Source organism: Argentina silus (genome assembly GCF_951799395.1).
Source record: "Argentina silus genome assembly, chromosome: 1".
Classification (NCBI taxonomy): Eukaryota; Metazoa; Chordata; class Actinopteri; order Argentiniformes; family Argentinidae; genus Argentina; species Argentina silus.
This window is the reverse complement of record NC_139655.1, coordinates 4,691,104-4,763,192: the sequence shown is the minus strand read 5'-3', so window position 1 is coordinate 4,763,192 and position 72,089 is coordinate 4,691,104. Positions and strand designations below refer to the sequence as shown.

The 72,089-nt window shown below is 43.9% G+C and overlaps 3 protein-coding genes across 7 annotated transcripts in view; 2 read left to right on the top strand and 1 right to left on the bottom strand.

The window, feature by feature from the left end:
- The window catches only part of zcchc2 (zinc finger, CCHC domain containing 2), a 34,390-nt gene extending 18,955 nt beyond the window's left edge, over positions 1 to 15,435 (bottom strand). For all 5 annotated transcript variants that reach the window (XM_083672293.1, XM_083672296.1, XM_083672295.1 and 2 more), the window contains exons 1-3: positions 14,493 to 15,435; positions 8,740 to 8,872; positions 8,234 to 8,304 (exon numbers count right to left, since the gene is read on the bottom strand). In XM_083672293.1, coding sequence (XP_083528419.1) covers positions 8,234 to 8,304; positions 8,740 to 8,872; positions 14,493 to 15,275 — 987 coding nt within the window. In that variant the 5' untranslated portion in view covers positions 15,276 to 15,435. The remainder of the gene's footprint in view (positions 1 to 8,233; positions 8,305 to 8,739; positions 8,873 to 14,492) is intronic.
- Positions 15,436 to 23,925: 8,490 nt separating this feature from the next.
- LOC310804065 (uncharacterized protein) lies at positions 23,926 to 52,385 on the top strand (the record flags this gene model as incomplete). Its single annotated transcript, XM_083669155.1, has 30 exons — positions 23,926 to 24,007; positions 24,208 to 24,344; positions 24,802 to 25,225; positions 25,889 to 26,054; positions 26,690 to 26,915; positions 27,768 to 27,941; positions 28,185 to 28,262; positions 28,470 to 28,481; positions 28,733 to 28,819; positions 29,556 to 29,609; positions 29,723 to 29,776; positions 29,879 to 29,932; positions 30,663 to 30,716; positions 31,118 to 31,171; positions 31,279 to 31,332; positions 31,984 to 32,037; positions 40,463 to 40,516; positions 44,217 to 44,261; positions 44,437 to 44,490; positions 45,867 to 45,920; positions 46,268 to 46,321; positions 46,827 to 46,898; positions 47,248 to 47,283; positions 48,446 to 48,490; positions 48,652 to 48,684; positions 49,100 to 49,246; positions 49,352 to 49,406; positions 50,035 to 50,226; positions 50,361 to 50,438; positions 51,002 to 52,385. 30 exons carry the CDS (start codon positions 23,926 to 23,928, stop codon positions 51,190 to 51,192), a joined length of 2,874 nt encoding a protein of 957 aa, XP_083525281.1. The 3' UTR covers positions 51,193 to 52,385.
- A 527-nt stretch (positions 52,386 to 52,912) lies between these two features.
- On the top strand, positions 52,913 to 53,956 carry LOC310813338 (C-C chemokine receptor type 3-like; the record flags this gene model as incomplete). The annotated part of the gene is made up of 1 exon (XM_083682268.1): positions 52,913 to 53,956. The coding sequence occupies one exon, from the start codon at positions 52,913 to 52,915 to the stop codon at positions 53,954 to 53,956; it is 1,044 nt and encodes a 347-aa protein (XP_083538394.1).
- Between the last annotated feature and the right edge of the window lie 18,133 nt (positions 53,957 to 72,089).

Here is a 72,089-nt window from a genome sequence, read left to right as displayed (position 1 = left end):
CCACCACCACCACAACAATAACAACAACAACCACCACAACAACAACAACAGCTGCTAGAGCTAACACCCAGGGCCCCACAACAAAAGGAAAGAAGAGTGAGAATGCGTGGAGAAAGAGAGCGAGGAAGTGAGGGAGGGAGGAGGGGAGAAGGGTGGCGCAATGACTTTAATTGATGTTGTCTTGTTCGGCCAGTATGACTGATTATGTAAGATGGTGGTGTATTGTTTCACAAGTCTAAATTCTTATCCTGTTAAGGAGGATAATAAAGTAGGCTACTATCAAATCTATTCTGGTAAAGCCTAATCTACTCAATAAAGCACCCAGTTCATGAGCTAAAGGGGGGGAGGGGGGGCGACGACAAACAGCTCTTGTGCTGCTGCTGCTACTACTACTACTGCTACTGCTACTAACTACTACTGCTACTGCTACTAACTACTACTACTACTGCTACTGCTACTAACTACTACTACTACTGCTACTGCTACTAACTACTACTGCTACTGCTACTGCTACTAACTACTACTACTACTGCTACTGCTACTGCTACTAACTACTACTACTACTGCTACTAACTACTACTACTACTGCTACTGCTACTGCTACTAACTACTACAGCTACAACTGCTACAACTGCTACTGCTACTGCTACAGCTGCTGCTGCTACTACTGCTACAGCTGCTGCTGCTACTACTACTACTACTACTACTACTACTACTACTACTACTACTACTACTACTGCCAATAAGTAAGCACAGAAATGAGTTCAGGGTGACACCCATGACCTCATGAGGTGGAGACTGACAGCACTCTGAAGTATGGTCTGACAATGAAACTCTGTACTGTAAAAAAGGACACGTACAGTACAGTATGCTAAGCAAACGCAATGAAGTTAGTGCTGGCCTTTTATAAACGTTGACTGTAATAACTCAAACAGATTCAAACTCAAGTGACTCATTTAAACAGTCTCTCTCTCTCTCTCTCTCTGCAGGAAAGAGCAGCTTCTCTCATTTGGAACCGAGCCAGGATGTCGTCCCGTTTCGCACACTGGGAGGGGGGTACGGAGAGGGGTGGAGAGGGGGTGGGTAGTCCCCCGGCAGGCTCTCTAATCTGCTGCACTGAAGGATTTGAGGAGCTTGAGGGGAGAAGGAGGGGGGCAGGCAGGGGGGAAACAAACACCTCTTTCATAGCCTGAATGATTAAATCATGTCATTAGGGAGCAGGCTGTAGAGAGAGGCTAGGGGGAGAGCAGCAGAGAGGGGGTGAGAGGGCAGAGAGAGAGAGAGAGCATACACGATCTCACACAGAACTCTGGTGTTGGCCTGCTAGGCCCGTGAAGGCCAGGAAAGCCCCAGAGCCGTGGCCACAGAGGGGGGTGGAGCTGCTTAGCTATGAGAAACAGAGGCCGGCTGCAGATTAGTGCACATGATACCTCCTCTATGAGTCACTCCTAAATGATCGCTTCTCACACAGCTAAAGTTATTTGCCTTTGTCTTTTAATCCCTTTCCTCGTTTCATCTCCCCCACTTAATAAACTGTGCGCTGAAAAGTAAAAAAAAAAAAAAAAAAGTTGGGGGTCAACCGCAGAAGGGGGGAGAAAACAGACTTCAGACATTTGACATGAGCTCACGGCGATAACTGACTTGGGTGTGAGGGAGAAGGGCTGATAATGTGTCTGTGTGTGTGTGTGTGTGTGTGTGTGTGCGTGTGTGTGCGTGTGTGTCTGTGTGTGTGTGTGTGTGTGTGTGTGTGTGTGTCTGGGTGTGCGTGGCTGAGAAGATGAACGCCATGTCAGATTCTATCACCTCACCCTGTGGGACACAATGGGTGCTGTGCCGCTGCCTGCATTCCATGCCCATTCGTTCAGCCTTATCAGGAGGGCAATACCCAGCAGCATTCTCCTGGCAGGCAACCGTGGCAACCACTATAACCGACACTGTTCCCCTGAGCTAAAATAGAAGTCAGCTAAGTGCTAGTCCTGGGTCCAATATACCAATACACGTCGTTTGAATACCAATAACATTTCACTTCCACAAAACCAAAAACCAACACTTCAACCGACGCTTAAAAGTCCCTGAGCTACCGCAACACTTCACTTGTAGTTACTGTATAGTAACTGTCCACGACATCTGTAATCTGATAATGTCATCGGGTTTATGACAGAGGACTGAAGTAAAGTACCTTCCGTAATTCTACACCCAACGTGATTTTAACAAAGCCAGAGGTGTCCTAATGTCTGACAAAATAAACACGGTGACATTCTCAACTCCAGCTCGTTAATCCCTAGATGAGAGTGCAGTCTGAAACATTTAAGACGTGGTTATTTGGTTGGAGTATTTGTCTCACGCCATTGGTTTCACAGGTGTTTCCTTCGTAAACAATGTAGACAAACAAGGTCGAGGGCTCAAGTGCAGTCACTCATCACTTCCTGTATGCGACGGGAGAGTCCCGATAAGAAAGAAGAAAACCTCCTTTCTTGGTCACCTTTACTTCATGACCACAGATCAGTGATTAGACGACATCAGTGATAAGACCCGGTTCCAGCCACTTCCCTAACTTCCCCGGCCTCCACTTACCCTCTGTGCTTGCAGATCTAAGGGCATTTGATGGGTGTATTGGTAAACAGGGTAAAATGGTGGGCGCTCCACTAAAACCAATTGGAAGGCTAGGTGAAGCCATCACCACAGTGGTTAGACCTATCCAGTCCCCTTAGATCTGCAAACAGCAAAGGGGTAGAGGCTACTACTCAGGCTGGGGGATGTTTCTGGACAGGTCCTCGGAGACACCCGGACAGCTCTTGACCCTTCAGGAAACAGACAGTGGTGAACTTGACCTCTTACACTTCCACCTCATGTGACCCTGATTGTCTTCATAGGAAACAGAGCAAGGTAGAAACTGTGTGGGTAGTTGCCTGAAAAAAAAATTACCTTGCAATGCCCATATTTTCTAGAGCCGACCCGCGCCCACAGGGCTATCCCAGGGGATAAAGTCCACGTTGTGAGTCAGAAAGGGGATAATGCGTTGTTTTTCCTTCCTTTCGCAAGGCAGTTTTGCGAAACACACAAAACCCCCTTCTTGCAAGCAGACTTTCTCTGCCATCTTAGAGGACAACACATCTTTGTGTGTTGGGCCCTGCATTACATGGCTTCTTTTACATGGTTGCTGGCTGAAGGGCATTTGTGTGGAGGAAAAAAAGACACAAAACAGGGCATGTTGAATGGAATGTACTCGTTCAAAACCATAGCAGCCAAATTAACGCTTTTACTCCTCTATGCTGCTTCTACTTTCCCTAGAGACCTCTTTGAGTGTGTGTGTGTGTGTGTGTGTGTGTGTGTGTGTGTGTGTGTGTGTGTCTATAGTGAATGTATAGGCCTTAGGCAGTGCAGCCTGGCATAGGGCTGCTGTCACTGTGGCCTGTTGTTGTAGTGTTCTGCCTGGCTGCTTATAGTGAGACTTTCTGCCCTGGTCCCCTCGACTAGCGCTGTGCCCAGGGGAATAGACAGCTACATCCGTCCTGTCGCTCCACTCACACGCACACACACACACACACACACACACACACACACACACACACACTCTCACTCTCAGACAGAGAGGTCTGTCTGGCAGCCAACACACAGGAAAGGAGTGAGAGACAATGCGAGTGTGGGTGTGTGTGTGTGTGTGTCTACATGGCATGCATGAGTGGATGTGCAAGCAGGAGTGTGTGTGTGTATCTGTGTGTGTGTGCCTGCATGGCATGCATGAGTGGATGTGCAAGCAGGAGTGTGCGTGTGTGTGTGTGTGTGTGTGCGTGCGTGTCTGCATGGCATGTATGAGTGGATGTGCAAGCAGGAGTGTGGGTGTGTGTGTGTGTGTGCGTGCGTGTCTGCATGGCATGTATGAGTGGATGTGCAAGCAGGAGTGTGCGTGTGTGTGCGTGTCTGCATGGCATGCATGAGTGGATGTGCAAGCAGGAGTGTGTGTGTGTGTGTGTGCGTGTGTGTGTCTGCATGGCATGTATGAGTGGATGTGCAAGCAGGGGTGTGCGTGTGTGTGTGTGTGTGTGTGTGTGCATGGCATGCATGAGTGGATGTGCAAGCAGGAGTGTGTGTACGTGTGTGTGTGTGTGTGTGTGTGTGTGTGTGTGTAGTGGTTCACACAGTGCCAGGGGCTTGTCGGCCAGCTGTGTTTTTACTGCCTTACGTACCCAGCCTGGTGTGGCCAAGCGGGCTCAGTTTACCAGCCTTGCCACCGGTGCCAAGTCCAGAACTGGACCCATAATTTCACCCAAATGTACCTCTGGGGTAATGACAAGGGAGAAAGTCTCCTTGCCATAGAGCACAGGGAGAGGGGGGGGGGGGGGTTCACACTCCAGTGCACAGGTGCTTGGCAGAGCTGGTCTAGGGGGCAGAGCTGGAAATCTAGCCTTTCGAATCAGCTAAATCTGTCATTTATTGTGTCGCCTCCCCTACAACAATACTTCCCGACAGCAGAGAGCTCGGAAGCTCTTTCCTCCTGCCGCTGCAGCTCAGGCCCTGTAAAGCACCTCGCTTTGTAATGGAGCGACAGAGCAGGATGATGGTGTAAACTTAACAAAGACAAAGACTGTTTATTGGCCATGCAATCAATTCTCATCAATTGTTGGAATGTGGTCATTTTTGCACACCCCCCCCTCCGAGACAACACACGTGCACTGCACCCCCCCACCTCCGAGACAACACACGTGCACTGCACACACCCCCCCTCCGAGACAACACACGTGCACTGCACACACCTCCCTCCGAGACAACACACGTGCACACCCCCAAGGGAGAACAGAGCTCTGGGCTCTGGGTCAGCCATATTCCGGCGTCCCTGGAGCAGTTAGGGGCGCCGGAATATGTAGCCTGGAGGCCTCTCTAACCTCCAGGCTACCTGCCGCTTAAAGCTCTCTGGCTCCTGGCAACACGGCCATAGGGCCCTGGTCAGGCCTGGCTGCTTCAAGGCATGTTCAGGCCGCGGTGACGCCTCCATTACCACATGGCTATTTATACCTCCAGAGACGGAGAGATAGACAGAGAGAGGGAGAGGAGAGAGGATGCCTGTGTAGTTCTATTTAGGAGGTTTGGCAACACTTAAAAAATCATCCCGGGATCTGACTGTGTACAGTAAGGACGGCTGCCCAGATGAGTTTTTTCCCCCCCTTTGTCTAGGATAGGTAGCACTTAAGCGACCAATGTCACATTTGACTTCACGTTAAAAAGTAAATCATCAAGACTTAACTACCGCAATCTATACCAGGCATTCCGATTCTGCAACAAAATGAAACTCCTAATTTTGAGTGCGTTTGGCAGTGCTACAAGTCAACACTGGGCTAAAAAAGAAATGCTGTTGGCAGACAAGAGGCAGGACGTGTGCAGCAGAGGCATTTACGAACCCAAAAGCAATGACAAATGTGCTTGCTCAGGCAAAACCTGGCAAAGTGGAGAAAAAATTAGCTCGACAACATTAACAAAAATAGGCAAAATGCAACACAGTCATGGCTAACTAACCGGGGGGGAATCATTTATTGGTTATAAAATATAATAATAATAATAATAATAATAATAATAATAATAGTAGTAGTAATAGTAATAATAATAATAGTTATTCCCACTTTCACCTCCTAAAGGTGAGGGCAATGTCGAGACAGGTGTCTATGACATTTAATGGGGAGGGAAGGAGGGATGGAGGGAAGGAGGGATGGAGAGAGTGAGAGAAACAGAGATCGTGAGAAGGCACGGAGAGAGTCTCTGTGTGTGTCCGTGTGTGTCCGTGTGTGTTCTGCTCTGAGGGCACAGACACAGCAGCAGCATTTCCTCATCCTTCATTAGGGGATAAATCACATGGCAGTGAAGGGAGTGTTGGGGTGGGTGGTAGGGGGGGGGATTGGCACAGGGCCTGCGTCTGGGTACAGGCTAGACAAAGGGAATCCCCCTGCGAAACACCTCTCTCCTGCTGCTCCCTCCTCCCTGGCAGCAGTCCCTGTGTAGCTGCCCTGCACCTGCTGCGGTAAGAAGGCTATCGCGTTACACCGTCACGACAGAGAGAACGAGAATAAGGAGGATAAGCAGGAGTGAGAAGAGCAGCAGTGACAACCAGTCAACGATGACGACGCCTCTTCACCCAGAGAGACCCTGACGACACGGTTTTCCGAAGAGTCATCTCCCTCCACCCCCCCAGCTGCTTTTTCAGAGGGTTTTGGCAAAGACCTCACGATACGATGTGTGTACCACCTTGGTAGTGCGTACAGTATGTATAGCATACATTATTGATATAACTCAGGGAACAACCCCCCGCCCCCCCCCCCACACCCTCCTTCCTCCTGCTATAACAGCTGTATCTATTTTATAGCACAGCCCTACTGAGGATTCACTAGGAGGCGACCCAGGGGGGTGTCGTCATCATCATCCATAAACAAGCAATGGACCAATTGGGGGGGCGGGGGGCACAACAGATGATCAACACACAGAGAGAAAGACTAGCATGTCAGTGTGTGGTTCCTGGGAGGCTTCCCTGTGGCAGAATGACAGCAGTTCTGGCTCCAGGGTTGAGGCACTACGAACAAACAAGTTTCCAGAATTCCAGAAGCGTTCCAAGGTAACATCACTCTTGTTCCATTGCTCGCTGAGAAGACAGAGTAATGTTTACCCACGAGGCCATGCTGATAAAGCGGAGTAATGCAAACCATGGTAATGCTGCGTGTTAATGCAAACCATGGTAATGCTGCGTGTTAATGCAAACCATGGTAATGCTGCGGGGTAAACACTGCCCCGTCTGAGTGGCCTCCCTTCTCCCCTGCTGACAGCACTGACAAGTCAAGCAGCTGAGATGTGGCTGCTCTCATTTCATAATAAAAAGTGCTGTAGTACACAGCATTGCTGAACCGCAGCTACGTACCACGAGGAGCAATGTCCAACAGATAAAACCTTCAAACCGATACTTCAGAGGCTGAGCTGAGGAACTCTGTAAACCAGTGATGTTACAGTCCACAGATAAATCTCATTGGCTGCAAGAGCTAAGCACAGAAACAATTTCAGCCTCAAATGTACAACATATTTAGCCTACTACTAGGGGTCAGGAGTCACTGCACCAAGCTGCTTAGTCTTTAGATGTATTGAATTCAATATTAGGCCAGCCCCAACGTTTCAGCTGCTGCCTTTTCCCAAGGGATGCAGGCAATACTTTTTGTGTATGCACCCGACAGAGTCCTCTTAATTTGGGCTAGGGGGAACGAGGGGGAAGTTACAACACGGACGAGAGGGCTTCTCACAATACAGGCTGAGTAAAGCCTCAGTTTCAGACAGTAAGATGAAACGTGAGCAACCAGGCTATCAAAACCAAACCACACCAGGCCTAGATAGCCTACATCCTAAGCCAGGAGAGGCAATGGGGGCAGCTTGGTTTAATTCACAGCGTAGTGGGGAGCCAGGAGCTGGGCCTGGTGATATCACACCCAACACACACACACACACACCCCTCCTTTTATAAACGTGACTGTAATAACTCAAACAGATTCAAACTCAAGTGACTCATTTAAACTCTCTCTCTCTCTCTCTCTCTCTCTCTCTCTCTCTCTCTCTCTCTCTCTCTCTCTCTCTCTCTGTGAAAGGGAAAGGAGAGAGAGAGAGAGACAGGGAGAGAGAGAGGGGCAATGAGAGATAGAGGGGGGGGGCACTGAGAGAGAGACAGAGAAAGACAGAGAGAGAGACAGGGAGAGAGAGAGGGGCAATGAGAGATAGAGGGGGGGGGGGGCACTGAGAGAGAGACAGAGAGACAAGGAGATGAATGCAAAGAGAGAGAGGGAGGCTGAAAAGTAAATATGCACAAAAAAAAGGGAAAGGCATTTCTGAATAAATTTCAAGATGGGGGAATGGAGAGTTCAGAGGTTCTGGTGTAATACCCCTCCTCCTTCTCCTCTCCCTCCATCCTCTACTTCCTGGAACAGTGACCTTTAGCCTGCGCTGTTTGTGGCCCATGATCCTCAGCTCTCACTGCCAAATGCCACAGGCGTAGGAAACGCTCTCAGGAAGCCCCACTGCAAGGCTTCAACAGGGCTCTTTCAGCCAGCAGTGACTGATTCAATGACAGTCCCCTATATAGGTTATAGGTTCACTGAACCGAATGACAGCTAGGTTTGAAAAACAAACTAACAACAAAAACACTTTTCTCCACCTATAGGTCTTCATGGTTAAAATGCATTGATTAGGATGTTTGTGAAAATTTTGGACGTACCTCAAAATTGTATTCCCTGTCTATCCTGCTCTGTGAGATCCCCTTAAGCACAATCTTCTCTATGTGCACAGCTGCAATGACAAAGAGAACACAGTACAGTACATTATTGAGGCCATATGTTAATACATGTCCTATTGGCATATATATCAAAATAAGTATTGAGCACCATTGGGAATCTTGGATCCTTTGTTTATTAAATTCAAGGCCTCAGTAATGACACAGTAATTCATGACAACTCTTTAAAAGGATACCATATTGATTCAGTTTAGTAACTTGCACATCGTCATACAAGACACCTGAAAGAGGCCTACATGAAATCCTCACCTAACTGTTGCATATTTCCCGAAGGAATTTACTATTAAAAGATTACCTTGTTTCACAAGGTAGACACTTTGTCGTATTGCAGATGGCCGTGAGGCATTTGGAACCCTACGACTGACTTTGTTGGAGATGTGTATATGTGTGTGTGTGTGTGTGTGTGTGGGGGGGGGGGGGGGGGGTCTTACCTTCCCTCTGGGCCCTCCTGCTGGAGGGTGTCTGGCTGGTGCGGCGTGCCTGCCCCTGGGCCTGCGTCCTGTCTCCAAGGCTGGCCTCTGCGACAGCTGGGGAGAGGTACTCCGCTTTCTGGGCCTTGTTATGCTGAGAAACACAAAGGGACAGTGAGGAGAAAAGGTTTTCAACACCACATCTGCACACAGTTGCAATTAAGACCTCCCATCCAGCCCACACAGGAGGGCACCCTTATGAATCAAAAACACTGAACATCTGTCAGGTGTGGCCTCCACATCACTATCTGCCCTTAATGAAACTGCACCCACAGATGACACAATCTCAGCCGTGGCACTTGTGTCCTTCATGCCTTTCCTTGATAAGGTGGTCTTTGAACACTTGTGGGGGAAACACACACACACACTATTTGCAGCAGGCAGAAGAGAGCTGGTCAGGGCTCTGGTCGCCATCAACTAGGCCAAGGCAGAGCAGACTAACACAGTCTGACAGTTATCCCTCCCTAGCTGAAGGTCACGGTAGAACGAACACACACACACACAGACAGACAGTCCCTGAGAGGACAAAAAGCCTAACAAGCGACTACAAATATAGCAATATGCCATTTAAAAGGAGAGAGGGATAGGTCCTAGGTCTTATTTCAGTGACAGATTGGCAGTGCCACAATTACGTTGTTCCAATAATACAGAAACCACATTGGATACTGGCTTTCATGCCTCTCTACTTCCCTCTCTTTTGTGATTTGACATAGTCCAGGAGCACCGGCCTAAACATGGTCCCTCTGATTTGATTTGGCATTAAATAGACATCTGCTGCAGCAGTAGGTGAATCACTAAGATGAGGTCATGGGATATTTACGGAACAAGTGGACATCATAATCATCATCATCCTTTTTCAAGCAACATGGTCAAATTGGAGAATGATTGATGCAATGTTGACCAGGAGAGTTGGAGTCCCTCCATGTTTTCTGTGCATTGCACACAGCTGACCTCGGACATCTAAACCCTCTCAGCTAAATATGTGATCTCCTCTGGTATAAGCTAAATCTTACCTATGGTTATATCGGACATTTTCACTAGTAGTCACACAAGCATACGCTGTCATTGAATGCAGCCCTTTCAACGTGTCAGAGCAATTTTGTCGTTATTAAAACTTAAACATAAAAGCTGCCTAGCTAACATGAACACTTTGCTTACAGTGCTGCACCGTTCTGTGTGGGTCAAATTCCCGCACGACTCCGGGACGCTTCCTTTTCAAGTGTTTGTGCATGGCACATGTACTGCTGTATACGGTAGGCCATTTGGGCTTTGCGCAGGGAAGAAAGCACCATGTTATTTGGTCTCTGCTCGAGAGGTTTTTTTTCCTCCCACAGACAACGGGATTTGCCTCTGCCATCCTCAAAACAAAACGATGCGTCGGTCATAAATATGCAAATCTGAGAATTTACATAATCAACATCAACGATTACGGGGACTAATCACTGCATCTCTCTCGCTCTCTAAGCCCTGCTCACCACGGAGGACTGCTAAGTACAGCAGTGAACTTTTCAAACACAGTCTGTCATATTCTTGTTGCCAAAAAAAAAAGAAGAGAAAAAAGAAGTGGTTATATTACATGATCATATGAGAACCGAGGCTCATTTCAAGTAGGGGGTCTGTTAGAGGATCAAAGGGAAACACTGTATGTCTATAAAGTGGCTCTTCCTCATTCTCCATCTCTTATCTCCTTCATTTGTACTCTTCTAAAATGCACAGATGGCTCATTCCATAAATAAGGCTGGCAGTGAGGATTTCTGGTTGTGGACATCTTTGGAGTCCTCTTAACATGTCAGTGATAATGACAAGACACATTATCTGTTTTAATTACATCAGCGTATAAAGGGGTACATACAGTAGCAACAGCCAAGAAAATTAATTAATTGATTTGGAAACCCACGCTTAAAGAAATAATAATTTCTCTTGCTGTCTTCACAGATTTAGGAAAAATCTTGCGACATCACATTTTCCACATCTCTTTCTGTAGATGTATGGCAACACTATGCATCTTTATAATATAAATTACACCTTAGGTCTTGAACCCTGTAATAATCCTGGACCTTGCTGCTCTTTTGCTCTTCTCATGAGCACACATAAACAAACAACTCATGAGTTTTCAGGGTCTAATGTTTCAAATCAATATCAATGTAGAAACCATTACTTGGTCTATACATTGAAAACTGTGGTTGTCATTAATGTTATTTGTAAGCAGCTAGATGTACATTTGGTGTCCAGCTGTTTTGTTACACTGTGACATTTTTGCTGGTCATCACATACTGTAATTCAGCTAAGGGTTTTATGAATGTAAATCTCTACAAAGCAAACTTGTGTGATAAGCCATTTGATGAAATAATAGTGAGAGTAGAGGGAATTATTGGGGTTTGTGAGGATTGTTTTTGTGTCTGCACTCTTATGCCATTCAAGACTCTATTCATGAGGTAAGGTGATATTAACAACAATCGTTTTCAGTTTGATTCAAGGCAGTTTAGTAACATTAAATTGTCAAGTTTTATCTTAAGAAAAACCTAGATATGTTGCCCCTTAATTTATGGAATGTCCCAGACACAGGTAGGCTAGGTAGTAGTTGTTTACCAAGGATAACATTTCAACTGTTCAGATCCTGATCTTTCATATCCTGGTCATGATGTGGATTGTGTCATAGGCCCTGATCAAATACATTCACAAATGGATGGGTGAAAGCAAGTCCCCTAAACATAACTGTTGTCTGAACCTGCTACATCAAAGATTACTCCTAAAACGAAGGGAAGGAAGGAAAGTATTGGAACAGGGCCTTAGTGTTCTATGTTTTGCCATCATCCACTCCAGTGCTGGTACCAAGCCCTTGGCTCACAGTATGTTGAAGGCCCTCACTCCCTCAGGCATAACCTCCTGATCCCATCTCCTGCCAGGCCTCAGACCTGCAGTAGATTAGGCCACAGGGCCAGATGCTGCTCACCCAGCACAGCACATAACTCTTCATGAAACGCACTGTAAAAAAACAGGCACGTGTATTTGGGGTTTGGTTCTGCAGTGGCCTTGTGTACAGTCAGAAATAGCAATTGGGGACACCCCCGTGACACTTCTGACATGCTGAGCCAGCGTTGGGTATGATCCGCTACTGGTCTCAGTTGGCAGACCAGCGCTACTGGTCTCAGTTGGCAGAGTATGGCCACGTTAGAGCTCTTAGCTCGAGTATGCCTGGGGTTTTGTCACGTCTAGAAAACACTTGAGTTTACCACGTGATCATACTCTCTCGCATCTTATTATGTTAATTATCATGTTAATTATCAATGTAAACCTAAAATACTGCCGAACATGCCAACATCGTAATAACGCTACGCTGATAGATATCGTCCGAGCTAATAAGCGATTTTTTTGGCACATTCATTTAATCGTTAAACTGATGGCTAGCGTCAGGTAAATGCTAGCAAACGCACACGTGTTTACTAGCTACTCTACAAGCCAGGACCACTTTTCTTTCCCATGAAATATTTTGTATTTACAAGAGAATGCAGCTGGCTAACTAGTTGGATAAATGGGAAATAGAGTTCTCTCAAAGAATGTAGGAGTGGCGCTGCGCCACCTTGTCGTCTTGGCTACGCCAACATGTAAACATTTCAGAGCAAATGAAACTGATATTAAGTCATGATAGAGTAACTGTCTTTGGTCGCCAAGGACAATGTTAAAAGCACAAGTGAAAGCATTATCATGGTCCTCAGTTAATTCAGTGCTTTAGCTGTGTTTTTAGCGCATTTTGACATGAATAAATGTGAGTCTGTTTTGATAATGCAATCCTGCACCACCTTGTTGAAATGTCCTTGTGGAAATAATAACAGTATCCCTATGTTGAGTAATATTAAACTTGGAATTTTAATTCTAAGCTAGACACTTTACAGTTAAACTGGAGGGATCTTCACATCAGATTTGCAATAGGGATTCAAGTAGCAACGTTGTGAATTCCTGGGGAAATATTTATGGGCTACCTGGCTGTTAGAGACACAGAGAGAAGTTTGTAACAAGTGACAATAGCCGAATATGCCTGTCACAAAGTCACATGTTACAGCCTGTATATCATCAATGGTTGCAGCCTGTGTGTAGGAGCATTTTGAGGGAACTAAAATTATGTGGTGTATTAACACTGCAGAATTCCAAGGTGTCGTAGGGGGTGTGGAACACTAAAGGTGTGCATTAACAAGGACATCCCCACTCTTCTGGTCGTTTCAGGAGTCAACTTTTAACGGCTAAAATAGAAGGTTTCAGGGGCAAATCCTCGCTAAAAAAACCAATGGGGATCCATTTTATAAACACATTAATGAACTCCAGGGTGTGCATTAACAGCTGATGTCCTAAGGTCTCGTGTACTGTCACAACCGCCGAAAGTGTGCAGATGTCAGCTGTTAATGCACAACCTGTCATGCATTCGTGCTAACTTGATGCTAGCCATTATCAGTTAGCCGTGGTATCTTTCCTGCAATACACGGAGTTGAGATTCCATGAAGTCAGTGAATGGAATAACTTTGCCTGTTGTGTAAATAGGCCTAGCCTTCACTCTCCCATATGCATGGTAGCCTACAGTTCTCATGCATGTCCGATTTCTGCTGAGTGCACCTACTTTTTTTTTTACGTTCTATGGCTGGCTGATTTATTAATAGAGAATGGAAAAGCTGTGTCCTTCTCAAGCCAATACTGTGTTACAGCATCTGAAAGTCATCCAATACTGTAAGCAATAAAGTTCAATTTGAAATACAGGCATATATACTTTTTGTTAGGACCGCAAGAGGCCTAGCTCTTTCTGTCTCTGCCTCTCAATGAAAATATGGGTCACACACTTTACATGACACTGCTCATATTGTGTATTGAACGACTGGTGCAAGTAGAGTATTGGCATTAGTGTTAAACCAGTAATTACACAGTAATATGAGCAGTGATGTGTTACCACAATGTGTGTAAACTCTCACAGAAATCACAGATTACAGACTGACTATTAAGCCAATTTTAAGATATGAGCTTATCTGATATGGTGCAAAAGTAACCAGAATTGTTACTGTTAGTGTCGGTTTTTATGAAGTAAACGCACTTATTACTGCAGAGGATTGCTAGTCATCATGACACGAGCAACAGATGATAGTCTTCTTGCCTCAATAGTTTTTTTTAGGTACTTACTTAAAAGCTATGAATTATACTACAACAATGTTGAATGGAAACCCACTGTGGGGCAACGCCCATCCCCTCCAACTGTCAATTATTATTGAGGACGTGACTTTACTTTTAGGCATTCAAACATACAGTGAATCAATGACATGCTGAAATCAAAGACAAATAGCAGCCCACCATGTGTATTACATAACGGGACCCTCCCCCCTCCCTCCCCTTTCGCCAAACCCCTCGCGTGCTCGTGCACAGATCTGCCCTCACGTTTTAGCACCACCACTCGTCCTTTGCCTGATAAACGAAAGCTAAATGAATGGCTTGTTAGTTTGGTAGCTTAGCTATCTGACTTGATATAACGCCACGGCTTTGCAAACCACTGTTTGCTGTAATATAAATTGGGGGGGCAGGCAGGGCCTAACTGGATCAAGTGATAGCTAACAAGCTAGTAGCATTAAGCCATATTTCTAACGTGCCTGAAACTTCAATTAGCTAGCTTGCTACAGCAAGTGCTTAATTAACGCGCTTAACGATTAACGAGGTTAATTGGTCGTACGGTCTACAGTTACCTGAGCATTTATTCTGTGCTGATTTTGCTGTCTCTCTTCCTCTATGGCATGTTCAATTTTGTCCAGCTGCACTAGTACTGTTTCTCTTTGATGAAATGGGAAAGCTGGATGCAGTGAGGCCATAGTAAAAAGCAGCGCCAACTGCTCCAGGGGCCCGGTCGCTGCCTCCATTGAAAGCCCGCTATTCTTCTGTTCTGATCTCCCGAAAGCATTCCCGTCCGCACACGAAGGATGGAATGGGTTATGTTGAGGGTCCCTGAAGGAAGAAACGGAGTAGCCATAGTTTTTGAACAAGGCGGGATCCACATGGCTCAGTATCCGAAATAGTATCCCAGCACACTCCCTGCTGTCAGACCCGAGGAGCGACAAGCAGACAAGCAGTTTGGACCGCACCACAGGGTCGATAACGTCAGACAAAATACCCAGATCATTCGGGCTGTTCGCCCTGATCTCAAAGTCCCGTAGAACGTGGTAATCTTTCCGTGCAAGGTCCTCTAGACATGAGCCCAGAAAGCGGAGCTCTAGCGGCTGGCACATATGCAGCAGTCCGCACATAAACTCGATCCGCTTGGCAGGATTTAGATGTAAACCAAACCACTTGAAAACAGTCTCTTTATCCAATTGAGATGGGTTTCCAGGCTGTCTGGGTGATCCCTCGAGTCTGTCGGAGACAGAGGGAGACCCCGGTCTGGGAATATGGAGATTGGGCTGTTCCTGCTCGTCCTCGGCCGTATCGTCTCCTCCTTCCTCCGCCGTTCTCACCGGCAGCTTCATTTTAAGCATTATCAGCTCGACAGGAAAGGCTTCAAAGCGTAAATTATGGATTAATACACATTGTTTCTTCGTCTAATCGTTTTGAAATGTAGAATCGACGGATATAAGTAAATTTTACAATGTTTTGTAATAATCACAGTGACTCTCGGCGAAGCTGTAGTTTTCTCGTTCACTGTAGACGGCACTGGTGTCCTGTCAATCATTGACAAACCCCTCCCCCAGTCGACTACTGCTGGTCCCAGCCTGGGTCCTAAACTTCGACTGCGTATGGAAATAACATACTTGGATCGTTAGGCCAATCGTCCATGCTGAATGTCTTTGCATTATCTCAAAATAAAATACCCTTCCTGTAAAATGTAGGACCTGAGTATTTTTAGTTTTTAAAACAATTCACATGTGCTATGTCTGTTCTAAGAATCCTTCATCACACATTTTCATTTTCGTGTTACCATTATTATGCTTTTGTATCTTATGTTTGAATAGAACATTGATTAAACCATAAACATGTGTACTTTAACCTGATTAAGACATGTTATACAAGTTGTATTTTAGCTAACAATCTTCCTCCATAAACATGGTTGAGAGAGAACATTTGATAGAGGCTTTAGTAATCTACAGGATTCTTTGAACAGTGTCGGTCATATAGGACTCTTATCCTACAGACAACACTGTCCTCTAGTGGCCTATAAACAACATTGCATAAACACATGGACATCTGGAAATTTGGGACAGAATATTGTCCTTAATCCCTGCCCCTAACCCCTAGACATTCTCAATTAGCTGCTACAGTATATGGGTTTCGGATGGGGGACCGGCTATATTGGTTTGGAGATGGGGGACCGGCTATATTGGTTTGGGGATGGGGGACCGGCTATATTGGTTAGTGGGTGGTGGATTTTTGATGGGTACTATGAGAGGCGGGAGTAGAATCTGTAGTGGTAAATGGGATTCTACTGTTTACGCCAAGATAATTTATAGGCTACAGATATTATACAAAACATCACAACCTCTTTGACTATTATTAACATATTGCTTTTGAAGAGCAATCTGGTTGAATGATGTTAGGCATGATTCTGTAACAAGGCAAGAGGAGCATAAATCCTGACGTTTAAGCTCCAACAGGGGGCACCGTGAGATAGGGATTTACTGATCTCTGTCTTCGAGAGTCTGAGTCTTGTATGGGTCAGAGGTAATCTCAGACAGTGTGCCTATGAATATTGCATATACTTAAGCATACCTGTGTCGAGGTTAGGCCAGAGGTAAACATGATGAAAGCACTGTGTGTGCGTGTGAGTGAGAGCGTGCATACGTGCCTGCCTGCGTGCGTGCGTGCGTGCGTGCGTGCGTATGCATGTGTGTGTGGAGAGGGATACCTGTATACTGTCTCTTTAAGAGTTGAACATTTCTTGTTGATCTTTTGATCAGAATACTTGAGCTAATTTGCGGGTCTGTTGCTGCTGGTGAATGTGTGTGTGGGCGTAGAGAGAGACTGGAGCATTTCAACAGCATGGCTCTGGATCCATGGAGCAGGTCTACCTTTGACACTGCAAAGGGCAGTGGTGGTAAAACACAGCCTATATTGAAATCCTAACCGGCTATCATAATTGTGTGGGTACAATCCAAGTGTCAACCTGATTTTTCGGGTTCCCTTTACGTTTTCGTTTGAAGGCTCTCATTCACTAATGAGCAGTTGGAGAAAAGTTGTGCAGGGAGGGGAGGGAAATTAAATTATTTTAGAAGCCACAGTTTCCATACACAGACAGTGGGATATGAAATTCAATTGTGAGCCTGTTCTACATTCAATCGTTATGCAAAACAAGTCTGAACTAGACTCCAGTTAAAACTATGCAATTGAATCAATACACTGTAAGTAGGCTTACATATGGTTCACAGACACTGTATTCTCTATGGTACAAACTGGGTGTATTAGATCTGTCACTTCTATGTAGTGTGTGTGTGTGTGTGTGTGTGTGTGTGTGTGTGTGTGTGTGTGTGTGTGTGTGTGTGTGTGTGTGTGTGTGTGTCCTGATTTCTGCTGTGTTCCAGAGAAACATGTCGAGCGTTTATTGCAACGTCACAGCGTCTCAGGGTATAAAGATCTTTGCTTGCGACACTCTCACTTGTGGGCCGCAGACTCCCTCTCCCTCTAGTGACGATAACGAGAATTCCCATTTCCACTAGACATATGCTACAAAGTTTTATCCCTGTACAAGTGGGCATTGATCGCTTGGAGTTCAGAAAGGTAAGATTCTATCAATGATTTTGTAATTGCCGCCAAACTAGGCTTCTTAACCGATTTATATGGGATGTTGATAGGCCTACTGATTAAACTCATTAAACATATCAGATTAAAATGGAAAACAAATCGTATTGGAATACAGCCATGGTGCTCCCTCACAATCACCTGGAGAGCATAGTCCATAATTGTGTACTTCCAAAACATTTTAATTGGATTGGGATGCGGAGTCTGATGAGGTGTGGCGATGGTGCTTTTACATTTTTAGGTTTCACGAGAGATTGTCAAGAAATTATGTTTTTGAGTAAAATGAGAAGATCATGTCATTCAATCAAGTTAAGTCATCCCCAATGTAGTCCTTTAGTCCTTCCCAATGTACACGATGGTATGTTGACTTTTCCCATTATGTCAGTGGAGAGGTTCATCTGACAGGTGTCCCAGATCCTCTGGAATCGTCTGTATATCTAAATCAACTATTTGTGTCTGTACAAATTGGTTTTTCCTTCATAAGAAATGTTCTTTCAGTTGGTTAAACCAACTACAGCTTAAATGCAGATACATTATTGGATATATTTTATAGATATAGACCTCAATGCAATTCTAACAACAATTAAGAAAAAAGTGGAGCAGTGAGTGTTCACACCAAGGCAAAATTGGCTAATTGTGCTATTTTGGCTGTCATTGAGGATTGCACTATTGTGTTCTACTTATGAACACAGTGCTTTGTTGTCTCTGTGTTCACCATATCTCGATGTTTTGCCTGTTGGAGTGGCCACATTGCAGAAAAGTAATGCCACCAATTCAACTCTCTTCAGCTCATCCTGTCACCAAAAGAGACTTGCTAAAAATACAACTTCATGTATCTGATTATGTCTTTGTGGTTGTGGGTCAAAGCTCAAAGCTGCTAAAGGAAAATAGAGTACATGTATGCTTTCCTCCCATCTCTGCCAATGTTTCTTGCAGCTGGAATGATTATACCCCAAATCTAAAGAATGCACTGGGAGAGCCAGTTACTGGCAGAACTGGGACTAAATACTACATACAGACTTATATAGAGAACTTAGAACACGATAGAGAACTTTGAGCTACAAATTGACAGACATAAAATCTACAACGTCTCCTGCATTGTATGTTTCAATGAAAAACTACCCCATGGGCATTTAAAAACAACTGGAAGGATGTTGATTTACTGTCTTATGCCAAACATAGAGAGACGATAAACAATAACAGTGAGACAACGTCGAACCAAAACATTGCACATGTGAAGTAGGACACTGTCTCATACTAATTATTTTAGGATCGTAGTAAGGCAGTCAGAAAGTCAGCCATTGAAGCAACTTCTCATACCAAATGTCAAACAGATGTCTAAACATAATGTTTGCGAGACATTATCATGTTTACGTTCCAGAGATGCCAGTTTCAATATTAGTACCCACTGTTCCACTAAGATGTGGTTCTGACGTATTAGAAACATTGTATTAACCTGTGACAAGGGTTACCTTCAGATTATTGCATTGTAGTTGTAAGCAATCATTGAGTTACCTCTGGTACATCAGGCAATTCTATTCTAGTTTATAACATGGTAGAGAATAATATTGATTGCCGTTTTATGGCTATCATACAGTATATACTGTATATACAGTATTATATAGTAAGGAAGTCTAGACCATACCAGATGAGTATCTATACTATAACATTATTTGCACTGTTAGTAACATGACCTCACATTCATTGAAGTATGATAAAGGTAAATTCAATGAGCACTAACATTTGATCTATGCATGTTGCACTGAATTTGAACCCCAGTCCCTCACATACTGGACAACTTTACTAGTCTCTGAGCTGAAGTGGTTATCTGGACCTTGTTTGTTGCTCATACTATATGATGACAATATCACAATATCAGACACTAAGAATTCTGTACATTTCAAGAGTGTCAGGATGGTACGTTTTGAGATATTGTAGACATACTATTGGTTCCTAAAGTAATTAGTCTACCATTGACATGCCAACTTTGGTCTCGAATGGCATGCCAACCATCGGTCTACCATTTGCACACTGACGTCTTTGCACAGTGGTTTGCCACCCGTTGGTTTACCGTTGGTATGCCGTCATCGACTTTCAATTGGCATATCAACCGTCAGCTTACTGTTGGAATGCTGACAATCAGTCTACCATTGGCATACCAATATAGGTCTACTAGTCTCATACCAATATAGGTCTACTAGTAGCATGCCAACATGGGTCTACTAGTGACATGCCAACATAGGTCTACTAGTCTCATGCCAACATGGGTCTACTAGTGACATGCCAACGTAGGTCTACTAGTGACATGCCAACATGGGTCTACTAGTGACATGCCAACATGGGTCTACTAGTGACATGCCAACGTAGGTCTACTAGTGACATGCCAACGTAGGTCTACTAGTGACATGCCAACGTAGGTCTACTAGTGACATGCCAACATGGGTCTACTAGTGACATGCCAACGTAGGTCTACTAGTGACATGCCAACATGGGTCTACTAGTGACATGCCAACATGGGTCTACTAGTGACATGCCAACGTAGGTCTACTAGTGACATGCCAACGTAGGTCTACTAGTGACATGCCAACGTAGGTCTACTAGTGACATGCCAACATGGGTCTACTAGTGACATGCCAACATGGGTCTACTAGTGACATGCCAACGTAGGTCTACTAGTGACATGCCAACGTAGGTCTACTAGTGACATGCCAACGTAGGTCTACTAGTGACATGCCAACGTAGGTCTACTAGTGACATGCCAACGTAGGTCTACTAGTGACATGCCAACATGGGTCTACTAGTGACATGCCAACGTAGGTCTACTAGTGACATGCCAACGTAGGTCTACTAGTGACATGCCAACGTAGGTCTACTAGTGACATGCCAACGTAGGTCTACTAGTGACATGCCAACATAGGTCTACTAGTGACATGCCAACGTAGGTCTACTAGTGACATGCCAACATGGGTCTACTAGTGACATGCCAACGTAGGTCTACTAGTGACATGCCGACTGTCGGCCCATCATTAGTGGTACACGGTTGGGCTAACACTGGCATAACACCATGACAGATGCCATAGTTTTACCGCTAGGGGTCCGATATTGGCAGATGAGATGCTCTGTTTCCACCAGCGACCCGCTAAGGGCTTGTTGGCTGGGTACTCTGTATGTCTACGGTACTCTGTATGTCTACGGTACCTCCAACAACCTGCTGTCATTCTGAGTCAGTTCTCTCAGCAGTACACAATACATGAGTGCCTTGAAAGAATAGAATGTGTAGAATGATGAGGAAAATCGATTTGAATTCACTTTCAGTCTGTGGCGTTGTTCCAAGTTCTTGAAATGGACGATTAGCAGCTGCAAGAAAATCATCTTATGAGAAGAAGCTTCCACGCCTTTACAATGCCCCTGTTAAATTGACAATTGTTTTTTTCTGCATCAATTCCCAGGGAGGACTTTGCACTGTGAGCACACATCGTCATTGTAGTTAATTAAATCATTAATAGAATGAATTAGCATTCATTTATTTACAACTGCACCTCGGTGTGGTTTGCCTGCCTGTTTAGCCATTCACACTTCAGCTGACTGGGACTAGTGTACTGAGAGGGTAGTGTGCTAACCAGATGCCGTGATGGATTGTAATGTAAGTGGTTAACTCACTGCACCAGCGATTCCCAAATGTTCCGTGAGGTCCAGAGGAATTCAGGTTCAAGGCCCTCCGAAATGTTATGCATTTGTAATCATGTGTGTAATGAGTGAGTGATACATCTCACTGGGAGAGAGGGTTCTGGAGAATCTTAAGCTCTGGACGTTGTGCTGCCTGGATGGACCGACGGATAAACAGAGGAAGTCACTTGTTGTTGAATGGTGAGCATTTCAGTGGAAGTGTCTCATAGCCTAGAATAGAATCGTCAAATCCATTTTGCTTTTCCAAAATGCCACAACAGATTTATTGAGATGTTAACAACTTTAATATCGAGCTGTCTAGATTACTTTTATTGATTGTCTTTGGCAAAGGGTTTATATGCTCAAACAAAACCAAGGAAACCTCAAATAGCCTATGGACACATTTTTACATTTCCAGTAGTGATGATGAATTTCCACAAGCCATGTTAGGGAACTTGTGGATTTGGTAAGTAGGAAAACACACAGATGGGTGAAGGCCTGAAAAGGAGCTTTTGTACCACCACAACACATCTGGAGGGAACTATTAGGGTTCCCCACTCTTGAGCCTGCCAACTACACAACCCAACCTGTTTCTCTGCCTATCAGTCCTCCGGCAGTTGGCTCAGCATGTCTATTTGGGGAAATTACTCCATGCAATACATCTACAAAGAGGTAACAATGGCGTTATGCATGTTATGTGTCACTGTGTGTGTCATTGAAGTGAGTGTGCATAACCACTAACCACTGTTCATTGTCCTTACAAAACTAATACAACAATTATCATAATGGTTTAGGATAATCAGAAGATGCTGGGCCAAGAAAGCCATGCAGGACATGAAGATGGTGTTTTAGAGTGTCCTCGTTAGTTGTGGTTGCATGTAAATCAAGCATGTACAGCCTAAGCATTTATAATGGCCTAGTCATGAAAGTTCTCACAATGTGATACCATGGCATCTTAGTGACTCATGTACAACCCACACAATTTATTGACATGTGATTTATTTATTTTCCCCTCTTGATGTTTGATTTACAGAGATGGTTAGCATGTTTATCGCCGTATTTGCAGGGTTAGTGACACCGTATAGAGGAGACGGGGCAGCCTGATGATTTACGAGGGAGCTGAACTGAATTCCCATTTCTTAGAGAACATCCTGAGTGCCACCTCCTACTGTAGGACCTGCTGTTAATGCCTGGCTGTAACATTTTACTACCTTTTTACAAGGCCGCAGGAGCCATGAATGGAGGAGAGCAGCAGCACATCTCTTCTCCTCAGCTTACCCCCCCCTGCTTTACCCAGCCATTTCAAATTTACCTCAATATAACTCCAGCCTCTTGTGAGGTAGCCTACGTATGAATAACCCACATGGTTGGTCCCAAGCACTGCTGAAATGCAGGGCTCAGTGCCTTCCTTAGAGAAACAGAGGAGGAGTGTAAACTAAATGCCAGCTTGACCAGACCTGAAACTAGTAAATGTCCATTGACAGTTGAGGACATCTTAGAGGAGACAGGCAGGCGAAGCGGAAAGAGCCGTCTGTCTGTCCACGACTGACGTGTGTGTGTGTGTGTGTGTGTGTGTGTGTGTGTGTGTGTGTGTGTGTGTGTGTGTGTGTGCGTGTGCGTGTGCGTGTGCGTGTGCGTGTGCGTGTGCGCGTGCGCGTGCGCGTGCGCGTGTGTGTGTGTGTGAGTGAGTGAGCGTGCTGGTCCACCCTTGTCCTTAAACTGCCTGCCAACACACAGCAACAGGCTGCCATGTTTAGTTGTGTGTTTTGTTCTCAGAGCTTTGTTATTACATAGTTATTACATAGTTATTTTCTTTGGCTGAGGCCTGTGGTTGGTGGGGCAATGTTTCTGGGCAAAATCAAAGTGGGAGGCCTCCACACACACACACACCCATACACCCATACACACAGCCACACAAACACACACACACACACACACACACACACACACACACACACACACACACACACACACACACACAGAAGGGTTGGGCATGAATAAAAAAGAAGAGATTTTAGGGATTAGACAAGGCAATGAGGTCTTGTTTTCAACCCACGGGGCGTAAAAACACAACATCCTGACACATGCTGATTTATTTATGTCACTTTTATGTACATTATTTAGAGTTGGCCTCAGTTGCTCTGACGCACGTGTGTCTCCCACACGCCGTAGAAACATAACAGAGTTGGATACAGCCGAGAAGCCTAATAACACACTCTCTTGTAAAAGAGACATCAGGCAGGCCCTTTGAAGAGCAGGCATGTGAATGACAGGGTGCGGAGATGGAGAGGGCTTCTTAGACAGTAATCGTGCCAGGCTTCATGGTGACAGTCTCACTAAATTCACATGCTAATGTATGTTGTCAATGTTTTTTGGTGTTTTTGAAAGGGAAGACTTCATTTGAAAAAGATAACTACATATTCAAGATTGTAGTGACACAGAGTTGACGTGAAACCACTAAACGGGTCTTTTATTTTGAGCTGCTGACTTTCACTCATCCATACGGTATGTTAAGTTAATGACATACATCATCCCTACTGTATATTAAGTGTGTTCCCACTTGAAAGACATCTCACATCTCCCTGCTCTCCCGTGAAAAATCCAATCGTTTGACATGCATGAGGAATGCTGTATTAGCTTACTTTTAATGATGAACATGAATTAATATGATACCTCTCATGTGTTTGTTGCAGGCAGTGAACACAGGACTGTTGTACCTTTTACAGAAGGATGCTGTGGATAGTGAGGTCACTGACCGCGTTGCTGTTGCTGGCCTTTTCACAGTCAATAGACGAGGAAGATATCAGGGCTGGTATGTGTAGTCTTGTGTGTATCTGTATTGACAGGGTTTTAAAATCAGCTATTGTGTGTTTACGGCACTGAGTATAAAGATATCTCACATTGTATGTGTACATTGCGTGTGTGTGTGTGTGTGTGTGTGTGTGTGTGTGTGTGTGTGTGTGTGTGTGTGTGTGTGTGTGTGTGTGTGTGTGTGTGTTTGTGCCCTCCTAGGCTGCAGCACAGCGGTGAATGACCTGGTCTACATCATCGATGGTTCATGGAGCGTTGGCTACACTGACTTCGATAAAGCCAAGAATTGGCTGGTCAATATCACCAGCAGCTTTGACATCAGCTCCCAATACTCCCAGGTATACTGAAGTCTGAATTATTGATTTGAAAAATGTAATTAAATAATCCTGTTAGATAATCCTCATGAATTTGATCTAAACTGACATGAGGTTAGGGTTAGGGTTAAGGCTAGTAGTATTCTGGAGCACAATAAACACAACACACACAATGACTGGCAAATTCTAAGTGATTGGTTGCATTTTTAGGCTTGACTCGTAAATAGAAAATGTGTTCATTATATATATACATAATTTATTGTTTTATTGTTCTATTTTGTAAAATGTGTTTGCTATTTTGTTAATATTTAGCTTTTTGTAAAAAAAAAAAAAAAAATTGTTAATATTTTACTTATATATATTGTTGTTTTTTATGTCCCATGTACCAACCTTACCAAGTCAATTTCCTGTATGTGCAAATATACTTGGCCAAATAAAAGAATTCTGATTCTGATTCTGATTCATTAATTCATCCATTCAGGTGGCCGTGGTCCAGTACAGTGACACCCCTCGTCTGGAGATCCCCCTTGGGAAACACCAGAGTGGCCCGGACCTCATCAAGGCCATCAACTCCATCAGCTACCTGGGAGGAAACACCCAGACCGGCAGGGCCATCAAGTTCGCCGTGGACCACGTCTTCCCCTCCTCGCACCGTACCAGCACGGTCAAAAATCGCATCGCGGTGGTGGTGACAGACGGGAAGTCCCAGGATGATGTGGTGGATGCCAGCGTGGAGGCGCGGGCGGAGGGCGTCATTGTGTTTGCCGTGGGCGTGGGCAGTGAGATAACCACCTCTGAGCTGGTGTCCATTGGCAACAACCCCTCGTCCACCTATGTGCTGTACGCTGAGGACTACACCAACATAGACCAGATACGTGATTCCATGGAGCAGAAGCTGTGTGAGGGTTAGTGATAACACACACACACACACACACACAAAGGCAAACTCACATGTGCGCGCAGACACACACACACACACACACGCGCACACACGCACACACACACACACACACACACACACACACACACACACACACACACACACACACACACACACACACACACACACACAGACCTACTAAAGCTTTACATGGGTCACATTGGAAGAACCTCTGTGTTTGAGCTGAGTTGTCACGCACACTGCCCTCTGTTGGTGGCCCTGGCTACTACAGCTCCCAATTAAGAGAGTTGAAAGTGGCCACACTCCCCATACGCTCTGTAGATGGGGGAAGCCACAGGCTCTGCAGCCAAAACCAGGGACATGTGGCGATGGCGAGAGGGGCATTAGAAAGACTGGTGACAGGAAACAGATGCGTTACATGGACATTGTTGCCAACTGCATGGCACTGCAGCTGTAAGCACTGTTGAACCATAAAATGCTTCAATGTTTGTCAACAACAAGTGAGAAGCACCAGGATGTAGCATTCACAATGTATGAAGAAAAGCAAGCAAAAATATCCTAATTATAGACATTTCATTATGTTGGGATGTCCTTTGTGTGTTCAAACTCAAATACATGACAGCCTGATTACCCTCCTCCCTCCTTTGTGTCTTTTTGGCCCATAAAGAGTCAGTGTGTCCCACACGTATCCCAGTGGCATCTCGTGATGAGAAGGGCTTTGAACTGATGCTGGGTATGAAGATCCACCAGAAGGCCAAGAAAATACAGGGCTCTCTAGTGTCAGAGGCAGCCTACGCCCTGAGCAGCACTGTGGACATCACAGAGAACACCAGGTGGGTGATGATGATGACTATTAACTATACCAGGTAAGAATGGTAGTGTCAACTCTTGATGCTGGTGGAGATTGAGGGTGGCGTGCCAGCGTGTATGATAACACTAACAACGCGAAGGCACCATAGGTGGTAAATACAAAAACTGTGTTTAAGGCCTACATCCCTGCTCCATACACACCATCTTAACTGGCAACTTGAGTAAGTTCTTTCAATCACAGACACAAACTAGAAGCCACAGAGAGTCTAAACACATGCAGGTTCTTTTCCAGGCACTGTGACACTAGCTCTCTGATATATGTTATGTTTGTGACCTTTACAAAGCAAACAACAGCAAGTGCAATAGTGGAATATTCTATAAAGTACTTTCTTGGCAGCCAATGGGAAAACACTGGAAGGTGAACAAGTATTCACCACACCCAAAACAACCCTTCAGTTTGTACTATACTTGCTATATGTTTTCTTCTAATATTTTACTATGTTAGTCTCTATCAGACTATTAGATTCCTTATTTGTGTTTTAGCATCCATTCACAATATCATTATTTTACTTCAAGTAAGAGAGGGTCATATTTGGACATAAATCTTTCTATTCTCCATCCGTTCTGTTTTATGCATACCCATATTTTCCCCATGCAGGGAGATCTTCCCAGAGGGTCTACCTCCGTCCTATGTGTTCGTGGCCACGGTCCGTCTGAAGGGCTCCTCCAGAGGGGAGAAGTTTGACCTGTGGAGGGTTGTGTCTAAAGACAGGGCCACCCAGGCGATGGTGACACTGAACGGACAGGACAAATCTGTCACCTTCACTACGACTAGCACCACTGACCTGGAGCAGAGAGTTACGTTCAGTGTTCCAAGCCTCGAGGTGGGTATAGTAGATACAGTATGTGGTCCTTGGATGGTTCTCCCTCAACAGTTTGAATATCAAGCATTCTCCATTCACAAGAACATGCAGCGTGCCACCCTCTCTGAAAGTCAGGAGTGTTAAAGAAAATGTTTCCTTTTTAACCACAACTGAGTTGGAAGGCCCAGCTGTTGGGCGTCAGACACTCGGAACCTGTGGCCCCTGTTTCCACGGTAGCTGAGGTATCCTGTTAGAGCTGCCGTGATGTTTTTATGTTTTTCCACAAACATTCATCACCCATGGTCCTAATTGCTCGAAACACACTCCTGGGGTTCTGAGCAAAGCCATTCGCAAGGAGATGTGGAGGCTGTTATCTAGCACCGTTGCCAAACAGAACACAATTTCCAATTGTGTTCCATATGATGCCCTCAGGCTAATTAATCTGGACGTGATGGCTGTAGGCCACGGAACACTTGATGTTTCCCTCTTTGAGGCTTTCTGTTCAAATAGGAAACTGTGCCATGGAAAAAGGAGGATATGGCCATAATACTACCTCCTCTATGGCACTGCTACCCTCTTTGATTGGCATCATTGGCAATATGACTAGAGACTTTGCTGCCACAAGTAACACTCCAATATTTGACAGATTTATGATTATAAGGTTACACTTACTTTGGCACTTGCACTATAGACTAATAGCATGGACAAAGATGTGTTCAGTTAGGCCTGTGGTGAGACGTCTGAATAGGCCCACTGTTCAGGGGATGCAACCACTAGTGTAATAGCACTATGGGTGTGACTGACATTGAATCACAGTGATGCCCTGTGCAATCTGTGGCTGTCCTGATTGGTCTGTGTGGGCCACCATTTCAGAGACTGTTTGATGAAGGCTGGCACCAACTGAAGCTGCTGGTGAGGCCCAGGCAAGTGACCGGTTTCCTGGACGACGAGCAGATCCAGGAAGTGCCCCTGGAGCCAGTTCAGCCGATCTACATCAACGGCAAGACACAGATTGGCAAGAGGATAGGGGCGGAGACCACAGTCCCTGTGAGTAAAGAGAATAGTGTTCACTCTGTTGCAGAGGATATGACTGTGAGTCTGAGTGCCACTGTAAAATACGGGGTGTGTTTGTATCACATAAAGAATTCTACAAATGCATTTAGTAAACATGGTTTTCTGTGTTGGATGACAATTAAATGGCCATTACATTTTGATGAGTCATTGTCGAAATTGTTGGCTGCAATAAATGCAGTTTGTTCAACACATTTTTTTGTTTTACCCGTCTCGCAGATGGAGATACAGAAACTGCGACTGTACTGTGACCCTCATCAAAGCGAAAGAGAGACAGCTTGTGAGATCTACTCAGTGGTAAGTCTACAATTCCTCTGTGGGAAAATCTGTTCATTACTCCCACATTCTTGCTACTTTAAAAATCGGATGATATTTTATGATATTGTAGAAATTAGATAACATATTGACAAAAAGTATTGTGTAGTTTACAATATATATATATATATGAATACCAAGCAAGATATTTCTTAAATATTCTCCTTTATTTCCTTTTTTCTTTCACAGGATGATGAAAGGGTAAGTGTGGCTTCTCTCTCTCATTCATTCATTCAGTCGGTGTTGTGGAGGCAGTTCACTGCAGTTCACTGAATTATGTTTGACAGCTTTGACTAAGACCTGAGCCCCCAAACTAATGACTGGACTTTAGCTCAATGGGCTAACACAGTCTTGTGGTACACAGACAACACTTTCAAATCCAGTCAGTCACCTCTGCCATAGAGTGTCACTGACCTCGGAGTCTCACTAACCTTTGTGTATTTCACCTACAGTGTCCGCTGGACCGTGAACCCGCAGCAGAGGAGGAGTGTGACTGTTCAACCGGCCCCCCCGGCCCGTCAGGCCTCCCTGGACCAATGGTATAGTACCACACCTTTCATATACAATACATCCCCAGGCCCACCTGGACCAATGGTTAGCACCACACCTCTCATATACACATATGTACAGGCCATGTTGCACAATGACTTACTCCCTCCTTTCCTCTGTCCTTTTCTGCCTTTCTCTTTCTTTCTCTTTTACACTGTCAAACTCTTCTCTATTTTTCCTTTTTTTCTTCTTCTGTCTGTCTGTCTGTCTGTCTGTCTGTCTGTCTGTCTGTCTGTCTGTCTGTCACACATACTCACTTACAGTAAATGTTCTTAGGGCTTCACTTCGGCAGAGAGGGATATCTGACAAATTGTTTAGTCTTTCCCCCTTCAGTGGCTTTGACACCAGAGCTTAAAGTGTTTCAATTATCAGTGGCAGGGCCTGAAACCTCATTCTGTCTGATTTATTACACATAGTCCTTTCTCAAAATGGATGTGCGCACAGGAAATCTGTTACACCATCAATCATTAGACACACCATCCATTATTACTGCGGTACTTATTTTAAATATCTTTTTTTCAAAACAAAACGGGGGATACAAATAAAGTGAACAGTCCCTTCAACAATGCTATTTCTGGTCCTGAGTTTACGCCTGTGGTTTAAGACAATGAATCTGATGTTATTGTTTCTACAGTAACCGCCCCTGCCTGTTCAGCAGTTCTTATTCACGTTTATTGAAGTGCACACTGAGGGTTTGATGCTATTGTGACTTGTTGAATCCTACAGGGCTTCCGGGGAGAACAGGGAAGGTCAGGACCACCAGGGCCTGATGGTAAGCCTGTGAGTACACATCTATGTCTCATACAATCTTCATATGGATACTGTACAACGCCTGTTAAAAGGAGACACTGTAATTGATTTGTTTTCATCAACGCCTCTTGTTCCTGACCCAGGGAAACCAAGGAGAGGCTGGTGAATCTGGAGAACCTGGGCTACCAGGGGAGAGGGTGAGGCATCTGTCCAGTCTAAAACCGGCCCTCCTGTTAAACATTCCCTGTCGATCTGCCCCAGACGAGTGAGTGTACATTGGAACTGTTTTCTTTCCGCAGGGTGAATTGGGCCCAAAAGGAACCAGAGGGGATCCTGGCCTGAATGGTGGTAAAGTAAGGCTCTGTTCTCATGCACATGGTTTGGATCAATAATTGCTAAAAGCATATCGTAGAAACCATGGAAATGGAATGAAAACATCTGTTTGTATGTCAGTTAACATCATACATACTGTATATGTATCAGTATAAACACCCATAGTATAATATGAGCATACGGTATACAGTAGGTGCTGTGTCTATGACCACAACACTGTGGTTATTCAACCCCGGTCTTGTGAAACCATGGCGGGGTGTGCAGGCTTTTGTCCCAGCCCAGTACTTACACACCTGATTTAGTGAATCAAGGTCTTCAGCACACCCTGTGGGTCCCCAGGTCCAAGGGCCTCACTTACAACTGTTGCGAAAATGTCACACTAAATATGTGCGTACGCCTTCTTTTAAAAAAAGGTGCATGCATTAAAATATTGGGATTTATAAACGGCTTTAATCTATAATACCAATCCCTTACAAAATATAAGAAGAAGTTAGAGGAACATATTGTTTTTCTGTAGCGCCTCTCACAAACCCAAACTAACCCAAGCCTCTAGAGTGTGTGTACTGTATGCATGGTCAAAAGTTTGCGTGGAGGTAAGTTGTCAAGTCCCAGTTTTATAAATGCCGACTTTTGCGTGAAAACTGGCGCATGCATGTTTTGCCGTTTATTTCGTTTGTACGTACCGGTTATACATGACGCCCCAGGACATAGGAACATGTTCCTGTCTGACATGTTCCTGTCTGTGTCCAGGGTGAGAGAGGGGAGCCGGGGCTTCCAGGGAGAGAAGGACCTCCAGGACCCAAGGTGAGACCCAGGCCTGAACTCCACCCACTTTACCAGGGTGAGAACACCCAGCCAGCGGGCCTGCCCATGTGCGGCCCGGCCCTCCCCACCTCAGCCCCTGTCTGAAGACCACAATGGTTCTCTGTATAACGGCTATGTTCTGGATCAGTGCTGGAGCCTGGGGAGGCTTTCAACAGATGGTCAGGGTCCGTGGAAACAACATAGAGTTTAGCCCTGGAGGAACAGGCCCCACGAGACCAGATGGAGGAGAAATGTATTGATTTATTTTCACATATCAAAATGAAAATTGGGAAAGATAAAGTGTATTGTAAATAACATGACAGATGCCAAAAAAGACTGATTTCATCAAAGCTTCGGGGCCTTACTGTGTGTTGTTAAATATTGTCTTTGTTTGATTCAAGGGTCCTGCCGCTTCACGATTAAACCTTGGTGCAGTTGGAATGCCAGGGAAAAGGGTAAGAGAAGGGGAGAGAATTTGATTTATTCAATTAACAGAAACTGTGGACATTACAACACCTTTTTAATATTGTTTTTTTTCTCTGGTATGTGTTGTCCCCCATAGGGACTTCAAGGTGAACGGGGAGAACCAGGACTTCGAGGAGAGATTGGTCCAATAGTAAGAGCAGGTTTTCGATATGAGTAGTTTGTGCCCAAACATGTCACAAAACTGATGGAACTGTAATGACTATGGGCCACCACTATGGGAACTGTAATGACTATGGGCCACCCTCCTGTGGCTTCATGTATTCATAATTATCCAATATAAGAATCAGTGAACCAATGAGCAAATGAATGAATAAATGAATGAATAAATGAATGAATGAATGAATGAATGAATGAATGAATGAATGAATGAATGAATGAATGAATCAGTCAGTCATATCATCCAAGGCCCAGTAGTTCTACTAGCCTCTGGCTGCTCATCCTAGATTTAGTGTTTGTGTTCTATGACTGTGAGCTTAACCAAACCACTCAGAGCAGGTCTTTGATGCCTCGTTGGAAACTTTATTCCCTTTGCGGTGGCGATACGGGTCTTTTGGTGGAGTTATGGGTCTGTTGTAGTGCTCTCAGACATGGGAGAGAATGTTACCACAGCGTGGGCCTGCTTCCTCAGTCCTCCCCATACCCCTGGCAGTCTGTTTGAAGTGGGAGTAGCAGGGGCTAATTACTGTAATTGTGTTTGATTTGGCACGTACAGAGGGAAAGGCTTTGGTATTAAGCTGTTCTGCTCCATTTTACCCTGAAGAGGTCTTTATTTTCCACACAGGGGGAACCTGGGTTGCCTGGCAAAGATGGGCCGACTGGGCCGGTGGGACCGAAGGTGAGTCAGTGTTCTTAAGCTTCTTCCTTCTCCATGACAACTTGCCCTCCATGACAACTTGCCCCATAGTTATTCTATAATTGTGTTATTAACCAGATATTGTACACAGAAAGAACATTGTCTATACACTGTTTCAGATTGACTGGTGTCGTTACTATGTAATTACATGTGATTATATTCCATTTTTCATATTTTGTAAGGTACAAAATGGAAATAATGTGCACAATATTCAAAGTAAGGACGGCTTGTAGGCATGAAGCTTAATCTATTCAACTGGGCCGACAGTAGCATCAAACCGTCACTCACGAGAGGCGTCTTTTGATTCAATAAAGTGAAAGCCGTGGAATTGCCCACATCTAAAGGACGTTTAGTTGTGAAACATGAAAACAACAAGTGTGTGAAATCTGCAGACCAAAATGTATGACGGCTAACCGTGAGGATTTGGTTTCGACTGTTCTTGGAAACTCGGCTATGTGTGACACCAATTCACCCTCGGCCAACACGGTAATTTAGCAGTTTTCCTGTTATTATAATGAAACTGAGCTGTGGACACTTGAACTGTAATTCCAAAGGGCCGTGGTGCGTCTCTGGCACCACTGTAGCGGTGCTCAAACCGCACAGAGGTCCTGCTCACACTCTGTGTTTGTAATGTGAAACACATGTAAAGTGCTACTGCAGAGGGGAGTTGACACAATCCAGTTCACTTTGAGTTAACCACGTCTTGTTAGACAGCAACACGTTCTTTCATCAGACTGGACCTTCAAAACGAAGTGGTAGTTAACAGATGTGTCAGGGATAATGTCACACTTAACTTTTCCTGAAATCCCCTTGACGATGTAGTATATCCGATTGTGTGGTGACCACTAGAAACTGCACCGTCTGTTTATGCGTTTGGACTCTTTGTACAGATTAATTGTATGGATTGTATTTTTGTAATGCATATTGATATTTCAGGGCTGGCCCAGTGTATAGCCATGTGTAGCATATATCGTATGGCCTTTCATCCATCATTGTGTTGCGTTCTGCTTCGTCAGCGCAGTCATGTAGAGAAGGAACTACAACAAACCTGGTCCTGGGACAAGCTACATAGCATTCACTTGAGGTACTTCTCAGATACCGCAAGTCAAATAAACACATTGCATTTCCCCGAGATACAGTTTCAGGGAACATTGCACAGCCTAATGATTTACAGGAAATCCATCTGCCTCTGCACTGGACATGGCTTTTTTCATTTACAGTCGACTGAAACATTGAGTTAAACTCTGTATATATAAGATTATAAGATTAACAAGAACAAACAGACACTGCAAGGATGGAAAAATTAGGACTGTCCCTGTCCCCCCCTGTCCCCCCTGTCCCCCTCCACCACCACCACCCCCACCCCCCACCCCCCACCCCCTCAAGCTTTCAGCCTAGATTGTCATTGTCTTTTTAATGTTGATTATGCCACTGTAGTATATAATATGCTAGTATTTAACTTTCAAAGCCCCTCTTATTAGAGACATAGTCATTGCACATCGATGTGGTTTAACTTATTCAGCCAACACAAATCACGCAGTGCAATCTGAACATGCAGTGAATCGTTTCAAGCAAAGGGCACGCCTGAAGAGCTCAGTGCTGCTTAAATGACCAACTAAAAACAAGAGTTGTGTTTGTTAAGAATGCTGTATGCCTGCATGTGTCTGAAGTTGTGTGTTTTTTCCTGGGTTTGAATGAGATAACTCACCCCCTGCTGACAGCTCAGGTGGCTGGGTGCCATCACAGGGGTGGTTTTCACATTGCTGGCAGAGTGCCGTCATCCCCGCATCTCCTGTTCAGTGGTCTGTGTCAAGCTGGGTCTGTGTAGATTTGTGATCTCCTGCTAAGAACCTTTCTAACTGTAGCACTGTATGACTGAGTCACACGTGAGGTCATCGCCTCATCATTAGCCTGGCTACCGCCCAAAGATCTGCTACTTACTGTAGGTCACTGACAGAGAGGCGATGCTGCAGCTTCAAAATCAATGCACAGACATATAGTATATGAATTGAGTATCAATATGGGTATTATTATTATTGGATGACTCATTAGTGTGAGTTTATGTTTGGAAGACCAACTGTGGTAGGCTGGGTCTATCCATCATGGCTAAGCTGCTTTGCTTTACTCTGTCCTGATTTTGATTAGACATTAGGATATGACTGATGTTATACAAAACAAGAAGCAATTTAAATTCAACCCATGAATAAATGGATGGTATATGGTTTGAAAAAATGATTTTCAAGGAGCAGTCTGTCGAGCGCATTGAGTTATTTTGTAATTTATTTCATAATACTGGAGCTCAATCTCGCAAGTTTTTCGCTACAGTGAGAATGGTGTGAATCATAAGAGGTGAAATATTTTCTCTCCATCAAACATTTTCCACTGCACTTACAAACCTAACAAAATATTTGTTTGGGTAGCACACTTCGGGAGCATGTTTGCCGTGTGGCTACATCATTTATTGGGGGGGGGGGCGAAAACAAACTTTCGTATGTATTTTGTCAAACCTTGACAAGGACCGTACTCCGCAAATATAAATATAAATATAGTGTGGATGAGTGACTGCATCCATAACTGTTGGGTGTGTATTATTTTTGGTGTGATTATTAGTGAGGCATGTGAGACAGAGTAGAGACTAGCTGTAGAACATCAGGCTAGATTGGGGCATGCTAATCATACATCATCACATCATGACCAAATCTCCTGTTGTTAATGCTGGATACAACACCAAATCAACATGGCGGTCAGTATTTGTGCATACTGTAGGAGTCAGCAATAGCAAGTCATGGACTTGGAAAAACTGACCTGATATAAGCATTGTGCTACTGTCAAAATGCCTATACTTAATATGCGCTATTTAGCTGATGCTTTTATCCAAAGCGACTTACATTGCAGTGAGTGCATATACATTTTTCAGTATATATGGTCCCAGCAGGAATCGAACCCACAAGTGTTGTTAGCACCATGCTCTACCAACTGAGCCACAGAGGACCATAAGAGAACTATATGCATCCAATGTTTTTACCATCCTTCACATTCAATGGGAGGTTTTGCAAGACTAACGTTCACTGCGGGCATTTCGAGGTAAGCAGTTGTCAAGCCTGGCTTTAGTGGACAGTCTCATACAGTATCTCCTGGTACTGACCAGGATGGCAGATTAACTCACTTCTTTGTCCCGCTGGGTTTGACCTGTATCTCAGGTGTAGTATAGTATAGTATAGTATAGTATAGTATAGTGTATCTCAGGTGTAGTATAGTATAGTATAGTATAGTATAGTATAGTATAGTATAGTGTAGTATAGTGTCTTAAGTTAGTACTGTGATGTTACTGGTTATTTGACTGTATGATCCTTTGACTGTTGGATCCTTTGACTGTTGTATCCAAGAGCCTACCTCAAATCCCTGAAAAAAGATAAGCTCATGCTCAAAATTGCATGGTTTTATAACCTCCTTTTTGGATAAGAGGATAGTTAGAGATACCACAGTGCCACAAAAGCTGGAAGTGAAACCTTCGTTTCAGCTCAAATCCCTCGCCCCCTCCCTCCCATCTACTGGGTCATTAAATAAGCGTGCCTGCTTGGTTCCTCTCATGTGGCCTGTTGGTTTCATTGCTAAGGTTTGTGCCTCAGGAGAAGCATGGCTATCTATCACACACACACACACACACACACACACACACACACACACACACACACACACACACACACACACACACACACACACAATTACAGACTCATAGACACGCAAGCAAACATACAATTCTACCACTCTGCATATTTAAACAGACATATAAAACTCTAATTTGCTGTGAAGATACTGTAGTGTGGTGTCCTTTACCCTAACCCAAACAATACTGGATTGTAGGCTGTCTATTCATATTAATCTCAATGAGCCCTATACTGTAGACATATAATACAAAGGAAGTATAGCCTAGACCTGACAATTTCACCCACAAAAACAATTTCATTGTTGGGGATAAAATATACAGTTGCAGTATTCCTTCTGTCATTTCAACAGGGTCTTTGTGAGGTCCTCCTGTCAAAGCGATTAAGTATGTTTTTCTTCTACTGTGCTCAATGCCTACATTAATCAAAATACAGACTAAGTACTTAATGGAGGTCTGTCTGTGTGCACATACTGGACATATTAGTTATGGTCCTTAAGCAGGGGTTTGTTGTATGGTAAATAGGTTATGCATGTGTGTATGCCTACTCTCTCTCTCTCTCTCACACACACACACACACACACACACACACACACACACACACACACACACACACACACACACACACACACACACACACACACACACACACACACACGTCGGACCTTGCTTCAGTAACCCACATGAACAATAACAAGACCTTGGATATATTACCCTCAAATTAAAACAGCCAAGCTGTAGCCCACTTCTGTTAAGCCTTCCTTCAGGACTGTATCAAATTAGATTTCACATGGACGCAGGAGAGTGTGTATTTTGACGTCATACAGGGGAAAGGTATCTCTCATATGCATCTCTCCTGATCATTGTTAATGAATTAGTTATGGCTGAGGGACAAGATGAGGAGATGAAACTGCTGGCGGAGGCCAGCTGCTTTACACATTATGTTGGTAGAAGGACCTCCAACTGCAGATGCTTTACTCATGTAGTGGAATGACTAATCAGCATTGTTCAGCAACTTTAATGTAGTTTTGAGACTAGCATTTGTCTCACATTTGTCTAACACCTTCAGCATTACAGCAAATGCAATACACAGTATCTGTAGTAAACTTGGCGCGGTTCTGGCAGATAGCTTAACATAGTCATGCCATCTAAACCAAACGTACATACATCTTTTCATCTCACAGCTGCTTAAACGTGATTGCTGTGTATTGCAAAGTGTACTGCAAAACTCACTTCACTTTCCACGAGGGCTCAGTGAAATATCTTAAATATGATAAATCGGTGGTGTAGGGAGATATTATAGAATATAAAACTTCATTTTGATACACACAATGCTTTGATATTTGCAAACATTGATTGTATAATAATTCATATAAATATTCACCATTATGTATAACTGGCGTGATTTTTTATCTGTGGATGTGATTTTCTAAGTCTTTATGATGTAATGTGTTTCACCATATAATGTGATATTCCTGTGTCTACATAGCCTTTTTGAGGTCCATAATAAAAATAACACCATTGACAGAATAGAACAGTCATTTGTGAAACTCCATCATGGTTGTAATTGGAATCAATCACTATAATAACACAGAGACAGGAGGAGACAGAGGGTTTCACTTGGCATCTGTTTCCATCTGCAGCCTGCATTGTGGAAACATAAGGACTGGGCAGTATTTTCAATCGGAGGGCTGTGAACATTATCCTTATTTTTACTAATATCTGCACATTGTCCTTATTGATTTGCGCTAAACGTGTCTGATGTCCAGGGTCTTATGATATTTTTGCGGCACCGAGAGGATCATGTTAGCCCACCAATCGGCTAAATTTAAATTTATTTAAGGAGAGTGATTGTCTGACAAGATCCTCTGCCCTCGTGGATAATTGCCGATATGCATGAATAAAAACATTTGTGACACAATTTAAAATATCTTCCTACTTACTTGCACTTCATTGTCCAGCGAATTCCACACACATTACGAAATATGAAGCCCATCTCTGACAATGGCGTGGCAAGAGTTGTAGTTATGTTAGTGCTATTTCTGTAGGAAATGTTTTGTGTAATACTATAAGCACTCACACTAACATTTTTCTAAAAACTTCACTCTCTCTCACTTTAGTTTTTCGCCTGCCAACTCAAGCTGAATGCTACAACTTGCGAGATAGCCTCTGTATAAAATCCTCAGCCCCTAGCAATTTGGAAAATGTCATGTTATGTGTGTAGTTATGCGTTTTCAAGGGGGTGGTTCCAGTTTGTCTCTCCCAGGTTTGGTGTGTGTAGAGAGAAGTGGTCACACAGCTATGCTTGGACATAAAGCGCTTCTTGTGCTGTAGCTTGATGTTGGAGAGTTGAGACCCAGTTTAGGCTGCTGGGATGTCAGCTCACTCTCCTTATTGCGTTCCCAGGCGACATGAGGCCATTTTGGACAAGGAAAAATTACCCAGACCACATGTGCCAGGGCTATGATGTAAAAAGCACCATGGAGGAGCTACACAGAGAACCCTTTATAAACTACTGTGTGGTATTGTGATTGTGATGCACAATTTGCCAAAATCAATGTTTGGACCCTCATAATTAAAAGACACTGACATGCAGACAGGCAATAACAGGAACTTGGCCTCCGCCATTGCAACCACCATTGAACATGCTGTGGACGGGAGTCAGGAATTACACAAACAACTACTTTCTGGCTTTACAAGAAAGACTCAGGCAGTGTGTGGCAGTTCTCATGATAAAGGCTCCTGCATTGAGTGCTACTGTGGTCAAGTACAGTGTGTTAGCCAGCGCACATCTGGGGCTGAGTGTAAACACACACAAATGTTGAATTGCCTCCTGATTGTATTGTTAATGAACACTTTTCCCAACACAGCTACTGAAGTACAGTTTCATGGAGAGTGGGGAACTTATATAAGGTTATCATTCTAAGCCTACTGTTGGTTACAGTTGGTTTCAAATCCAGCATTTCAATATTTTAGTCTGGTGAGCTAGATTACTTTGGAGAGGTCTCAGAACAAGTATTTACAGTTTTCACAGAGGGAAAAAAATGACTTCCAATGAAAATGGCATGTTGGTTACATGCACAGGGCTGTAGTTACTCTATATGAAACTCAACTTAATTCAGACTTTTCTATTTCCGCCTGCGAACTACCATATATTTTGCAACCAATTTGACCTATTCCGTTCTGTGTTACGTCCAATTGCTTGGTATTTTCATACCCTCTGCATATGGTAAGTTTAGAATAAACCACATATGTTTGACATGTGGGTAGTTCAAGTGCTGCTTGCTGACAAACTGCAGGTTTGGAATAATCTCTGAGGGGACAATCACTTTTGAATACGCAGAGCTGGTTACCATTAGTTAATGCTTGAAGAAGAAGAACAACAGTCCATCTTTTCATGTTTGTCTTGGATGAACACAGTACAACAAACGTATTCCAGATGCAGATGTTGTTCTAAAACAGAGAGTTGCATTCACTTTCATTTGCAAAAACAGTGAGTACAGATACAGTAGGTCAGCAACATCAACCATTGTTCAGAACAATGGTATCCTCATTTGAACTTATTGGCAGATATATAGAAACTCATACTAGCTCTGTGTAATTTACAAAACGTACCCAATGAAGATATTATTTTCAGCCTTTACAGTGTGTGGTCGGCCTCCGTGAGGCCCTTGTGATTCAGACTAGAGACGGCACTTGTCTATTTTCTAACAGTTCTAGCATACAGAGATGTATGGTTTTTATGGCGTTTATAGGTCCATCAGGGCGTCTTCTATGTGTAATTACAGGGTCTGGCGCTTGTATGTTTTTATGTGTGCAGCATGGCAAGACACTTCAAAAGAAAACAAACTTGAGGGAGAGCTAATTCACTTCTTTCCTCACCATCCCGGCCTATAGTGTTGTTTTAAATACATGTTCTACTGTCAGCCTGGAGGTTTAGACCACATTCATATTTAATAAAAGCACTACTGTACCTCCTCTACACAGCTGTGACTACTGTCTGTAGGCCACTCAACTGTATTACCTTAAACACCTTGTAAGGACTACTGTCTTCGTCCTAAAGTATAGGCACAAAACCAAAAGAATGCTAAACATTTATTAAGCATTCATAAGCATATCCAAGCATTTCCAATGGCCGACTAGTGAAGGGTATTGTAAAGTGTTCACAGATTGTGTTTTGTGGAAAGAAGACCTAGCTAAGATGGAAGCAGATGAGCTGTGGTCGGATTTAGGCCACAGGTCTGGTTGGAACATGCTCTTGGGAAGCTCAGTGGTCTGTGTGTCCAGTGGAATAATGCTGACTGGGCGGTCATACAAGGATAAGTTCCCACCACTGCACTTTACTACCTAGAGAAGGCTTCATGGATAATGGGCTTCATGGATAATGGGCTTCATGGATAATGGGCTTCATGGATAATGGGTTTCACGAAAAACATGGACAGAGCCATTAACGAGTCAAGAATAAATATTATTTTAGTGATGAATCTGAATCCCTGTTAGCCAATGTGACTTTCCCTGACTGTTTGAACTGGGGATAAAATACGATCCAATCCAATTCAATGTGACTTTATGTATATTCTTTGTTTGTATATATTACTTTGTATATTTTGTACTTAATTTAAACAAGTTGTGTATTCATCTTTATTTAATGGTGTGTTTGAACAACATTATTAATTAGTGTGTATTAAAGGTACATACGATGATGGAGGTGATCTCATGCTGTTGCTTTGTATTCTTTCACAGGGAGAGAAAGGAGACATTGGAGCGACTGGTACTGATGGCCAACAGGGGGTGCCGGTGAGTCAGCTCTAAGAGAACTGCTTCTTCTGCAGGACCGGGGAGGACTGAGACTCCTGCATTTGGCTGCTTAGTACAACCAGTTGTGTGTCCATCGGCAGGTCACAACATTGAATACACATGTAGGCATAGCTTTCTGCTGTTCATGAAGTTGCACATTCTGAATAGATATAACCCACGGCTTTCCCAATGGTGGTCACAGAAAAGTGAATGCAGTAACAAATGTAGGGCAGAGAAACCAACAAGTTTCTGTCATCTCACTTGCACAGAGCAGCTATAATCAGCTCCTGGTTTATAAGTGGCTTCATAAAGATTCTGGATATAAATCCTAATAAATTAGGAAGCAGGCACCCAACCTTATATTGGTGTCCCTCCAAACACTAAGCCACAATGTTTACAAACCTCACCACATGATATACGCCCACCACACACCACTTGGAAACAGTTCCAGACCCGCTGCAAAACACACTGGAATCCCTGGTTAACATCTTGATTAGGATGTAATCAATATCTTGATTATGATTTAGATTGATAAGATCTGCAAGGATTTTGAGATAAGCACACATAAACTCAAGCTTTCACTGTTAACATACAATTTGAGTTACAAGGACACATCTCTGACTCAGATGGGTCCCTTAGAGAGTGAGCTACATCTCAGATTGGAGAATTGGCTTTTGAAGGAGTGTAGCAGATGTTGTTGAGGCTCTCTGGGGCTTGGGGCTTCTTCAGGCTAGTTTGCTGCTAGTGGTAGCAGCCAACTTCTGCAAACCCACAGTGGTCTTGATGTGGGACCAGAACCATCTGGGCTCCATTCAACTTAATCCTTGTCTGCCACAATGATAGACACTTGGGAGGACTTATACTGAAATGCAGCAGATGATCAGTGGAGGTGTATGACTGGATGCAACTAGAGAGACAATACTGTACACTTTGCTTATTTGGTGTGAACTGTAACAGTTCTGAGCCATACATGTAGTAAACAAGCATGTTAAGTGTGAGTGCCTGGTTTGGTCATTATCGTCAACCACATGCACGCTTTATAGAATGCAGTATGTTCTGCTTGTCTGACTCAATCAGCCAGGCCTAGTGACAGACTGGCTCCCAGACTCTGATGGTAAAACACTGCACAGTGATGCCATTCTGGAAGGAGGGTGATTGGCAAAGCCCCATTGCCTTTAAACCCAGTGCCAAGAGTCCAGGATACACCCTTGCGTGCAAAGAAGTTCCCCTTACCTCGAAAACAAAGTAGTCAGCAGCTTCCAAGTTTCTCTAATCAAGCTGCTCTTTGCATGCGACGGCAAAAAAAAAAGTGATAAAAAAAAAAAGAAAAAGAAAAAACAAATGGACGGAAGCACATTTTACGATCATAAAACTCTCTGCTCCGTAGCCATGGCCGCCCCCAATCCTCTCTTCAGATGCAGTGTGAAACCCAAGGCCCTCCATTCGCCTCAATACAGGCCTCTTATGATCAAATGAGACATTAAAGTACACCAGCATGCAGCATCGAGACACATCAAAGGGACTGTCCTCTTCCCCTCTCCTCTCTTCTCCTTCCCTCTACTCTTCCACCCTCCCTAAGAGTGCGGGTATCCTCCCGCAGGCTAACCCAAGCCCTAAATGATCAGGGTGTATGACACTCTGTGGGGGTGTTATGTTCTCGGGGGTTAATTATGTGGAGACAGACAGTAGATGCTTGGTGATGAGAGAGCCAGATATATAAGATAGTGTTTCTGTTCAGGTTTTTATTTATTGTTTAGAGTATTTCTGGAAGCGGGCTCTTTCCTTCCTGCGAGAAGTGGTGTGTGTGTGTGTGTGTGTGTGTGTGTGTGTGTGTGTGTGTGTGTGTGTGTGTGTGTGTGTGTGTGTGTGTGTGTGTGTGTGTGTGTGTGTGTGTGTGTGTGTGTGTGTGTGTGTGTGTGTGTGTGTGTGAGAGAGAGAATGCAGGTGTGCTGCTGAGAGATTTCTGAGTAATGGAGCTGTTCGATGCAGGGCCTGCTTTGTAATATCCCACCACACCTAGGGATCATATCAGTTGTGTGCATTTCTTTGAAAAGTTAGTTGTTTTGGGAAATATGTGATATCACACCCAGCTACTTTTTCCTTTCACAAGAAATATTGCGCTCATATTTCAGGATATCCCCGCTAGTTTTATTTGATCAATATACATAACAGCTACACCCATTTCTGACTTTAGATTAGATTTTCAATCTTTTCCAACTGTGCAAACAACAGCAATCTCGCCTGCTTGATGCCATGCTCTTGCATGGCAGATCATGGCCAGAGTAACAACGTTTCATTCTTCCTCGTGGTAGGCTACTGTATACTGTGAAATCCTCCGGAAGAAAACGGGAGATGTACGTATTTTCAGCAGGTCTGTAAAAACAGACAGTAGCCTACTCACCACAAAAAAACGCTAGCTTTAAAACACTCTCTGTGTGGTGGAAGTGTCTGTCATATTACCATAGTAACGTATCAATACGTCACACCTGAGACGGAGGAAACAGGCCTCTATTTATCATAAGATACTCTGGCCCTGTCCAGAAACAGTCCATAGCCCCGACTGTCTGTAGTACATTCACTTGTGTAGATCTAAAAGTATTGGATAGATATATATGGTAAGCAAGGTGGTTAAAATGCACTTTGCAGTGTTCCTCTTAGAATGTCCATCATTCATCCAGACAGCATCAGAGTGGCATTTAATAGCCAATTACATTTTAAACAGGTTAAATTCTACCATCACCTTCTCTTCTGCGATAAATTACTTAATTACAATTGAGTCACAGGGATAATTTGATGGAGATGATCGTTGAAATCCTCCTCTGCAAAAGGTATTAGGTCCAGTAAAGGGCACCAGTGATCGGGCATGGAAAGAGAGGGCAGGGCGTAAAATGTCCCTGTCCCTGTGTGGAATTCCCAGCACACAGCTGAATGTCTCAGAGTGCAATCAGTAACTCCTCCCCTCCCGCAGGCTGTAAATGAGGTGAACCCAGCATGGAGGACCCCCCATTGGAAACCAGGAGGAAAAAGGGGATCTATTAGACTAATTTAGAAAAACAAAGACAACAATCAGTCTGGAGCATCTACAGTATATACATGTTCCTGTTGAAAGTCTCAAAATGTCCTTCACTGAGTTTTCTCTCTCTAATGGGTGAATGGTAGGTCCTGTTCATGCCATGCCATGCACTGCAAACACTCCAACAGGTGTTCTGCCAGAGTCTTTTATTCTCCCCATGATAACACTACAGCATTGTCCAGTAAGGCTCATTTTCACATGTGTAAGAATGGAATGGAAGGCCAGCATATCACCTCTATCCAGTTATATTCAGGTTGGTGGATGATGGGGTGGAGAGACTGGATGATGGGGTGGAGAGACTGGATGATGGGGTGGAGAGGTTGGATGATGGGGTGGAGAGACTGGATGATGGGGTGGAGAGACTGGATGATGGGGTGGAGAGACTGGATGATGGGGTGGAGAGGCTGGATGATGGGGTGGAGAGGCTGGATGATGGGGTGGAGAGGTTGGATGATGGGGCTAGGAGATGGGGCTACAGTAGGGAACGGGGCTAGGAGAGGAGGCTAGGGGACAGAGATAGAGGGATGGGAAGGGGCTGGGGATTTTTTTTTCTTTACTAAGCTTGTGTCATCTTGTCACTCAGTGTGTGATTATGATACAGTATCTGACCTGCTGTGTCATCACCAGGGTATCCGTGGGCTTCCTGGAGTGGCGGGGCCAACAGGACCTCAGGTAAGGCTTCATAATGCATTCTGAGGCAGTTAGGTTGTGACATTGGCTGGCTTGTACTGGGTATCAGTTGGGTTCTGTGCAGTCACTATCTCCACCCTTCTTCTAATGTATGACTGTACAGTCTGGCAAAACAAGACTGCTATAGTTTCTGTGATGTCTTCATGTCTTCTGACAGGGGGAGAGAGGAACATCAGGACAGAAGGGAGCAATGGGACCGAATGGACCAGAGGTGTGTGTCAACATCTCCATTACAACAAAGAACCGGCTTCTGTTTTGACTAAATAACCACACTCAGTCACAGACAGTAACTTGGTGGTTATATTTGGTGGTTATTTGCTGCATGCATTTGCTGCAGTGGAACATTAAAATAGTTGTGTTGTCAAGTAGTGATATTGATGTCAGGCGCTTAACCCCTAAATGCTCAGTTGACCATGTGCTCTACCTATCTGTGCAGGGGGGGGGGGGGGGGAGAGGGGTTAGGGTTAGAGCCCAAAAAGAGCCCATGGGCTAACTCATTTGCATGGCACAACATGAGGTCCACTGGTCCACAGCATGGCTATAGCCAGACCCTTATTACAGAGCCATAGATGTAGGCATAAGGTGTTTGATTACTGCCCTCTGCTGGTCAAATGAAGCTGCACATCTAACCCGCTTCAATGATGATGTTTTTTTCCTTCCAATTCTAATGTGTTTTATGTAAGAATAACACACTCAAGGGTGTGCTATATTGTGGATATCAGAACGTCTGCAATGCGATCATGGGCACAAGGAGCAGCCGAGTGCGTTCGACCATCACTGTTGTTCCAATATCCTAGATCCTTTGAGTGTGTTATTGCTGTTATACCGACAGCAACAATTCTGACATGGTTGATTGATAGTACTGGTCTAAGGTCTGGGGAGGAGGAGGGGGGAAGACCTGAGGTAGAAGTTCCGGGGGTAGGTGGGGGGGGGGGGGTATTTATTTTGTGATAGATTTTGGCAGTTTCTGCCCTGTGCTTACAAATATAGTTCCCAAAACTACAAACGTTGTCAAGGGAAAGTGATACACAAATCTACTCTGGCGTAGGAATATGATAACAGTTGATTTAACCCTTCAAACTGCTCTCGGCCAATCACAATGCTTGTTTTCGTCAACCCATTGTATAACCACTCTTACATTCCACACATGCACTTCTTATGTGGCATTTTAAAAAAAAATTTGTGGCAGTCCCACTCTCTTTTGATTTTATTGGATAGAGAAAGTGAATAGAGACATGGGCATATGTGTGCACGGTAGGCCATGGTGCTAGACCACTACACCACCCCAGGCCACCTTATGTGGCATTTTGATTCAAACATAAAGTTATTAATGAAGATAAAACAGCTAAATTAGAATATATAGGGCATTACTATTAATCCTGACATGAACAAAGAGTAACAGTAACAGTATTATTCTATTATGACCCAACGTCTTCAGGTGGGGAAGAGTTAAAGCCTCACTCAACGGTCTTTTCATAATGAAATGAGATGGGGCCTGAGAGTCTCATTTTCCCATAGTGACTCTGACTAAGCTGTCACGCATGCTTTCACGGCGCCGCCAGCCAACTGTCTGTTTCTTCTGTTCAGGGGACTCATGGCCCCGTGGGACCGCCGGGAGAGAGTGGACGAGATGGCCCGAAGGTTTGTCCAGTCCCACATTTTAATTAATGCAAATGATAATGCTACGGCTCTCTCATCCCCCGTGAGCTGGGCTTCCTCCGCTCTGGGAATGGGCTGCTGATAATGTCGTAATTATCTCATATTTTATATTATTCTTTATATTTCTAAATCATGTTAGAGGTGAAAGTGTTATTTTATAAATCTTGAATGTGCTGTATTGCTTTGCAAAAAGGAAGGGTCAGTTCGCTCCTGTTGACTGGGGTAGCATAGAGAGTGTGTCTGTGTGTGGGTGGGTGGGTGGGTGGGTGGGTGCATGCCTGTAGGTGTGTGTTTTGCATGGTAAGTTGTGTTTGTATGTCTGCATTCAGGGAAGCTCCGGCGATCGAGGGTCTGCTGGCTCTTCAGGACCGCAAGGCCAAAAGGTGAAAGACCCCCTGGCCCTCTCCTTCTTTTTCTCGCTCTTTCTATCTCTCTCTCTCTCTTCTTTCTGTCCTCCTCCCTCCTCCTTTACATGCTGATTGTATCGTCTCTGACTGACTCAGCTCCATGACTGTCTCCCACCCATATTAGCCAATCCTTGTGCAACTCCTTTATTCATTCTGCAATAATTGCTCAAAGTCACACTCCCAAAGTTTTGGACCAACTGTTTATATAATTGTACGGTCATGTTTCAGGATGGAGAATGAGATGTAAAACAAACACAAGATGCCAACGACCAAAATGTCAGTCTCTTTAACATCACTATTTTGGTGAAGGTTGATAAGGTTAGGTAAAGACTAGGACACATTTGAATTCTGTATGAATTGGAATCTTGGTCCTAGGGTAAAAGGTACAGGTTTCAGGGAGGGTAAACTATTGTTGAGTCGTGTGCTACGGTGACTGACGCAGCCCAGCTGTTTATCTCTTCATCACCTTTCACCTCCGTAGGGCACACAGGGGGAGCCAGGGTTTCCAGGGTTGCCAGGTGCTATGGGACTGCTAGGGTTCAAAGGTCATAAGGTAAGGCCATGGGGAGGGTGGGAGGTGTTACTACAGTACAAATCAGACAAAACAAAACTGTCAAATGACCTGTGGGGTGTCTATAAAGCCTAATGAAACGTCCTGTTGCTGTAAAGAGAATGGTTGATGAATGACTCATGGCTCTGGGTGTCAGAAGCTTGTTCATCCATGTTTCACAGCATAAACTTTGACGCCTTTGCATAATTCGTGTTTATGTATTATTCATATTTACTTACATGGTGTCATTTGAATGTACTAAAAGGTTGTTCTTCATACTGAAGGCTATAGCAGTGCGCTCAAGCAGCTGTTCGTTGATCATCATGTCCATATGTTACATGCTGTTTTCCAGGGAGAGAATGGAGAGGCGGGCCCCAGAGGAAGTCAGGTACTGTATGGTCATTATTGTCTGGCCCCAACATGGGAGTTGTTTGGTTCATAGTCATTCTTTTTTAACACAGCCTACTTTTCCTTATCCCGTGATGATCCTATTCAGAGGTGGACTTGTAAAGCGTGCTTGGCATAATGTGCTGTTCGATTACAGTTTGGGAGGGCCACAGCATTTTGCCTTTCATTCTTTCCTGTCAATCAGGGACTGATTCAGACCTGGGTTAACACCGGGTGAGTCAACTCCATGGTTAATCTTTGACATTGATCGTTGACGCCGGGAGAAAAGAAAATCACCAGTGCTGCAGCCCTTGATTCAAGATTCAAGATTCTTTATTTGTCACGTGCACACAAGTACACAGTGAAATGCAAAAGTGACAGTGCCACAGAGTAGTGCAACAATACAATAAGTTTTAAAATAGAATAAAATAAAATAAAATAGAAGTACTAAAAAATATACAGTATGAACAGTATAAATAGTATAAACAGTATGAACAGTATAAGCAGTATAATCAATATAAACAGCAGATGGATGATTATGTGTGTGCATATGTGATGTCAGTGAGTGTGTGAGTGACTTGAGGGGGGCACTGGTGGGGTCATCGTTGATGACCCTGATGGCGTGGGGGAAGAAACTCAGCCTTGAGGACCATAACTGAATGGCTCCAGCAACAGTTATGACTAGGCTACAGCACAGTAATGATTGAGCATGTACTCATGTGTACATCATACACTGTAACTTCCCAGCAAGCTGACAGGGAAATAATGAGTCCTAGTCACGACTTACTTAGGGAAGAAGAGAAAAAGCTCCCCCCTCCCCGCCATCTCAGTCCTCCCCCCTGGGCCTTGTGAATTCGGAGCAGAGCGTCTTATGTCTGTGCTTTGATTCGTACTTCCTATAGTTGTCCAATCCCAGCGGGTGGAAAACATACAGGCAGACAGCAGAGCAGCATGGGTAGAGAGAGGGAAACTCAGGTGATGTGATTGTTAAAGGTCAATGAGACCCATGGCGTCTCTCCTCACTTCTCCCCTTGGCTGGGGATGCTAATCATGACCTTTTAGTAGAGAGTACAGTCCCCTTCAATAACCCCCTCCCAACCCCCATCCGCACCCATCCACCCCATCCCCCACCACAACCCCACCCTGACTGTTTCTTGTTCCAGGGCGAGCGAGGCAGTGACGGAGACCCTGGGAGCCCTGGCACACCGGTGAGTGCAGTTACTTCACCAGAACACAGGGTGGTAGTGGAGGTCATGCTTGCGTCACAATTTTCCCTGTAGGTATTGTTAGAGTTAGTATTGCTGTTAAGGTACCTAGATTCTTACCACTGCACAGTGAATATAGAGTTTTCTCTCTCCATTTCTGCCAGGGTGACGCTGGACCCAGGGGAGGGAAAGGAGAGGTTTGTAGAATTAGAGTGCCGCATCTAATCCATTCTGTCTCATTTAACACCAGAATCCAAGATCCTGTCAAACCGACAGAAGTGGTAAACACTGAACAGCTAATACCATGAGACTTCTAAAATCACACCCACAGAGCATAGACAGACAACACACGGTAACAGTTAGGTTTGGAAAAATACATCTACTCTATATACTCTTTGGAATAGTTTTGTGTGTGATAATAATCCTGCTCCTATACAATGTTACTGCCATAGCTGCATTTGCCATATTTGCTAATTCTGTGAGTGTTTTTCCTCTGTATTGTTGATATTCTGTAATAAAGCCAATTTGTAGTACTATTACTCGTCTATAAAGCCATCTTCTGTCTGTAATAGTTCAGTGTATGAGACAGTATTTGTCTTCCTCTACCCCTAGAAAGGCATAACAGGGGACACAGGCCTCAAAGGGCATGATGGGAAGAAAGGGGACCCGGGACACCTCGGCGCTGTTGGCCCGCGGGGATCTTCCGGCCAAGATGGGTTGCCGGGGCAACCGGGTGTGCCGGGCTATCCTGGGAAACCTGTGAGTCTTCTGACCTTTTCTCTCAAAGCCGACTGTTTAAAACAGTCCCCCAACACCCAACTCACACCTGCTCACCTTTTTTTTGGCCTTATTTGTGTCTTTCAGGGAAAGCCTCCCTCGGATGAACACTTGATCAAGCTCTGCGGCGATGTCTTGCGGAGTAAGTACCTGCCACTCTCCACTGACGGTGGCTGAGCGACGTCAATAACGACAGTGTCAATTGGAGTAAGCTTTGAAGGCGTATTCACTGTTGAATCAGCAGCTTACTATGTGCTGCAGGGATTAAACAACATAAACATACACTGGTATAAAAATTGGGTGCAGGATTTATATGACACCTCTGTATTTGTGGTCAAACATGAGCATGCCTTGGTTAGAGTGGGAAGCTGAAACAGTGGATATACAGTCACATCCATGTAATATCACATGATCAGATAGCGTGGCAGAATATATATATATATATATATATATATATATATATATATATATATATATATATATATATATATATATATATATATATATATATGTTTATAGTATAACTGTTCAATGTTGTATAGATCAACTCATATTCACATATTTTGGTACTGATAAGGAATTGTCTATTGGTACTGATAAGAAAATGTCATGAGGAATGTAATGTAAGTTTAGTCTTGCCATTGTTGCTTGAGGCTTGCTATTGCTATTTCTTGCTATATTTAGGTCTCACTTCTAATAAGCACTCTGAAACAAGACTGTAAAAAATCATAGAAATGTTTTTGATTAATTGATTGATTGATGTGTTCCAGACCAGTTACCCCAGCTGCTGCAGTCCCTGGCACCTCCCAGCTGTGAGCCCTGTCAGACTGTGAAGGGACCCCCAGGACAAACTGGAGCTCCAGGACTGAAGGGCTCCACTGGACCATCAGGCTACCCCGGCAGGACTGGCCCACAGGGTTACCCAGGCACCCCCGGCATGCAGGGGTCCCAAGGGGTCAAAGGTTAGATGATTATGAATGAGAAGTATACACACATCCAATAAGCTGGATAACAATTCTATTCAGGCAGAGAAAGTCATCTCTGCTCACTGCTCACATAGACAGCATAGTGATTATGAATGTCTACTCATCTTCAGGTGACACCGGACCAAGAGGATTTAAAGGCACCAAAGGAGAAGGTAGTCCTGGTTCCCCGGGTCCCCCTGGACAGCCAGGTGAGCTAACACCAATGGTACAATGGTAATGGCCTTTGGACACTATGGATAAAGTAGCCGTTAATTAGGTTTTCTTCAATTTATCACATCTGGGGATAAGGAGCAGGCTAAAGGGGCCAGTTAGTGGTTAATCATGACTAATTCACCCCATTAACACTCCAAGACTCTGGAACTGTTACAGGATCTTTGCTTTTCAACAGGGATTTGCCAGAGCATAGAACGATAACCAGACAGCGCCAATTGTTGTGAGATGCCATTACCAACATTGATTTTCATGATGCTTTGTATGGTCCTGTTTTAGCTGGTATGGTACTTACCTAGTATACAGTACTAAGATATTTTGTAACAATCCAGTTACAAGTTATGTTTTTTTTATGTTTAGAATTAATTAGAATTATATTTGCTAGGTAATGACCAAAAACCAAAACAGGATCCAGATGTTGATGAGAGTGTGATATTCCTTAGCTTTTAACAAAATCATGACACATATGCCATTGCGTGTTACTGTAAATTCTGTGGAATTTGGTGTTAACCGATGCTATCTTTCCCATTGATGGCTGCAGGAGTTCAGGGACCTCGGGGTTCAGACGGGATTGGACATCCTGGTTCCCAAGGGATGTCTGGGAAATCTGGGACACCAGGAGTGCCTGGTAAACGAGGCTCGTCTGGGCTACCGGGAGTGTGTGACATGTCCCTGTGCTACCAGGCCTACAACCTCAGGGACGACCGCTTCAGCAAAGGACCCAACTTCTGATGACCCCATTAGACAGAATATGCCATTGGATAGGCCCTCGTGGAGGAGCATCAATGTTGGGTCATAATGTGACGTCATACTTTAAGGCATGTGGAAGTGCACTCAGCTGTCCAGAGGAAAGTTTACTGACAAGCAAAACATGTATGCTTATGTTTTGCAATGGTCCCTGAAGCCAAGGTTTTAGGGAAGGTCAGAGACAACTTTAGGTTTGGACTTGTTTAGGGGTGATTATCCCAAAAGGAATCATCAGGTCCTTGTATTTATTATCTGTTTTTTGGGGGGGATAAAGAGGAATGTTATACATATTGCACTGCCTTAGGTACTGTAATGCTACCTCCATGCTGGACATATAACAGTGGAAAGTGTTTTATAATTCCAGGGTGGGCTACATAGTAAAGTAACAGTGTATAGGCGAAATAGTACAACAATGTACCTGTACGTGGGCCTATCTTGACATCACTCGACCATCTATGAAAACAAAACTGTACTCTTTCCCATCTATGAAAACTGTGTACTCTAGTATTCATGCTTTTGTATTCATTCACCAGATGTTTTGTGCTTAAAAAACCCATACCAAATATGGGGATGGGGCATTGAAATTTAATGGAACAACCTCAGGAACAACTCTCAAGGAAAAAATCTAAAGTTGTGTGTTATTTGTTCTCTTTTTGTATTAAAACTTGCTCTAGGTCTGGGTCATCCGAGATAACCCATAGCTCTTCTATTCAATGTTCAAATGTTCTATGTTTTTTTTATTTTTTTTGTTCTATGTTTAATTCTCCGCATTACAGATGGTGATCTATACCATATACCAAACCTATTTCTAATCCTAATAACAGGTGCTATATGCTATGGGAGATGACAGACTATGTTAAATACGTTTTGGTAGGTTTTACAATATGTCTGTAATATATATTTTCATATGCTTCCATGTATTTTATGATATCAATGTTTCTATCTGTAAAACCAACTGTCAAAAATCACCAGGTATTAATGGTAAATTGGTTGTGCTGGATATGTGATAATGGTCCCTATACCATGCGTAGAATTACGTGGTTTCCCCTTAGAACAATCTTTTTGTCACATTAATTCTCACATTTTTTGCATTTGTTGCTGACTTTCATCTTGTGAAATATCACACTGTATTGCTAAGCCCATTGGTAATGTAAATGTTGAATAAACACTATTCCCGAGTCAGTGGCTTTAATACTGTACAAATGCAGGATGTGTAACTAACATCCCTATTCCTCTCATGTCTTGGTTTATATTTGGTTCAAGGAAAAGGTATGTTGTCGCTACTTTGGTTCATAAATGGTGGAGCAGACTGAATTCTGATTCAGTGAGGGAGATTACCCTCAGATGCCGTAGTTATCTGTCTCATTCTCCCACACATACATAATGTGCACACGCACACACTTACGCACACACACGCACACGCGCACGCACACACACACATACACACACACACCACAAGTGCATTTCCTCCTTCCAGGATGACTTGTCAGAGTGAGACTGGAGGCTTACTCGTAAGTTGAGCAACTCTACTCTTCACTTGCTACAAGCAAAAACTCCAGCCAAATATTCTGGGTAAGTCTGCATAAATACATATTTTCCTCTCATATCTGTTAATATAAACAAATTGTTTGAGAGCTTCAAAATGTTTTCGCAGATCGATAGAAAACGACCAACAATGGAAACAAACACTTTGGCTGAGGAGGCAATGACTTCAGATTATGCTGACTACACTTACGATCCAACAGGACTGTGTGACAGAGATGCTGACAATGACTTTGGGGCGAAGTTTTCCACCTTCTACTACCTGATTTTCACCCTGAGCCTGCTGGGCAATGGCCTGGTCGTGTATATCATCTACAAGTTTGAAAAACTCAACACAGTTACCAACATCTTCCTGCTCAACCTGGTGGTGTCCGACCTGGTCTTCATGTCCAGCCTGCCCTTTTGGGGCGTGTACCACCAGGGCTCCTGGATCTTCGGGGAGGCCATGTGTAAGATCGTGGGCAGCGCCTACTTCCTTGGGTTCTACAGCTCGATCCTGTTCTTGACCTTGATGACCTTTGACCGGTACCTGGCTGTGGTGCACTGCCTGGCAGCCTCCACACTGCGCCAGACGAGGTACGCTGTGGTGTCGTCCGTGGCTGTGTGGTGCATCAGCCTCCTGGCCTGTATAAAGCCACTCCTGCTCTTCAACGTGATTCAATCTGACGTCCAGGAACGACTGTGTGAGGAGTTTGGCCTGTCTGTGCCTGAATGGATTGATATAATGTTATTGGGGCAGTGTTGGCAATACCTCCAGTTAGTGGTGTTTTTCCTTCTGCCCCTTGTTGTTATTGTGTACTGTTACGTCAGGATAGCGCTGACGGTCATCTCCTCCAGGGTGGTCACAAAGTTCAGGACAGTGAGACTCATATTTTTCATAGTGCTGCTGTTCTTTTGCTGCTGGACACCTTACAATGTGGTGGAGATGCTGGTACCTTACGCCGACACCTGTGAGAAAAAGAAGACCCTTGCCTATGCGGGTCATGTCACCCATAATGTTGCCTACTTCTATTTCTGCATCAGCCCTGTCTTCTATACCTTTGTGGGTAGAAAGTTCCAGAACCATTTCCGTAAGCTGCTCAGTAGGCACATGCTATTTTTAAAGAACCATACTTCAGTCAATCACGCAAGCAAGTCATTGTCTCACAAGAGCCCTCCTACTGGAGGAATGACTCATAATGGAGGGTGCACAGATGCCATGTTATAAAGGGTTTACAAAGGCATCATAAAGCACTAAAAGTGGTTATTCATTTAGAGTGGGACCAGTCTGATATGGGAGCCAGAAGGCCCAGGGAGGCAGATTTAGGGATGACATGACAATGTACATTAGGGCCCTTGATAAGATATGTAATATGTGTAGCCTGTCGCCAGTGTGAACAAACAGTACACAGATCTCAATTTCCATCTTAAAACGTGTGCTTATATATCTTATAATCTATATCTTATAAGCCCTTTTCATTCAGTATTAGGATGTGAACTGCAAGATTCTGCTATTTCATTGATCTCTTTTTGCTTCATGTTGTACACAGTGTTTATGTTTAGTGTACATTGTAGAAATATGTGTAATAAATTAAATATTTGTTCACTTGCTACTGTATATCTGTCTGTTCCTTGCAATGTGTTTCAATAGGTTTCATTACTTCATGTTGGCCTAGCCAAATAAGGTTCAGATGTAGAAAATTGTGGTTATAGTCAGGAAAATGTGGTCCTCTGTGGTTCAATTGGTAGAGCATGGCATTAACAATGCAAAGGTTGTGGGTTTGATTCCCGCTGGGACCTTGTATACTGAAAAATGTATGCACTCACAACCATTTAAGTTGCTTTTGATAAAAGAGTCAGCTAAATAGCATATATTAAACACATTCATCCTGCTGTCATTCTATTCTTGCAGGGTTGCTATTTTGCCTCTTTTCAGCTTCAGTGCATTAAGCTGGTGTTAAAGTGGAGAAGGCCACACTACACAGTTAATCTCTGGACTTCACAATACTATGCTCCAAAACTGAAAATCGTTTTTTAAAAATCAATGCTTCCAAGACACTTGTGAAGATCTGTAAGAATCTGAACAGGTACCGTGTCAGCAAGATGGTCACATTTTCACCTCACTTATCAGAGGGCAACTACCATCTCGCTTACGCCTACCAAATTCTCTCAGATGTCAGACCCAGGAGGTGTTAACAGTGAAGGGGCTGTGGTTCCTTGGCATCGCCACATATGTGGGGTCTAAACGGAAAGTAAAAGTAAAATGATAGACAACAGTAAATATACACATGCATGAAAATTGCTTTAACACCCTGTAGGTGGATGCTTTAGCCAATTCCTCAGCCTTGCTTAAAAAACAAACCCCAATCTAAAGCCTCAGAAACCCAAAACAGCTTAGGGGAGACACATCAAAATCACAACCCACCCTGGGTGCACACACTGTCTCGAAAAGTCGTTTCTATCACCATGCAATCGTGTTATTTCTGGAAATCTGTGGGATACAAGAAGAATATGCTTTTCTCACCAATGGCTGTGGGAAGAAACAAAGCGAAGGGGAAGTGGGGTTGAGTCACGGTCAGAAACAGACCAAATGGGAGAGGCTGATGATACAGTCAGAGACAGCTGGGAACTAAAGGAGAATTGACTAACATGTGTCATGAGAAGGGTGACACTCACGCACATGTTTCCCGTTTTGTTATCGTGGCGATGCTAGACAAAATGCAGCAGTGGTTCGTAGGCAATCCATAACCATGTTATGGTAGGGAGTGTATTCTGTATGACCATTATGTAGGGTGTGAGAAAGAAGTCATTAATGTTGAAATCTCTGTTTCTACCTGGGTTTCTCCATTTGGATTTTAAAAAACCTGAGCCGCACATGACCCCAAACCCCTGCACGATCACTCCGCTCTTCCACCTCAGCTGGCCGCCTGGCACTGCCGCCTCTACGTGGATGCAGCGGCCGCGCCACTCGGTCACCGCTTTTCACTGTCCTGGCGCCCCGCTGGTGGAATGAGCTTCCCACTACTGTCAGGACTGCAGAGTCACTACCGATCTTCCGCCGTAGATTGAAAACCCATCTCTTCAGGCTACATTTTAACAGTCCCTCCTAAAGACCTCTTCACCCTCACTACCCCCCCTGTACTAACCCTAACTGCAAACCTAGAGGCTTCTTCACCCTCACTACCCCCCCTGTACTAACCCTAACTGCAAACCTAGAGGCCTCTTCACCCCCGCTACCCCCCTGTACAAGTTCTCTCCTGTTAATAATAACAAAAAATATATATAAAAAAAAGGCTTCTGGCATTACGACTGCCAATGGCCCCAGGTGTGAGCATTGATTACTTTGTCTTATGATGACTGTTGGGCAGATGATTCACTTACTTAAACAAATGTATTTGTTGTAAGTCGCTTTGGATAAAGGCGTCTGCCAAATGCCATAAATGTAAATGTAAATGTAAATGTTCAGTGGTAGGAAGAGGACATCTGGTGGTGGTTTAACATGGAATGGAGACTATTATGAGGACCAATGGAACTGAAAACATAATGAAGGGTATTGGCAAAAAATAAAGATGCGAAAATCTAAAACGAAGGGTGAGAGAACTACCGTACTGTGTCCTAGCCCCGCCCTGTATCATAATTCATCACATTATAAGATGTAATTTTCTGTGTACCTGTGATGATACAAAAGAAAGAATGCTATGGGTGTCACGCCCTCCATTTCCAGTACCTCCCTCTCTCCTGTCTGTCTGTGTGTGTTGTGTGTGGGCGTGGCCAGGCTCCGATTCTCTGTCACTCACCATCTCCACCCGCTCATTCTGCTCACCTGTTGGTCATCTGCTCATCACCTCCTGTACTTAAACCCCGGCTTCCCGTCCACCCTTCGCCAGATCGTTGTTTGTTGTTTCAAGTTAGTCTCATTCTCGGCCGCTCAGCTGCATATAGATCTAAGTCTTTGTGTGTTTCTCTGTTTAATTGCCTTCTCCCTTATGCTCCAGAACCTCGACCCAGTTTTCTACCTGCCTGCCTGTTCGCCTGTCAGCCTGCCTGCAAGCACTACCCGCCTGCCCTACCTGCCTAGTCTACCTGCCCTGCCTGCCCTATGTGCTCGCCTGCCCCGTCTGTCTGCCTGCCTGCCCGCCCGCCCTACCTGCCCTACCCTGTTTGCCATTTCCCCCCTGCTTGTCCCATTCCCTGTTATTCCCTCATTAAATACCCTATTATTTATATCCTTGTCGTGACTCTGTGTTCCGCACCTGGGTTCATTCCCCCTGACCATACCAATGAGAGGTGGGAGGTTGGGGATGGCGGAGGACTGAGGGTGTAAAACCAATGCTTGCAATCCAAACCTCGCGGGGACTTTTAGTGGTTTTGTTTGCCAATTCTTGTTGCTAATGTTCACTAATACCTTCCTCTGATAATTTACACTTACCCTGACCACTCTGAAGCTACTCCTAACCCCAACCCTAACCACTCACAGTTAATGCCCAGCCCTAACTTGAACCACTCAAAGTTAACCACCGCATTAGTCGTTGCTAACGCATCTAGATGTCTTCTATTTTGACGAAAAAGGAGATTGCCTAGGTGTAGTATAGGGACGTTTTGCAATGATACCGTGTTGCATAGCCAGCCACGCAAGTGCAACAGTTTCTTAAAGATTACAGTTTAGGGAATCAGAAGTGTAAGGGACAGATGCACAACCAGTCCCCATACATTTGGCTTGATTAAGGTTCTGCCGGTAGAAACCCTTGAGCAGTAGATTGCATTCCTCTCCCGAGAAGTATAACACAGAAACATTTTCTCACAAGGTCATAAAACTTTTCTCACCATAGAATATAAAAGGAGATCTCGTTTCACCTCCGTGTGGTATTTCATCCTTACTTTTTAATAGAACTGTCAAGCTGCTCTCTCCTGTGCTACACTTGTGGGGAATGTGACTTAATTAGGGGATTAGAGCCACATGTAGCATGCCTTGACTTATGTGATGTCCTGGGGGTCTGTAACACAACTTTTCTAGACAGTGTGTGTATCCAGGGTGGGTTGTGATTTTGATGTGTCTCCCCTAAGCTGTTTTGGGGTCTGAGGCTTTAGATTGGGGTTTGCTTTTTAAGCAAGGCTGAGGAATAGGCCACAGCATCCACCTACAGGGTGTTAAAGCAATTTTCAAACTGCCTCCACTGACAGAATGGTTATGGTGCGGTATGGTGACTGTCATAAGTCTTTGTGACTGTGTAGTGGACTGACCAACACTCATTAGATGATGTGGTGCCAGGGTTTCCTGTTCTCTTCTCAGAAACAGTATTTCTTAGAATTGCTAAAAATATGAGTCTTTCCTGACCGAGTTATTTCCTGACCGCACAACAAAATATTATTTCTGATATATGAACCTATGCATGTGTATATTTACTGAAAGAACATACTTATGTAACTACATTTTAACATTTCCATTTACAAAAAGAAATAATGTAAATGTAACTACAGAAATCTAGGGTTACTCATGCAACCTAGGTTCTCTGAAGGAGACGAGGGAGACCCCTCACTATGCGACACACACTCTGTGTACCTCTATTCACTGAAACCCTATTCATTCACACCTGTACAGACCCGCCTCGTGCTTCACCTTTAAAGGCGTGATAATAATAACCCCTAGTTCCCCTTCAGTCGACTCGGTCGGCCCCCTTACTACTAGTCGACCCTTGCACAATGCCCAGATTGCCTGGTCTGAACGCAAACCTGTACGGACACAAGGATGTACCCCGTCTACATCACACAGTCTCCAAACCACCACTTAGGACAGTGTGCGCCACAGAGGGCGTGATCACGTCCAGGCTGTAAAACCTTTGAAATGTATGTGGAGAAGCCCAGCTAGCTGCAGCACATATCCTTGAAACAGAGACACCCTTGAACAGAGCCCATGACGCTGCCAACCCCCTCCAAAGGGGGCTGCAATCCCCAGTAATTGTAAGCCTCAACAATGACCCCCACAATCCAATGGGAGAGGCGCTGTGTAGACACAGCTCTTCCTTTGGCTCCGGGGAGGAGAAGGGCGGAGAATGAAAAGGGAGCAGTACGGCAGCTTTGCTGCGGTACGCCATGGAGATGACCTGGGGAACTAACGCTGAGTTAGGGCGTAACATACTTAGTGTCGCCTCGGGCAAACTGGGAACATGTAGGACATACTGGTAGCGCATACAAGTCACTCACACGTTTGGCCGTGGCCGTGGCAACAATGGTTCCCATCTGGGATTCTTCCCGGGAACAATTTGGATCGCACCCTTTGCCAGCAGAGAAGAGATTTTTTCTCTCTGAGGACTTGGGTGAGCAACTCCCTGTGAGCAACTGATCAACTGGACCACCCCTGCGAAGGCTGGACTAAAAGTCATCCAAGGTGACCCCAAACAGCCCAGTCGAGTCGAAGGGGCCATCGAGGATGTCCCTGCACTCCTTGTCGGGTGTTTTGGACTTATCAAGCCAGAAGGCTCATTGTCCGACCACAGAGAGACCCATCAACCTTACGTGGAGTGGGTCACGGAGTGAGGTCACGTGGACTGCAAGGAGGCAGAGCTCTATAATTTTTTCTGCATTGACACCTGCTCCCAGTTTCTTGGGTTGGGAGATATCGCACACCAACACCATTAGTGCTCACTACTATAGTTCACCTCACTCACTTCTACCTAACGGTAGAATGTAAACAAAACAGGAGACACTTGTCATCATGTACACAGAGTGAGTGTCCCATAGTGAGGGGTCGAACCGTGTTGATTGAAAGAGAACTCAGTCATACAAAAGATCGACAGTACATTACCTGTTCCTACAGCTACATATACAGTATCTAGCTCATCTCTTTTATCTCCTCTCAAGACCTTTTCATCCAGAGTACACATCCACATCCCCACCCTGTGATAAAGCGAAAAGACCATTATCATTCCCAGCACATCATCGTGCACGGCATCGTATTGATGGATCCTCGTATAAGCCTCTGAGAGGAGAAGAGAGGCTAAGTCTCAGGGATCCATTTGCAGCTGTAGAAGTACAAAGACACAGAACATGACATGTTCAAAAATAGACCCCTCTAGGGTTTGACATAATACAGAGAGGGACATATTATTCTCTATCTTGATTATGCAACAACTGAAGCAGTAGGGGTTCTATGCTTTTGGAAGCTGCGTTAGCTATCTCATCGGATTCTCACCATTTCCTCTTGGTTGACTCTGCCTTTTAGAGCAGACTCAATTCCTTGTGAGACGGTGTGTGTGTGTGTGCGTGTGCGCGTGTGCATTTTGATCAAATTAACCATGGTCCTCAATCTAGACCTTGATTAGTTGAATCAGGTGTTTTCACGGAACAAAAACAAGCATACACACCACCACCTCCGGGAATTGAGTTTGGGACCACTGATTGGTGTTTCAAGCAGCATCTTTCCTCCCTGGCATATGAGGGCTATAGGCAGCCAGCGCTGGGTACCTGTGGGTGTAGGAGATGTGTCAGCTCCTCAGGCACAGTAATTATATGCCTCTTTTATTGTTGAATGTGCTGCTGAAGGGGGCCTAAGGGAGTGAAACTTTCTTTTCAAAAAGTTTATTGGAAAAGCCTCGCCAGCTGCTCTGACTACGTTGTCTAAAATCGTGGTAGAGGGGCGAAAAAGAGTGTTTGTGTGTGTGAGCTGTGTGTGTGTGTGTGAGTGAGCTGTGTGAGCTGTGTGTGTGTGTGTGTGTGAGAGAGCTGTGTGTGTTTGTGTGAGAGAGCTGTGTGTGTGTGTGTGTGTGTGTGTGTGTGTGTGTGTGTGAGCTGTGTGTGTGTGTGTGTGTGTGAGAGAGCTGTGTGTGTGTGTGTGTGAGAGAGCTGTGTGTGTGTGTGTGAGAGAGCTGTGTGTGTGTGTGTGTGTGTGTGAGCTGTGTGTGTTTGTGTGAGAGAGCTGTGTGTGTGTGTGTGTGTGTGTGTGTGTGTGTGTGAGCTGTGTGTGTTTGTGTGTGCTTCTTGTTTGTGTGTGTATGTTGTTACTGAGGTAACTTGTGACCTCTCTGATACAGCTGAATTCATTTACAATATTGTTGCCAATATCCAGTCAATATTCATGAAATTCCTACTGTATGCAGGAAATTCAATCAAAGTGCACTTCTGGAATCTGCATTGTGTGTGATTCAGGTGTGATATTGTGTGCAGCACGGTGCATCTTCTCCTGTTCATTTTTGTCTCAGATAGTATACAGATGGCACAAACATTTTGTTTGCACACACACACACACACACACACACACACACACACAAACACACACACACACACACACACACGCACACACACACGCGCACACACACACACACGCACACACACACACACGCACACACACACGCGCACACACACACACACACACACACACACACACTTGGAGCAGAGTGCCATGCAGAGGGCGCACGGTTGCTTGGCACCACTTACTGTAAACTGTGCTCAGAAGGAGCAGTCTCCAGAGGGAGAGCAGACGTGCTCAACCACTCTCATTTGCTTGCAGATTATGTCATAACAAGGTGGTCCGTACAAATGTAAAACACTTGCACGAAAAGCCCCTCTTCATCAATAAGCTTAGCTTCAACAGTCAATGGACCATCAGCTGACTGTAAGGGCTGGAGTACTCAGGCAAAGGACTTGAATGCACGACTCAGAGACGAAACCTTGAATCAAAAAGAATGGTTTTTACTTAAAAAAAAAAAAAAAAAAAAAGGGTTTGGGACGCAGGAAGTCAGTCAGTAGATTAATCTGGCAAGGCGAAGGCAAACGGCAAAGTCAGAAAAACTATCGTGGATCAAAAACCAGGAAAACTCAACACTAGGAAACTTGCTGGAACGTATGACACAAAGGTACAAAGACAAACTGGCACAGAGAAAGGGGAACACACAGACTAAACACACTGGAGAGGGAAGGACGATGAGGGACAGGTGAAACCAATCAGGGTGAGGTAGACCATCACACAGGCGGGGAACACACAATGGCAGGCAGTGAAGTATCTGAAACGAGAGGCGAAGTGAGAAGGTCAAAAATAAACAGGAAAAAATGAATGAATGACATAAAACAAAGAACAACAAAGAACAAAGGAGCAGGACGAGGCGTCACACTGACCATCCTCCACTTTCATACAAAACACCACACAAGTTAATTAAGCAATACTGCAACCTATTTATTCTGCTTATAATGCTACTGCTTACTCATATACTGCTTCACTGCACTACTTATACTATACTGCACTACTTACTGCTCATATACTGCACTACCTGTATATACTGTTCATTGCACTTTCTGCTATTTTGCACTTCTGGTTAGACGCTAACTGCATTTCGTTGTCTCTGTACTTGTACTCTGCACAACGACAAATGAAGTTGAGTCTAATCTAATCTAATCTAATGAGAGGCCGTGTTGATGCACACATACTGTACTGTGGATATAATGTACGTAATACCAGTCATGAAAGGTCATGCAAACTATGCATTTAGCTGAAGAAGCAGAGGAAACTTTGTTGCTAGGCATACTGTACCTCACGACAACCATACTGCATATCAATTTACATTAGTCACATACGTTCACACACCTACCTGTACTGTATAAGTGAGCAAAAATACAGCCTCTGAGAGAATTTGTCACTTAGAGAACAAATACTGCAGGTGTACACTCACCGAACACTTTATTAGGAACACCTGTACACCTTCTCATTGTGTGGGGAATGTTTTCTTGGCACACTTTGGGCCCGTTAATACCAATCAATCATCGCTTGAATGCCACAGCCTATTTGAGTATTGTTGCTGACCATGTACATCCCTTCATGGCCACAATTTACCCATCTTCTTATGGCTATTTCCAGCAAGTCCACCATGTCACCAAGTAATCTCAAACTGGTTTCATGAACATGACAATGAGTTCAGTGTTCTTCAGTGGCTTTCCCAGTCACCGGATCTGAATCCCATAGAATACCTTTGGGATGTGGTAGAACAGGAGATTCACAGCTTGAAAGTACACCTGAAAAATCTGCAGGAATTCTGTGATGCAATCATGTCATCATGGATCAGAAAGGAATGTTTCCAACATCTTGTGGAATCAATGCCACAAAGAATTGAGGCTGTTTGAGTAAAGGGATGCCTTACCCAGTATTAGCATAGTGTTCGTAATAAAGTGTTCACTGAGTGTATGTCTGCTCTCACTCACCTCTGCTAAAACAGAAATTGGAGGTCTTCTTCGCTAATTAACCTCACAAACATTATCAGAAAAATATATTTTTTGAATTTGGAATTAGACACACCAGCTGCTGCAGGCTAACTCTCCCATCCACACAAACATCAATAGCTGAATTCTGCACAGTGCTCTGCTTCAATACATGTACATCTAAACATGTTGAGAGAAATCAATTCTAACTGCCACAGTAAAAAGAAACAGTGATTGTGAGCCCCCCGTTTCCTCCTAGGATGTTGATGGCATATTGATTTAACAGTATGTCTGGGAAAATGTACCCCAATACTGTCAGGCTGTATATTTTGTATCGTTCACCATTAAGATTTCATAGGTTTGGACATATTTTGTCTCATTGCACATTTGTTAATTAAATTCTTCCAATGTCACTTCTTTAATGATGAGGGAGTGTTTGGCTGTAGGATTCATAGAGGGCCAGAGTTTGACACAGCGGCACTTTCAAAAATGAGCTCTTTGATTTAATGTGTGGTTTTCCTTGACCATCCATCACTTCAGCATATGGTTATAACCATCAACAGAGAGGCATTGGTAACCCACCATTATAAAGTATGCAACCTTGCTTTCATCTATTTTTCTTATTGTCTTATCAACAGTATCTGTCTAGAATTGCTTAAACACTACACAGTATGAACTCCTCATTGAGTCATAGTCCTGCGAACTGCTTTAATTTTTAACCATTAGTAAGCAATCGGTTAGCATCCGTTAGCATTTACTTCTTTGGCATAATGCTAATGCTTTCAAGCTCTTTCTGCTTATCATTCAATCTGCCCAACACATCAACTGATGTCCTGTCAGAGCCATCAACACAGAGTTGAGCGGTTCCCTTTCTTCCGTAAAATACTTTGGCAGATAGATACCTCCCGACAAGAACAGATGAGCATCACGTCTGTGTACAGCAATAGAACCAATCCAGCAGACAAACAGGTCTATCACTGAGAGACAGTTCCCTGTGATGGCATTACATAAATCAGGAGGGGTGTTTAAAGTGCAAACTTCCCAAGGTCACTTAAGAGCAGTCTTCTCCGTGCCGTCGGGCTGTGGGGAGCAAATCTCTCCCCTCCCTCAGCTTTGCCAGACAGCACCTTTGTGATGGATAGATCAGTCATGCTGCTGCCGCTCTGATGCTCTGCACTACTGCAGGTCTTCTTCCTTCTGGCACCACAGCACCCCTCAGGACCTTTACCCACTCCAACTACTGTAATGATGGGGGAGGGGGGGAGGGGGGGAGGGGGGGGGAGAGAGCACTGTAGGAGGGGGTGTAGGAGAGTCTGGCACAGGGAGCCCAATCTTTATGGTGCACTTCCAATTACACGTATAACGTTGCCCCCTTTTACTTTTACGATCGAATACGTCTCCTCAATTTTCACGCCCTGATGATTATTATGATTTGAGGAAACAAACAGATCCACAGTGTGCTAGTCACACTGCAGTGCTGTAATCGTTCCATGCATCAGTAAATACGTTTGCAGTAAAACATTGGACACGCCCATGTTCCACATGTCCCATTGATTACAATGCCACCCTACCTATCTAGCAAGAAGGGGTGGTTTATATTGAATTTGGGTTGTTACAGATCACATAAGAATGAGCAGAAAATACAGGTATCGTCATTCACTAAGGCCCTGTGAATATCTGTCTTTGACACTACAGACGTTTCATGGGACATGCATTCTTGAAATGATGGTGTTTGTGTTTGATGTTGCATCGTGACTGATATGATTGATTTGGGATATGATGAAATTGGACTTGGAGGGAAGAGAAAGAATATGTTTTTACAACTTGACCGCCTGGTTCACCCAAAGTCATTCCCATCAATTGTATATGTTGTCAATCATTTTCTATAGAAAACAAATATAAAGCAATGATCTTCCCTCAGAGAAAGAGATGATGTTGGGACCTCCATTATGTTAACTGAGTGACACAGGAATGAGTTACTTCCATAAATTTTACAGTGTTCGATTTGACACTTTTATAACTTTCATACGTTCATTTTGGGCAACCTGATTACTGAACACTATGTAACACTTACGGAAGTAACATGGAAGAAGCATAACCCACTTCGAAAATGTTGTTTTATTTATTTTTTGTTATTTACTATAACAAAAAAAAAGAGAAAACAAATAAAAGAAAGCAAGAAAAAGAAACAGAATTGATTCATTATAATAACATTGTGCAGTACCAGGATGTCATATATCAGTGAAAAAAACATAAAAATGACTAATGTGGGTCTTTAACATTATCGGAGACACTAAAGTCAGTATCAACAGTGACCTCTAGTGGCCGGTCAGGCTACTTTGAAGCTAGTTTTGTACAATTGTTAGCAACTCTGCTAACAGTAAGTTAGCAAACAGGTTGTCTCTCTATTGTAAAATACAACACTGTGCTAGATCAAACGACAATATAACTAATAATCGTATTCTGAACAGTCTTGCTGCATTTTACACAACATTCTAAATGGCCAGTTCCATCGAGTCTCAGTTGTTGTCTGTACCTGCAGAGAGCTGTCACTGTGTGCATATAATTAGAAATTATAGAATTGGTGTATTTGATTGAGTTGTACTATCCAGAGCAACAATAAAACATGAGCAGGTCGTGGTGACAGACACATATACAATATATTGTAAATCAAATCCATCCAAAACTGAGAGTTTGCGGCAGGACTGGATATTTCCCTAAACAATACTTCGAAACAACAGAAAAACCTCATTGTTCATATTTGGTTGATGCTATTTTGATCTGGTGAAGCCATAATCAAACCAAAAATAGTGGACCTTTGGTGGACTTTAAAAACTTACTGCAAGATGCAGGAGTGAAACCATCCTGTGATGGATGCATCTCTAAACAGTCATTCAAAACCATATTTCCTACTCAGTAGGCAAAGAGTCTACAGTAAAGATTTTATGTTTATCTGAACTGAATTACATTTAGCTTATTGCAATTGGGTTTTATGCGCGCTCGCATTTCACCGCCCCGATCAGTCCAATGAAAATGAAGGGTAATTGAATAAATAAATCAAGTGAGAGCACATTTAAGCAGTTTGCACTCAGCTTTCATGACACACACACACACACACACACACACACACACACACACACACACACACACACACACACACACACACACACACACAGACACACACACACACACACACACACACAATGTATAAGTGTCCAGGAGCGGGGCAAGCAACCATTGTGATTTATTCATTTGCTTGCAATAACTGAGGGTATTTTTAGCGGCCGACCTATAAATCTAAGTTATTCCACCAAACTCACAGAGAGAACGGCACCGGGGGAAATTGAGATCGTGATGCACGATCTTGACTTTTTCATCGGCGACCTGCGCTGAAGAGAACGGGCGGGAGTCTCTTTGCTTTGTGAGAACCGCCATAACCAAGTAAGCCCGGTTCAGCCCATTTCCTCACACTCGTGAGTGTACCAAGCAGAAAATCAAACTGAGCCCAGTAAATCCCCGTCTCCTCGCCAGCATACAATGAAAAATATAAATGTCATTTTGCGGTTCCACTTTCCTAAAGGTTAGCGCTGAATTTCAATGCATTTCAATGCAAACTGGAATAGAGACTTCAGCACAAAATGGAAAAAAACAAAAAACAAAAGGACACCTGGAATAAAATCTACCCTTTTCTGGAGTCCCACTTTCTTTTAATACTATTGTGACATATGGTATTCTTTACCCCTTACAATAACACCAAGGTCATCATTATCAATGAGTCAAAGAAAGTCAGAGTAGGATTCACCTATAAGCCAATCAATCATATTTTTGTTTTGGCTTGTCTTCGCGATGGCTGCCCCTCCAGTGAAAAGCCACCATGATGAAGTGCACAGCTTTGAATTACAGTTAAGATTGATCTCCTTCAGATGCTGTTGCTTTCCCTAGGTAATGTATCAAACCTGTGACAATTTCTCTCTCTCTCTCTCTTTCTCTCTCTCTCTCTCTCTCTCTCTCTAGCTCTCTCGCTTTCCCTCTCGCTTTCCCTCCCTAACTAGGCCACTCTGAGCTCCCCTGTTGCCTCTTGGATGCTTATCTATCAAGGCAGCTCAGTGGCCATCTTGTTTACTCATCTCTTCCAGTATGTGAGTGTAGCTGAGGATATACATTCTATTTAAAGCCCTGTATTTGAGTGTTCCTGACGCTCAGGCGATTGCGTCAGAAAGCAGAAGATAAGGGTTCAAAGAAGTTCTTTGTAGGATATGAAAGCATTGTTTTCTTTCTATTGTATGATGTTCTCATTGCAAAGTCCCCATCATGGTAGTTCTTTCAGATCAGATCGAATCATTCAAGTTGAGGACAAGATTTGGAAAAACTGTTCTGGCGGACTCTTAAAATTGGCTTTCACTAATTCCCCAATTCCTCCCAAATAGATGGTTTGTACAGTAGATGTTTAACTAAGTGTCAACCACATTTCAACTAACTATCCACTAACCCTAATCATAGCCCTAACCTTAACCCTTATCCCAACCTTAACCCTTACCCCAGCCCTTACTCTAATGCTAACCCTAACCCTAGCAAGCTGTTGTATATCAACAGAGTTGCAGTTGATGGTTTTAGCAACTGTAGATCATATTTAGGGGACTATCCGAATAAAGCGTGACCATGTAAACCTTACGCTGAGTCCACTCTAAGTCCTTAAGGAGCATTGGCTTACTACAGTAAATGAGAGCACCCCCCCTGAATTACTGTTAACCTTGATTAGACAATGAAACCAACCTTGGCATGTAGTAGGTGAATCACTACACACTAGCACCGTCAACACTCAACATCGTTTCAATCATTATTTTGTCTAATAGACATGAAAACAGATGGCAGACATGGACTTGAGCCCTCTCCTAAACAGGGTTCAGAGTCTCTGCCCGAGGGGGCCCAGGCCAGCCTGTCCACAGTCATTATGGGGTTTCAGGGGAGGCATTTCCTAATGGCAGACCATAATGTATTCACTGTGGTAGGGCGGAACAGAGCAACAGGGCCTAGACTGGTTTAAGAAAGCCTGAGGTTGTTTTTTCAGGAAATGTATCTGGCACTACTAAGAACGCATTTACAAATATCTATCATTACCTTGCACATTCTGTGAAACTAAGAATCTAATATCCCACTGCGATCTTGGATGGAATCACAAAAACAACAGCTCCTTCACTGCGTGGATTGTTATCTTTCAAATAACAACGAAGAGTGCCCCCAAAACATCACCACAGAGATGGAATCAAGAGATGTGATAACACAATGCTTTCAATTGCCTTCATTTAGCCGTGGCCTTAAAGTCAGAAACGTTCAGTTGTTTATCACATGTATCACATACTACTACTCTGCACTCCATTCCGAGAGGTCCAAAAGGACCTGAGAGAGTCAAGCAATAGAACATCTAGCCCTGAAATCAATTTAACAATGTTATCATAGAGGTAGGAAGGCAATGAGCAATGTAAGCAATGATTCACAAGCATTAAAATGAGTTAAGTGCATGGCAAACCTCGGAAGATTCCTGTTCCTGTAATTCATAATGCAATTACAGTATTAGTTCCACTTTGGAAACTTTGTCACGCTCTCCAGATTGTGCCTCCACATTATCTTCTGCTGAAGGCAACCTGCGATGACTGAAAGAACATCTGTCAAGCAGTTTTATAAAGTCACCGGGCTTGTTTGACTTCAAAATTGTACCCGACTAGAATTCAGGCGAGGCCAGACGAGAACAGGCAGGGGCAATGTATCTGTGCTATAAGTCCTAATCTGACTGCATGGCTTGAAAACACACATAACACCACCCTCTACTGAACACATATGTGGAATCAATAGAGCTCTCAAAAAACAGAATGGTGTATATCCTACCACAGTCTACACATCATGGCATATAGGGCTTTTCCTGATTCAGGTACACATGTCAAGAACACATTCATGATTGGTCATGAAAAGTGCCTCCGGCAATTAAGGCAATTGCTGCTTTATGCAGTCTAAGTAACTGGCCTTTCCTCCTTTAAGTTATTATGTATTGTACTGGGTCATATCAGTAGTTTTATTATGAGCTGTTTAAGTGCCATTGTGCCATAAGTGCCATTTGTGCCATTGTTATCATAACAAGCAGGTGGTGGTGAGACGGTGGCAGTGATCTCTGGAGAATTCACAATGTGGAATACCTAGCCATTTACCAAAACGTTTTAAGTCTTGGCAGTGACATGGAGGCATTGACATGAGCCTGAGGGAGGTGGGACAGGGCGCGCAGGGTTAGTAATCTATTGGCACAGCAAAATTCTTATCTGTTCCGCTGTAATTGAAGATACACGCTGTACATTCCCCAAAAGACGAAAAAGGCAAACACAATACCGAAAAAAAGTGGATTAGAGCATGTAGCCTTTTAAACAATTTAAGCTGCAGAAAGCTACCAAGACTACAGCAGTAATCTTTGAGAGATTTAAACAGCTGTGTCATGGAGCATCGAGATGGACGAATGAAGAGTATATATTGGTATTTGCTAGTGTCAGCATAGCATTCATACTTTTAAACGCATTAGAAGAATGCAAGGACAGTCAGACAGGCTTTAGTCTTAGTTCAATAGACATATGTTTTCAAAGTTCTCTTTAAGTAATACCACTTAAATGACATGATGTCCTTGATAACTTACAGTTGGTGTCAGTATGTGGATAGAATGCAGGTTGAAATCTATTCAGCTCTTTGTGCTCCGTAGAGCAACAGTATAGAAATTAGAAATAGCTGATGAAAATTACACAACCTTTAGATACTAAAAAACAGCCCTGAATGACAGAACCCGACTTTTATAATTTCTCTTTCAAAAGCTTCACTCTGTCAAACCTGAATCCTTCTGTTTCCATTGAAAATAGTACCTTTAACTTTCTGGTTCTCTTTAGAAGATACTCGCAGAGGGCGCTGATGGAGGGTAAAAGCAGCATTGGAGGGCGACTGCTGGGATGCTAATGTGTTTACCCAGGCCAATATCCCCAAATGTGCAATTTTAAGTAAACCTTTGGGCTTAGATGAATGTTGGCAAAAAGGCTCCCACACTGTTGGAATCACCATTAGAGCCAGTGATGCATAAGTGGAGAGCAGGAGAGTGTCTCTGGGCATGCAGGGACTCCAGCCTTGTCCAAGAGTGGCTGTACTTACAGTGTGTCGCAGCTTCCATGTACAGAATAAAGTGTTTACCAAGAGTATGGTAAACACTTTATTCCTCTATCTATAGGTGGATTATCTATAGGTGTCACCATGGCGTGAGTACTTAGAAAAGAGAAATTACAAGAGGAGCAGTAGGCAATCGGGAATATTGTTGTCTTTGTTTGGTTATTTTGCAAGGCAGGCATGAAATCATAAATTTGATAATTATGGGGTGATACAATAGGGATATCTAGGAGGTGACAGTGATTTTGATCAAGGCCTAATTACATTTAAAAAAATACTTGCCCTCGTGCAATTGTGTGTGGAGCATTGAGAATGCAGGGGAGACTTGGCATTGCTTGTGTTCTCCCTGCATTGATGTAACTTTAATTACAATAGAGCTGACCCGTTGCCCTTCTCTAATGAACCATAGCATAATATAAAAATGCCTGAATAAACATGATCGATACATAATTAATGTCAGAACATGGTAAAATGTGGGGTGTTGCCAAGTAAGAGGCAACGTACTGTAGCATCCCAGTAAGATTACAGTGATATTGTTGAAACAAAGTTATAGATAGAGACACTCTCATCGGAAATATACAGTATGCAAGAGCACACACTGGAGTAAAGACACCCTTTATTGCATCCAGGATGCATCCATTGAATAAGCATAGCTATCCCTGGTGTCAAGCAGAGAGTTCAAACACTACTACCAATAGTACGAGACTTGGAGTTATCAAGACTGGTGAACTGTAGTCACACTTTTGAATACAGTACAGTCTACGAGAGACCCATCATAAATAATCTGCCACATTTTATTTAATTGACTGGCATCTGCCCTTCTACATTTAACCTTTACAGATTAAAGCCACAAGGGTTTAGTTGGAACATAAAAGACTGGCTTGCTCCACGTTTTGGTGTAATGAGCGGACCCAGGTGCGGTGCATATAAAGGAGGCAGACGAGTAGGCAACGATACAAAACAAAAGGATTTTTACTTGAAAGTTGAGTAGGCAAAACAGGATAGAAACACAGACTTAACTCGAAAACAAAAGGGAGAAAACAAAGTCTCCAAAACAGTACTTGTATGTATTCAAAGGCTTACGTATCTCAAGCAACCAACACACAGTGCACACACTGTGAAGATTCAGCGGGGAGTGAAGGGAAGTGAGGGTACATAAAGCATCAGTGACAATTAAACACAGGTGCAGGTGATTAGTCCATGAGTGAGGCGGCACGGTGGGCGGTCGGAGGGAGACACCTAGGGGCCGCACTGGGGAGTGCGACCCCCATCCGTAACAACTAACACTAGTTACTACCACTACAGTTAACAATGCACATATACTGTATGGGTGACACTTTCCCCTTTGTGTAGCCCAAAGAAATTGAGTCTGTTCCTTTCTCCCACAGCACCAGTCCTGATACAACGGTGGGATCTGTTCTGAAGTAACAGCACGGGCTAGAACTATTAGTCCATAATCAGTGCATGCACTCTACATTTGTGAAGTGTTAGCTAAAGCAAACATTTCAGAGAATGGGTTCCGACAGCACTGATATGGAGAATGGAGAGAATATTAGATTCCCTTTTAGGTTCTCACTGGGCGGGTGGGGGTGGGGTGTGTGTGTGTGTGTGGGGGGGGGGGGGGGGGTCATTAGCATAGTGACAAATGGTTCTTTACTCTGACGAGGTTTAATTGTGGGGACGTTTGGAGTGCCTTTATCCACAGCACTAATGAAGCATTACAACATGTGTTTCTGGCTTCATAAGCACTGCAATGAAAGGAACCATCATGTGCTGTCAGTCAGAGACATTTATTAGCTCTGAATCATTGAATGCACATAATAGCCACTGTCCATGACATCCGACGACATGTAAGCTCAATATTAGAGTTGATAAATCATCTCTCTCTCTCTCTCTCTCTCTCTCTCTCTCGCAACTGGCAGATGGATAGCAAGATTGTGTTGCTAGGTGGCAGGTCGGGGAGGATGTAATCAAGACTTGGAGCCCAAACTTCA